The sequence below is a fragment of the Myripristis murdjan genome, chromosome 15, assembly GCF_902150065.1.
Source record: "Myripristis murdjan chromosome 15, fMyrMur1.1, whole genome shotgun sequence".
Taxonomy (NCBI): Eukaryota; Metazoa; Chordata; class Actinopteri; order Holocentriformes; family Holocentridae; genus Myripristis; species Myripristis murdjan.
This window is the reverse complement of record NC_043994.1, coordinates 31,896,124-31,967,941: the sequence shown is the minus strand read 5'-3', so window position 1 is coordinate 31,967,941 and position 71,818 is coordinate 31,896,124. Positions and strand designations below refer to the sequence as shown.

General features: G+C 44.2%; 3 protein-coding genes across 4 annotated transcripts in view; all 3 read left to right on the top strand.

The window, feature by feature from the left end:
- opn4a (opsin 4a (melanopsin)) overlaps window positions 1-6,574 on the top strand; it is a 45,265-nt gene extending 38,691 nt beyond the window's left edge. For both annotated transcript variants that reach the window (XM_030071259.1, XM_030071260.1), the window contains 5 exons: window positions 1-99; window positions 1,277-1,472; window positions 1,818-1,988; window positions 3,911-3,970; window positions 4,360-6,574. The exon at window positions 1-99 is cut by the window's left edge and continues 9 nt beyond it. In XM_030071259.1, the coding sequence (XP_029927119.1) occupies window positions 1-99; window positions 1,277-1,472; window positions 1,818-1,988; window positions 3,911-3,970; window positions 4,360-4,587 (754 nt within the window). In that variant the 3' untranslated portion in view covers window positions 4,588-6,574. The remainder of the gene's footprint in view (window positions 100-1,276; window positions 1,473-1,817; window positions 1,989-3,910; window positions 3,971-4,359) is intronic.
- Window positions 6,575-18,496: 11,922 nt separating this feature from the next.
- Window positions 18,497-59,752, top strand: LOC115373056 (LIM domain-binding protein 3-like). The gene is made up of 8 exons (XM_030071293.1): window positions 18,497-18,729; window positions 38,210-38,361; window positions 42,951-43,026; window positions 48,492-48,514; window positions 52,269-52,469; window positions 55,578-55,738; window positions 56,434-56,470; window positions 59,414-59,752. Exons 1-8 carry the CDS (start codon window positions 18,634-18,636, stop codon window positions 59,514-59,516), a joined length of 849 nt encoding a protein of 282 aa, XP_029927153.1. The 5' UTR covers window positions 18,497-18,633; the 3' UTR covers window positions 59,517-59,752.
- Window positions 59,753-66,319: 6,567 nt separating this feature from the next.
- Window positions 66,320-71,818, top strand: part of LOC115372348 (LIM domain-binding protein 3-like) — a 13,269-nt gene continuing 7,770 nt past the window's right edge. The window contains exons 1-2 of the mRNA XM_030070155.1: window positions 66,320-66,396; window positions 70,409-70,561. Coding sequence (XP_029926015.1) covers window positions 66,320-66,396; window positions 70,409-70,561 — 230 coding nt within the window. The remainder of the gene's footprint in view (window positions 66,397-70,408; window positions 70,562-71,818) is intronic.

The following is a 71,818-nucleotide window of genomic DNA, read 5'->3' as shown; positions in this document are numbered from 1 at the left end:
CATGCTGACACCGTACATGAACTCTGTTCCCGCCGTCATCGCCAAGGCCTCGGCGATACACAACCCCATCATCTACGCCATCACACACCCCAAGTACAGGTAACACACACACCTGCCCGCGACTGGACCAGTAACACACTCCGTAACTGTAGATATAGTTTTATTACAGTCGTTCTGTGTGTGTGTGTGTGTGTGTGTGTTTGCTAATTTTCTTTTTCTTTTTTTTTTTTTTACTAATATTCCAGTACTTATTTCTAATCTCCTAAACTTTCTAACCTAATTTCTTAATAGCCTTTTCCTCCCATGTTTTTCAGAGAAATTAAAGTGAATTCATGACAAAATATTTTGACTCTCATGTAGATTAGCCGGCTCACCTGGACCGCCTGCTCACCTGCTCAACTGAGCCTAGACCAGCGATCGAGTGCGTGAACACTCTGAAACCCCTCAGTCGATTAACACACACACACACACACACACACACACACACACACAGTTACAGGACACCTGAGTCTCATCTCCACAGATAAACAAGCGAGACAGAAGCTCCTTCACCTTAAATCCTCCAGAAAAAAAACATTCAGGAAACCGTCAAGAGGTGGAAACAATTAAAAAAAAAAAAAAAAATGAAAAATGTGGAAAATGTAGAAGTCGTGGTTCCTGAGGTTCCTGGGTGTCAGAGTGTCTCTCAGACCGCCAACACAAATCTGACTTTGGTCAGGTCCAGACTGGAGTCAGACTGATTTTACGAAGCCAAAAACTCTCTAAGGTTCTATGAACGTTCTTGAATGTGTCGACGTTTTTGCCAAAGCAGCTTCTCGCAGGAACTCGCAGCAGCCAGAGGCCGTCTCCACCACGCCGCCGCCCTCAGAGACGCCGCCGTCGGCTCATCAGCCTCGCCTCGTGTTAACAATACACAACAGAAATTAACCTGATCACTTACATAATAATTATAAATATTTTGTCCTGTCATTTAATTAATTTTTTGGCTGATAATCAACTTGTTTTTTTAAATTTTCTGGATTTTTTTTTTTTTTTTTGCTTAGGTTCTTCTTTTTCTTTTTTCTTTTCTTTCTTTTTTTAACTGATGTTCCAGTTTGTTTGTTCTTTTGTTGTTTAGATATCGTGCCAGAAAGAGGAAAATATCAGAAATGATCCCTTACATACAGGATCTTACACACTGTAACATTTTCCAGTGAAACTAAATTACAGGGAAATCAAACTAGTCCTCACTTTATGTCTCTCTCTCCCTCCCTCTCTCTCTCTCTCTCTCTCTCAGGATAGCGTTGGCGAAGTACATCCCGTGCCTCGGCGTGCTGCTGTGCGTTCGTCCTCGTGACCTTCGCTCGGCCAGCAGCAGCTTCGTGTCGACACGGCGCTCCACCGTCACCAGCCAGACCTCCGACATCAGCGGACAGTTCAGGAGGCCGAGCAACGGGAAGTCCCGCCTCTCCTCCGCCTCCGACAGCGAATCGGTGAGAGGGGAGCTCCGAGGGGGGAGGGGCACTTTCCGCGTGATTTGGCGAGGTTTCCAGTCTGCCTCCTTCAGCCCAGCACAGCAGGACGGATGGGAACTCAGTGAATTCAGACTAACATAATCTAAATCACCATTTGCTGCCCTGTTGATTTGTTAAAACAGAGGACAGGGCACTGGGTTCAGAGGTCACGTCACGTTTATGTCTTCAGCACATATAAGAACAACAGGAATGAACCGAAGTTCTACAGAGACCAGAGAGCGTCCCATGTTAGAAAGTCACTTTTAAACAAGAGAGATTCATAGATTTGTGTGTGTGTGTGTGTGTGTGTGTGTGTGTGTGCAGGGCTGGACAGACACCGAGGCCGACCTGTCCAGCATGGGCTCGCGTCCCGCCAGCCGCCAGGTGTCCTGTGACATCAGCAGGGACACGGCCGAGCTGCCCGACTTCAAACCCTCCTCTTCCTCCAGCTTCAAGTCCAAGATGAAGAGCCACGACTCGGGCATCTTCGAGAAGGTAGAGGCTCGTCCTTTCTCACCTGGAAACACACTGTGAGCTGCTCCTCTCCTGTTTGCTGAGTCCCGTCAGGAGACGAATCCTTCATCCCAGAATAAACCCAGAATAAACCCTCTCACAAACATTTAAGCCTTTAAAATGAAAATTGGCAAGTCATTATTACATTATTAAATTACCAGAGAATTACTAGAATAAAAAAATCCCAAATTAGTTAAAAAAAAAGAGCAGAAAATTTGTAATAGCAAAAGTTTAAAAAGATATGAAAACTGTTCATAAATACTCTAAATACATGCTCAAAAAAAAAAAAAAATTACCAGAACATAACAAGAAAACTACCAAAAAATCTAGTCTAAGAGACATCCCAGAATTAGTAAAACAAAAAAAAAAGACCAAAAAAGAAAGCAAGAAAACTATTTAGAATTGCTATAAATACTGACTTTGACATGAAAGTTAGCAAACGGTTAGTGACAAAAAAACTGAAAATTACTAAAAAAAAAAAAAAAAAAAACTAAATAAATAAATCCCTATATTAGTAACAAAAAAAAAAAAAAAAAAAAAAAAAAAGACCAGAAAATTATTAATACAATTTTAAAATTATAAATACATGTTTAAGATTAAATGACTTTGGCATGAAAATTACCAAACAGTGATAAAATTAAAAGAAAATAACCAGAATAACGAGAAAATCTAAAAAAACAACAACAACAACAACAAAAAAAAAAAACAAATAAAACAGAAAACACAGATCACACAGCCCAGGTAATCCACAACCTGGCAGCCGGCAGGACATTTCAGTTTCCAGGCTTTTAGCTGCTACAGAACACCCCCCCCCCCCCCCCCCCCCCCCCCCCCAAAAAAAAAAAAAAAAAACGTCCTGCCCATGTTGAAGAAACGGCTTCTTACATTCAGAGCTGGCAGATTTATGAGCATTAAATCTTTTTCATGCAGCTGCAGTGAGCAGTAAATCTTTCTTTGACTGCAGGTTTTTTATTTTTTCCCTTCGATAAACTGGACATGGCAGGTGAGCCCTCATCACCTGAGCAGCTCACAGAAGGATTGTGGGACGTTTTTGTGGGTTGGTCTCAGGCGAGCGAGCGTGTGCGTCGTTTTGAGTGCGACAACTTCCTGTTTAGTCTCTGGCCAGCATGTTAATCTGCTCCTCTTTGTGTTTTTTGGTTAATCTGGACTGCAGGGAGCGCGAGGCTCTAATCTGCTCAGTTTGCTTTTCAGGTTGGATTAGAAAATCCTCTCTGCCTTTTCGTGTCAGGCTCCACTGAAACCTGTTTTTGTGAGGCTCCGTTAAGCCGGCAGAGCCTTCCTGCCGATAAGTTTGATCACAGACAAATTCATGATTTTTCCAGCTTCTGTTCATCCTGGAAGGTCTGTTGAGCTCTGTGATGTTTTTCAGCTTCACTCCTCACTGCTGGAAGTTTTCAAGCACGCTCTTCCCAGGTGTGCAGCCAGGTGCCCCTGCAGCTCACTGCACATCTCAAACACCAAAATCTAAAAGAACCCACAAATAATAAAAAATGAAAAAAAAAGACCAGAAAATTTGTAAAAAAAAAAAAAAAAAAAAAAAAGAAAAAAAAAAGAAAAAGAAAAAATGATACTTATTCCATTTATTTAAAATTAAATTACAAGAAAATTAACTTTAATTTACCACAAAATTACCCCCCGAAAAATTTGGAAAAAAAGATCAAAATTAAAGGAAACCAAAAAATGAGCTGCCTTGTTTATCCAGGCAGGTGGTGGCTCACTGCTCTCTGACCTCCGTTGCCTCTGTACTTCCCAGTGTATTAAGCAGTACTGCAGTAATGCAGGACACATGTAGTATAAATACATGGAGGAGGGCTGCAGGGACCAGAGCTCTTCCACATCAGGAATCTCTCTCACTCATTTGTTTCTCCTCCTTTTTTCTCCAGACTTCGTTCGACACAGACATCTCCATGGCAGGAGCCAGTGAACGCAGCAGCATCCCCAACGTGAGTATCGTCCGCTTTGCTGGATTTATGTTAGCTCTTTGAATCCTGCGCAAAACAACTGGATTTATTTCAAAAACATGGGCAACTAATGGGCAAGAAATGACCTGGAAATTAGTAAAAAGTTAAAGAAAATTACAATCAAGAATCAGAGAAAAAACATTTCCAGTGACTAAATGATTTTGTTTTGCAGTGAATCATAAATCTAAGAATAAAGTAAAATATATAAAGTTTATAGTAAGTTTATAGTAAATGCAATACCACAGTTGTAAAATAGAAAACGTAAAGTGTAAGATAAATTAATTAACTAGTAAAATCAATGACAGAACCAAGAGCAAAACAAAAGTGAGGCAGTAAAATGAAACTGTGTGAACTGGATTTTATTTTGACAGAGCGGTGATTTTGATGGCCATGTGACGAGAGGCACGATCGGTCGGATCCCGAGCATCGTCATCACCTCGGAGTCCAGTCCCTTCCTCCCCGCCGGCCGAAACGGCTCGCGCTCCGCCCGCCCCCGGCCGGCCAATGGCAGTGCAGGGGCGGGGCCCGTTTCCAGAGAGACGCAGCCGAGCTCCGCCCTCCCACCCGGCGTGAATGGCTCACCGGCTGCAGTGATTTGACGGAAATGAATAGTTCAAAATAAGCTTGCCACGCAAAAACAAAGCCATCTGAAGAAATAACAGTATCTGGTGTTGAGTCTGAGGCGTTTTCACACCTAAACACATCAGAGGAGGTTGTTTTTTGTTTTTTTTTTTAGCAGGTTTACAAACCAAAACCATTCAGTCTCATCTTCACTGTTCACATCGTCTTTTTCTTCAAATAAGGAAAAAAAAAATGTGTCATGTTAACTTCATGACACTGGGTTAGATTCTCCCAACCTGGGACAGAGAATTTTCGGGCAACAAGAATAGATTTGTTGAAGCAAGACAGAATAATGGTGCCTACAGACTGTGAGATTTCAGCAGTTTAATAAGTTTATTCCAAGCCACACTGTGCGACATGGATTTAATTAATTTACATACAGTTGTACAGTAGACCTACATCATGTTTGATGTATGTCGACTGTATGATTATCACACGACTGAATCTTATTGGCCAAGACGCAAATCAATATACAAGACAACATCATCAGCGTATGTGATCACTCTGCACTGCTGTAGTGCTAAACAATGAAGCTCAGCAGGAATAAAGCTTTTAAGTAGTGAATATTAATATTAATGCATGAAATCCAAAGAAGAAGAGGTGGAGGAGAATGTAGACCCGGTCCTTTTCTTCGTTGTTTGAATCCCAACCATTTCGCTTTGCTCATTTTACCTCCATCATTGGGTTTCGTTCCAGTGTGGATCAGGGTTGTCATTTTATGCTGCGTTCCTATTGGTTGGTTAGTAGATGTAGGTCATATCATTGGTCAGATTGTGAGATGATTCTCCTAAATTTCTGACCCCATCAGAACTGCTGTCACAGTCTTGTGACAGCGGCCATCTTTGATCCTCTCTCACAGGGCGACATAGGACAGCCAGGACTAAAGATATGTTTTTTCCAAACTGGTCGTCTTTCATCTGGGACAGCCCAGCATGTACCCAGCTTTAGACAGATCAGCCCACTAAAATCAAGAAAGTAACTCCTGATTGAAGAAGATTTTGGAAACAAGTTGACTGGTGTTGGAAACAAATGGGATTATCTCACCTGGCAGAAGAAGTGAACACTGATGATAAGACTGAATGACTTGGTTGATGTGAAGGTTTCTTGCAGTCTAGGAAAATCCTCTCTAAACTGTTCTAACACCAAACAGCTGCTCGTGATGTGCTTTCCATTCAAGGGTTCATCTTGTTTGGTATGTTTTCCTTGCTCTGGGAAATGTAGGAAATGAGCAGCAGAAGCAGATGCGGCAGGTTAAGGGGAACTGAGTTCATTACAGCAGTAAATCACAAAAACACCTTATCACAAAAAACCCCAGGAATGCACCGAACATCACAGACTGATGTGATATAAGATGGGATAATAATTTCTCAGGGTGTTTTTTTTCCTTAAAGTTTTACAACAAAGAAAGCTCCTTTCCTGCTCCAGATTTATGGCCAATCGAGGAAACAATTGCTCCCATGTGGCTTTTATTAAGAAATTATGGTTTCCTTGAAACTTTGGCCAAAGGTCCAACCTCTGATTAAGACCGATGCAAACAGGTTTTAGGTTTGAAAACGCCTTTCAGACTTGTATTTTGTTCTCTCACCTCACCTCACGGGCAGGGTTGCTGTCCTGCTTCATGATGTAAAAAAAAGATTTTAAAATGTTAATGAGATGAAATTATGTGTTGATGGATGGCATTTTATGCAGCGCATCATGCAATTTTTTTATGAGCCTCGTGGTTTCTCCTTCCCTTTGCTGTGTCTGTGTTGTTTTTGCCGTCTGTTGCCTTTTGGTTTGTTTCTCTGTTTCTCCTCAGCAGGATGTGATGTGCTAACCAGCTGCAGCTGAAGGGTTTCATGGCTCAGGATGAGAAAACCTCACGAGCCTGAGGCCAAAAAAACAAAAACAAAAAACAGCTCAACACACTGGGCGCTTTCAAGGAAAAAAAAAAAAAACAGGTGCTATAAAACAGGTGTTACTTCAGAGGAAAAACATTAGATTTTGTAATTTTTGTTAGTCATCACTGAGGTCGGACCAGGATCAGAAAATAAAGACAAAGTTCTCACTAAAATTACAAATCACATTTTCTCACATAAAATTCTAATGATTTGTTTGGGTAGTTATTTTTTCAGTTTGTTGTTTTATCTTAAATTCAGAGCTGAAAAATTTGCAATTTTCATCCAGTAGCAGCGACTTTGTGTGTGTGTGTGTGTGTGTGTGTGTGTGTGTGTGTGTGTGTGTTTTCCTCTTTTGCGTCCTGGCACCCACACAGTTGTTTTGAGTTATTTTATCAGATCAGGCCTCAGTTCAGTTGATGCTTGGACATGCTAGCGTTGCATCTCAGACAATTCTGAGGTGAGGATTTTCCAACCTCCAGCTGTACAGTTGCTGCCTGTAAACTGTGGAAGCGAATCATCGACCCCCCCACGTGACAAGAGGTGGCGCTCTGACATCGCAACAACATTGAGAGCATTCAGCCATGTTTTGAAAAATGGAAAACAATGAACTATCAATCGTTTTCCCCATTTGATGTTAAAATTAAAATGTTAGATCATTTTGTAAAACCTGTTTCTTTGTGGAAATTCTCATCAAAATGTGTCACCAGTGTCACTTGTTATCCAGTTAAGTTCCACGTCATACACTTGCTACATAAGGATCAAGAGTTTTTCACAGCCTGCTGATTTTGTCTGCAGGGATCTGTGTTCCAGGTTCTAAGTCACTGAGGTCTTTAGTTCCCAGTGTCCTATGTTCCTAGGGTCTTATGTTCCTGGGATTCTAAGTTCCCAGGGTCCAATGTTCCCAAAGACCTAAGTTCACAGGGTCCTATGTTCCTGGGGTCCTAAGTTCCGAGGCACCTAGGTTCCCAGTGTCCTATGTTCTTAGGGTCCTATGTTCCCAGGGCTATATGTTCCCAAAGACCCAAATTCCCCAGGGTCCTAAGTTCTGAGGGACCTAAATTCCCAGTGTCCTATGTTCCTGGGGTCCTAGGTTGCTAGAGACCTGAGTTACCAGGGTCCTATGTTTCCAAAGACCCAAATTCCCAGGACCCTAAGTTCCCAAAGACCTATGTTCCCAGGGTCCTATGTTCCCGGGGTCCTAAGTTCCCAGGGTCCTAATTTGCCAGGGACCTGAGTTACCCAGTTCAGTATTCTTTTAAGACACATTAAACCCGTGTATACAGAGCTGGGGAACATCACTTTCAGGTTCCAGTTATATGCTATATAGAACAGGGAACATAGGACCCTGGGAACAGGACCGCCTCCCTTATTTGCCTGTTTTCATGCCGCTGAGTCAGGTCAGGACACACTAGTTCTGTGCTGGTTGGGTTTTGGAGTACAGCCTGCATCTCCCTCCAGGTTCAGATCAAACACACACGATGATGATGATCATCATCATGATGATCACGATGATCATGATAATGATGATCAAAGTGAAGACAGAAGATTTAAATAGGAGAAACTCTGCATCAGCCTGGTTTCCCTGCACCTCATTTGCTGCAGCGGACCAAACATCACCAGCTACCAGTGAGGTGACAGTCAACTGAAAACACGTGTGTGTGTGTGTGTGTGTGTGTGTGTGTGTGTGTATGTGTGTATGTATGTATGTGAAAGTGAGTGAGTGAGTCCTGACTCTGGTTCCAGGTGGGGTGCGTTCATTTCCTGGTACCCAGTCAGGTGGTGAGATAGCGGCTTGGTGGAGTTTGTGCTCCAGCTCCAACTCACCAAACCAAAACACAAACTGCCATCTGACAGGTGAAACACTCACTGCTCTGATTGGCTGCCAGCACCACAGGCCCCGCCCCATGCCCAGGCTCATCACAGAAAATATGATTAAGTTAAATTAAAATACAAATTATTATCGTCCAAGGTAACAGCCAGGTTTAACTACAGAAACAAAATAAACACTTCTGCTTCAAGTTTTGTGAGAGCATCCTGTGTAAGCATTTTCCCAAAGATATTTTTTAAAATTTGTTTTTATAATATTTTCTGTTGTGTCTGTTTGTGTTTCTGTCCTGTCTTTCCTCCACGTCGCTTCCTGGAACTTGACTGTATATTCAAAATATTTTATTCTGGTAAAGAGCCGTGTTGTGGAGTGAATCTGATGTTGTTGGTGTTTGTACGGAGGCCCAAAAGGGACGTAATTGTTGATTGTAACTCAGCTGTTGATAAGCCAACCTGACCTGTGTATAGATATTTGTACTCTCCACTTTGTCTTTATGAATGTTTCTGTAAAATAACAGAGATTTATCATCATGTGCAGTATGACGACAAACTAATAAATCCATAACTGATGGATTGCCCACAGTTTGAAAACTATTTTCTGCTTGAGTTTGTTGGACAAAATTTAAAACAGTTAAGGTCACTAAAAACACACACTCCAGCTTGTGGGCGATGCAAAGAGGATTAATTGAACTGCAAAAAGAGGACGATTTAAGGCAAAAGCCATTTAGATAAAGTGAACTTTGATTCCTCAGCAGAAACCAGCAAAACCACAGGCAAGAAAAGATGTTTTGTGTAGTCTGGGATCTCTGTTGTCCATCTGAGTCTGAAAATCCTCTTTGACATGAACTCTGGCCGACAGACGGACAGACAGACAGACAACACAGTACCTTTGGAAAACCAAAGAAAGAAAGAAAGAAAAGCAGCAGTCAGCAGATAAGAGGCAAATCCTCCTGCCGTTCAGTTTCTGTCTGATAAAAATCTGCCAGCAGGAGCTCGGCTGCCCAGGAAACTGACCTTTCTCTGCTAATTCTGCAGCAGATGAATGATTTTTTTTTTTTTTTTAAAGTATGTTTATGAGTCTGGTTCCAACCTGGGAGCTCTGGGATTTGAGGGATTTTTTGTTTTATTGATAGAAAGGACAGCAGGTAAATTAATATTTTGGCTCATCAGCAGCAAACAGCAGAGAAAACACTTCAGTTTAATCTGAGCGCAGAGCGAGGGCGACGGCGTGTTCAGATTAAACTCAGCGTGAGGTTTCTCAGAGTGGACTCGCTGGGAATTTTTTCCTCGAATTGAAAAATCTCAGCTCAGGTGATGAATGACGTAAACTGTCATTTGTGTAATATTCTCATAGAGCATGCTGGTGAGTGTGTGAACAGACAGGCCTGCTGCTGTAAGATGCTCTGCACTGGTTGGTCCTGCCTGAGAATACTTGACTGCCATTGGTCCATGACACCTGTGTCACATGACAGTGTTGGCTTTGGATTAACCCAGTAAATATGAGTTACAGCGCATCGTCGTCTGGTTTTCATTAAGTTCATTAAGCAGAGTGGAACGGAGTGAGACAGGAGTTTTCCCAGTTTGCTTTTCCAGAAACAAATCCTAACTAACTTTAGGAATCCTGTCTAATCTCAGGTTTGGAAATCCCAAATACTCAATCCAGCATCACTTATCAGCTCTTATGTCTGTTGCCTAGCAACTAGTGCTATTTTTCTCATCTCATCAAGTTAAATGACTTGAATTTCCTCCCATAGAAACTGAACAGGTAGAACCGGCGCTGGCCTTCAGTTCACGGCAATTCAGAGTATTTCCAGGTGTATTGTTTGAATAACTTTATTGAAACTTCTATCAAAGTGACAAAAGCAGCAGCTGCTGTCGGGTGGATCTCTGTCACATGCAACAACGGAGAAGGAAGTTAAAGTTAACACAGGAAATTGATTAAAATCATTTACTGCTGATAAAGTTATTTAGAAATTATTGCTGATTGACATACCAGGTAAACGTTAATATTAGCTAATTAGCTGTGAGCTTAGTTAATCCTAATTAGCTGTATGACTCGACTCCCAAAACAACAAATGTATATAGATAGATAGATAGATAGAGAGAGAGAGAGAGAGAGAGAGAGAGAGAGAGAGAGAGAGAGAGAGAGAGAGAGATTATTAATTTAAGATTAAATGAAGCAGCATGAAGAGCCTCATTCACAAGACATGGAAGATGAAGAAAAGAAGAAAAAGCTCTGTTGCCTTTGAAAATGAAGAGGTTGTTCTCCCCCTGCTGGTCGGGGTGTGAACTGCAGGCAGCCCACAGCCACTGATCTCAGATCAGCTGTGATGAAGCTTCAGCTGCTTTAATAAATCTACAAGCAGATGCGAGTGCAGGGGTCAGAGGTCAGAGGTCAGAAAATCCTCCACATGAGGAAAGTGGTCCCTCCTCTTCCTCAGCTCTTATCGCCCCTCACGTCGGGCAGCAGGCGTCCTTGCAGCTCTCTCACTGGTCAAACAGCCTGTCAGTCATGAATTTTGGCTGCAACATGCTTTTATTTTTTGCAGCAGCACTTCTTGAAATGTTACCAAATGGATCTACACAACCACACACACACAACCACACACACACACACACACACACACACACACACCTCCACAAGCCGCTGCACATTTACACGTTCTGACAGGCAGGATGCTCTCAGCTGGACGGCAGCACATTTGTTAAAGTGTTGAAATCTGCATGAAAACTTCCAGGCAGCAACTCTCTGGTTCTGCTGGATGATGTGAAAGATTGGATACCACACACACACACACACACACACACACACACACTCACACACACACTCACACTCACTCATACACACACACACACACACACACACTCACTCACACACACACACTCCGCTTCGTCTCCTACAGTGGATTGAGCTTATCTCATCAGCTCAGCTGGCACAGACAGAAAATAGCTTTTTATCTCAGATCAGTCACATATCAGAGGCTGCAGAGCTGACAGACAGCTGCAACACACACACACACACACACACACACACACTCTCTCACACACACACATACACACTCTGCTTCTACGGCACACTGATTATCCTCTTCACCTGGTCTGTGTTCCTGTCTGTCTTGTACATGAACGTGTCGGCTCTTGTTTGATTTCTCATGTTTCTTCACAGATGAATAAAGTCTCACGTCTGCAGCTGCATCTATCTCCCTGTGTGTGTGTGTGTGTGTGTGTGTGTGTGTGTGTGTGTGTGTGTATGTGTGTGTGTGTGTGTGTGTGTGTGTGTGTGTGTGTGTGTGTGTGTGTTAAATCATCTGCTTGTTGAACTCTCATCCTCCTGAAGTGTGTGTGTGTTATTAAGGTTTTATCCTCTTATTTGGCTCGTTCATCATTATTATTATAATAACAATTAAGAAGTTTAATTTTCTTATTGCTTTTGCTTGACAACAGAACAGGTGAGCCCTTCATTGACACTATTATTATTATTATTATTATCATTATTACTGAGTAGTATGGTTCCTTGAGCGGGGTCTGGGGTTCTTCAGAAGGTTCTTGCACAGATTCCAAGCGAAATCAGGAATACATTAATTACTGATTGACTGATTTATTGACTTCTAACTTTTGTTTTGAGAGCTTCTATGGACAATTCACTTCTCCTTTTTCTTCATATTATTATTACTGTTGTTGTTTTTGTTGTTGTTGTTGTTGTTGTGCCAGGTTTCTCCACAGCTCAGTTTGACTATCATGTATTCTAAAGCTTGGATTCTAAAGCATGTCTGTGTGTGTGTGTGTGTGTGTGTGTGTGTGTGTGTGTGTGTGTGTGTGTGAGAGAGTGGAGGTTTGACATGGTAAAGATCACGGTCACTGCGTGTGAGGCCTGCCTCTTTAAATAAAACCCTGCTAATGAAAATCCCCGGTTGACCCCCCCTCTCCCCCCGGCCCGCCTCCCGCTGCTGCCCGGGGACCGGATCCGGCTGCCCGGCGGCGACAGCGACGTTTCCCGGATCTGGGACACCGACAGGAGCGACGGCGGCAGGTATTTATGTTCCCAGCTGTTTCCCCCTCCCCATCCGGCTGGACCCGCCGCCTCACACCGGGCCGCGGCTCTGCGGCTCCGGGATCCCGTCAGGCCTGTGCGCGCAACAAGTGCAGCGCGGCGCGGTGCATGCAGGGAAACGGCCCGCGGCACCTGCAGCGGCCGGCCCGGCCTGTCCTGGCAGAGCATGCCGGGACAGAGCAGGCAGGCTGCCCCGGGACGCAGAGCCGCGGCCCGCGGTGAGATGCGGGTCCGCTCACAGTGCGGCGGTGGGTTTTGGGACCGGAGCGTCCCTGCAGGGCGGAGGTGAGGGGTGGGGGGCAGGTGGGCGGGGTCTGTCTGCTTCAGCTCACCTGTGATAGGTGGAGACAGGAGGCTGTAGAGCCAGGGTGTGTAGATCAGTCTTCATGTTGTGGATGTGTTGTGTTCATGATGAAAGTGTCCAGGTGTCGCACTTCAGCTCACCTGGACACATTTTTCTAAAAGCCATCAGCCACAGAGGGGCTGTTATTTAAAAATATATTATCTAACCCTCTGAACAAACTGTCTTATATTGCTTTAAACACTTACAGTGACCTATGAAGCTGCTTTTTTTTTTTTTTTTTTTATTAGTTGGTTTTTTTTTTCTCTCAGCTGTTTTTCCAAGGTAGGGCTAGGATTTTATATCCCTTTTAAATAATCATATTTTCTTGGACTTTTTCTTAGTTTCATCCTGTCAAAAATATTTTCACTTTTTTTAACCAAGTTAGGGTTAGGATTTTTCTTTCCTTTTTTCTTTTTTCTTTTTTCTTTCTAATTTGATGATAAAACAACCACATTTTTTCTTTGACTTTCTCTTATTTTCATCCTGTATTTTTTTCTCACCTTTTTTCCAATTTAGACTGAGTATTTTTTCCCCTTTCTACTACTTCTTTTTCTGCTTTCATAAAATGAATACATTTTACTTCTTTACTTTTTTCATTTTATTTGTTTTTTCTCTCATTTTTTTCAAGTTTGAAGAGAAGATGAAGAAGAAGAAGAAGAAGGAATTGTTCTTCTTCTTGTTGTTTTTTTTTTACTCATGACTCTGCACTGTCCAACCAAAAATTGATCTTGTAGATTGATGTAGTGATTTTTAAAAATAGTTTAGAAAATAAATGAGGGGAATTTAATTCAGAGGGTTAAATAAAAGTCTGATAAAATCCAGGCCAGCCTCTGGGCTCCTTCAGGTTTCCATTAGTTTGCTCATATTTAGTATTTAGGCTGGCTGCCCTGAAAAGTCCACATGGGAGTTGATGCTAAATGTTTTACAGTCTTTAAGTGACAGTGAAATAATATTTTAACCAGCAGAATAAACACGAGGCATTTGATGGTTAAATAAAAAAATATAAAATGAAATATCAAAATCAGTTGAATCAAAGTGACGATTCTGATGAAGCTCAAACTGAGGGCAGACCTGGAGAGAGGTTAACCAGGGTCAATTAAATCTCCTCTCCTGTAACCATGAAGGCATGAAACCCCAAACACACACACACACACACACACACACACACACACACACACACACACAAGGCACGTCTGTATTATTTACTGGCCTGACCTTTACTTAACAAGGCAGGCGAATTAAGAGGCCTTTTAAAATGACAGACTGTTTGTAATGCCTGGGGGATGCTGTGTGTGTGTGTGTGTGTGTGTGTGTGTGTGTGTGTGTGTGTGTGTGTGTCTTTTGGAGTGTATCTGAGGTCAGTGACATGTTGAGAGTCAGATCCCCTATCACCCCCTGCCCTCTGATCAGATACTCACTCTCTCTCTCTCTCTCTCTCTCTCTCTCTCTCTCTCTCTCTCTCTCTCTCTCTCTCTCTCTCTCTCACACACACACACACACACACACCCTGCTCATGTAGCTGTGAATGGTTTTGCCTTTACTCAGAGGACTCTGCGGAGGAAACGAGAAGCCGCTTAGCGAGCGGAGAAGTTTGTTTTCTTGCCTGATTTGTTTTTAGCCTGGAGACTGGATGGGTTTCCCTGCTGCCCAACACAATCTGAACACACACACACACACACACACACACACACACACACACACGCACACACACACACACACACGCACGCTTCAGCCCAGAGAGAGAGACCTCCAGCTGAGGTCAGAGGGGCATTAGAGGGGAACTGAAACGTCTTGTGTGTTTTACTGAGGCGCTACCTGAGACAGAAACCACCAATCAGAAGAATCCTAAAACCTCCACTGCATCCCCTACCTGGAAATGCAGACATTTGCTTTGATATGCTGTGATGTCAGATGTTCAAACAGGAGAGGAGACAACATCTCCTTTTACAGGCTCACAGAACACCTGATCGGACTGTTATCTCACCTCTGATTGGACGTTATCAGTGGTAGTCCCTCCCACATGTTTGGGTTAGCAGGTCCCTGCTGCACCTTCTGGTGTGTCAGAAGCTGTTAGCGTCTGTTCCTATCATCAACCAATCAGATGGGACCCTGGAGCCAGACATATCATGACGTAGCATAAAGACCAACGAAGAAGACCGTCACAGAAAGAGGTGGTTTGGGGGTCGACTGGGTCAACATGGACCTTCACTGCAGAGACCTGGATCCATCCCTTCTCCTATACCTGATCCTAACCTTACCCATCACAATGAACCCTTTCCCAACCTTAACCATCACAAAGACCCTTTCCTTCTGACCCACTAGAAGATGCAGCAGGGACCTACCAACCCAAACTACAACAACACTAATGGATGTGATCTGACCTCGTGCTGCTCCGGTCTCTGCCCCCTCGACTCTCCTTGAGGCTTTAATTGACACTAAAAATAAAGTGACATTTGTCCCGTGCGGCAGAGTAAACTGGTTAATCAGAACAGAGCTGCAGCACATTAAAGCTGCGCTGGCATTTCGCTTTTATTGGCCGGCCGACGAGGAGTTTAGAGCTTCACAGTGGAAAAGTGTTGCAGCTCACGCTCGGTCTCTGTTCCTGTGGCAGTAAAACAGATGCTGCACCTGGGAAACCTGGGAAACCTGGAAAACCTGGAAAACCTGGAAAGTCAAATGTAGCCCTAACTTCCATCCCAAAAACACCTTTTCACCTTAACTTTGAGTTTCATACAAGCGATCTGCTGTGAACGGGAAGCAGAACTGACTCTGTTTGTTAACAAATGGAGTTTGACACTCGACGCCCTCTAGTGGTCAGAAATGTTTTAGCACAGCTTTAGCGATGAAGCCTGAACCTGCACCAACATCTGCGGCCCTCTTGCACACGTGTGCACCCACGAGGTTCTGGGGCATTTTGGATAAATCAAAATCATTCAAGATAAATCAATTTTTTATATTTAAAGGCCCGTCTCCACTGATTTCATGACTTTAGTTATTTTCAAAATATTTCTTGAAACAGTTTGGGTGCGCTCCATTTGGATGTGCTGCTGTGTGGCTTATTATGTCGCAGCGAGGCCTCTGGAAGTAGCTATTCCTCCCATTTTCACCAGTAAACCAGTGATTTACATGCATGGCCTGTTAGAAGTCACTGGCAGGGGTGTGTTTACACCTGCTGCACAGGTGAGACCCGGGGGTATAATGGCCCCATCACAATGCACGGGTCACTAAAGCAGTAAAGCTGCTGCGGTCCGTCTGCAGACAAAGGCAGGCCGAGTGGGTCAGCTGTCACAGCAGCTGCCGGCCATTCATCTGGATGTGTAATCAGACAGCGCTGGGGACATTACTGTAGATATATTTCAAGATCCAATCTAAAACAGCTGCTCATAAGAAGACCTAAGGATCAAAATCAATCAAAAATTAGTCAATCAACAGAAAAATTATTATAATTTTGATAATTAATGAATGGTTTTAGCCATTTATCCAGAAAAACCCCAACTGACTGTCTGAGTCCAGCTTCACTAAGATCCATAAGAGCTCAGCCTGTCTTCCTTTTCTTCGTTTATATCTTCATCAAATTAATACTATTAATAGTTTTGTTTGGCTGCTGGTCAGACTGAGGAGGACGTATGAAGACATCACTTTAGGTTCTGATCTCTTCCCATCAGACTTTGGCTTTGTTTTTCATAATTTATACACTAAATGATTCATTGCTTTATTAACATTTCTAATATTTATTATTTGGATTAAACTAAAATTAGCAGCAGCAGGTCAGCTCTTGGTAAGCCGTGTCTTAGCTGCTGTGTAACTGGACAGGCGATGCAGGTTCCCGGTCAGAGCGCTCGGTAAAGTGCGTCCTGCTGACAGCTCTGCGCTTTGCCACCTGTTGTTTCAGCACCTGCCCGCTGAAAGACCGGGACCCGACCCACAGCCTGCCTGCTGCCGTCACACGGGCCGCCTCACCTTCACTCCCCCGGCCGAGGTTTCCACACTGAGCCGGGACGCTGAGGAGGCTCTGCGGAGGCTGAAGTGCAGATTCTGGTTAAAAACGGCGTCGGCAGGGAGAAGCAGCCGGTCAGGGAGTTAGACAGGCGACAATTAGACGTGGCAGCTTCCAAACTCACAGTCAGGTTTACACACACAACATTCACACAGGCAAGAAATCAGACCTCTGATTGGTCCATAGTGAGTGAACTTGTTCGTTCCTCCATGATTTTTGACAAACTGCAGGCAAATCAGAATGAGGTGTCAAAGCTGGTGATGCAGCATTCCAACAAGGAAACTTCACATTTCTTTCTTTCCTTTTTTTTTTGGTTTTTTTTTGTTTTTGTTTTTGCAATCCAGACTGGATATAATCTGGATATGCCAAAAATCAGATTTGGGCTGGCCGTGTAAACGAGGCCTGAGATCAGATTTGCCTGCAGTGTGAACATGTGCTCCTGCATCAGATCTGATTCCTGCTGATGTGACTCTGTGTGAACGCTCACATCAGGACTCAGCTTCACATGAGCGTCTTCATTCAGGATCTCCAGCCCCACGCCCACAGTGAGACAGGAGGCTGTGAGCTGACAGACACACAGGAGGATGCTTCACTCCAAGCCTCTTTCTACTGCCAAACCGCTCAAAACACGAGCGCCGCGCCGCCGTTTCCTTCATCGTGACGATGGACTGTGGGGAAAAAGAGGTTTTGAGTTGTTGAGCAGCAGCTTGTTGTTCATGTTAAACACGGATCAACATGAACAGTCGAAGCAAGAGGATCAGATCGGAGAAAAACATCAGACCTGGATCATTTTCAGCCGCGGTTTTTTCCTTTTCTTCGTTCACAGTTTCATAAAATTAACAGTTTGAGGATTTTTTTGGCTGCTGGTCAGACTGAGGAAGACGTCACTTTGGGCTCTGATCACCTCCCGTCAGGCTTTGATGACTTCATTTGTATTTACCACATTTTCCACACTAAAAGATAGATTGATTCTTTAAAAAAAAACAAAAAAAAAAAAACACGATCGATAGATTCATCAAATATAATCATGGCAGCGGAGCGGCGGCAGCCTGGAGCCGTGACCCGCCGCTGACAGCTGACCTTTCCTCTCTCGCCGCCACTTTAACTTTCTGCCCTTTTCCACGTCGGCCTTATCGCCACGGAGATAATGAGACGTTTCCTCACGCCGCCCCTGATTGGGTCCGAGGGAGACCCTGTGTGTAATGTAATGGGGACGACGTGTGTGTGTGTGTGTGTGTGTGTGTGTGTGTGTGTGTGTGTTGGGGGTGTGTGTGTGTGTGTGTGTGTGTGTGTGTGTGTGTGTGTTGGGGGGCAGGGTCTAGAAGAATCTGCTGGGTCTATATTAGCTCGGTGAATCACGGCGAGCCTGGCATACCGGGTGTCCCCTTTCACGCCATATAAGGCCCCCCTCCCCCTCCCCCCCCTCACCCATGCCCCTCACCCCCCACCCACACACCCACACACCCCCCTCCTCCCACCCTCACCCCCCACAATGCCACAGTGCTATCTCTGTGTTCGGAGAAGCCGGCTATTCTTAGGCTGTCACTTCAGCTCCTGCGAGCAGGCGAGTCTCCTCTCCGTCTCCTCTCCCTCATCTTTTTTTTTTTTTTTTTAAGTTTCTCTCTTTTCTCTCTGTCTGTTTTTTCACTCCTTCATTTTTATTCTTTCGTATCTCCGTCTGTAAACACAGGACTTTGCCGTTCATGACACCCACTGTAGGTTTTTTTTTAAGGTGTTTCTTCCTCTCTGACTTCCTCTCTTCTCTTCTTCTTCGTCTTCTTCCAGAGGCTTCTTGGCTCCTGCCCCCCTCGTCCCGAACCCTCCCGCCAACGCCAACGCCAACGCCGCCGGTTTTCTTCTCGCCGTTGCCGCACCGTTTTATCGTGTTTCAGAGGACGTTTTGAGGGTTTTTTTTTTGTCGCTGGAAGAATGAGCACCTACAACGTGTCGCTGGCCGGCCCTGCCCCGTGGGGCTTCAGGCTGCAGGGGGGGAAGGACTTCAACATGCCCCTGACCATCTCCAGGGTAAGACCCCAAACTGCTCCAGCTGCTGTCCTTCACTGTAGCTCAGAAATGTGAGAGTGTGTTTGTTTCTGGGCTGTTTTAGCGGCGCTGAGGCTGCTCTGCCGCTCTCTGTGGTTTTTCTGAGTGTCAGTTATTTTCCGTCCGCGCCGTGTGAAGGCTGTCAGGGCGGGACGCCGCGGCCAAATGCAGAATCAGGGGCCTAAAACTGGAGCCGGTGTTGGTTTCACAGCCTCACTCTGAATAGAAAGCAGGAAATGAAGAGGTGTTAGACTGCAAGGGGAAAAAAAAAAAAAAAGTTCTCGATCTTTTCTTGTCTTTTCTGTCTGTCTGTCTTTTCTGATTTTCTGTCTTTGCGCTCCTGTGCTGTCAGCCTGCCGTGACCTCTGACCCCTGACCTCCTTACTGCTGGTTGCTTGGTGATGTTGCTGATTTGGAAACGTTAGACTTTAATCTAGTGTTGATCTCATTGCAAGCTGCTGTGGGCGGGAGCCTCACCCTCATGCCTGCAGGGAATTTATTCTCTGGTGTTTCATTACGAGCCTGTTACATTTTTTTTGTTTTCACGTTTTGGCTGTTTGGTGGTCAAATTAAAAGTTTCTGCTGCTTCTGGATTTATTGAATAAATCACAGCGTTTTGACCCTGCAAGGGATCTGCATCAAATATCAAAACATAAATCAAAACGTTATGAAGATTTGATTTATTCAGTGGATCTGGCGGTGAGCAGGAACTGATGTGTTTCCATCTGAACGTTTTGTGGCGGGGCGCCGGCTTGGCGGGGCGTCGGGTCTGCAGGGGACGTTTGTGTTTGACAGATCCTCAGAGAGACGGGGCTGAGCAGCTTCCTGAGAGGGATGTTATTTATCCCTTTGAGACTCATTTTATTAATTTATATTTTGAATATTCTGGGGCAGAATTTCTTAATTGTCTTGGATTAAAGATATATTTATAATAATTATCAATAGTTTTCTTTTTGCTAATTTTCCAGTAATATTTTACCAATACACTATGTTAATAATAAGAAATATAATATATATAATATAAATAAATTTACCTGGTAAATTTTCAGGTATTCAGGTTTTTTGCTCATTGGCTCATCTTCTTCTCCTCTTGTCTCTGAGAGAAATCTGGCGACTCTGCTCGGGTTTCAGGGGCTTCGTCTGTATCCTGATGGGGGGCGGGGCCTCTTCAGGATGGCCACGCCCCCCGTCCACAGGGCACACAGGCTACTGAGCGGTTTGATGAGGATGAGGATGAGGATGATGATGCTGTGGCCTTTGCAACCACCTGAACACCTGTGGGAGATTTTGGATTCTCCATCATCATCATCATCATCATCATCATCATCATCATCATCATCAAAACACCAAGTGAGGGAGAATGTGTTGGCAGAGCGAAGCTCCGCCCCTCCAGGAGCGTTCCTGTGAAGCTGTTCAACCCCGGCCTGACCCAGTGCATGCTGGGAGTTTGAGTGTCTGGACTTTATCTCTTTGGGCAGAGTGTGACGGCTGCGCTCAGCGAGTCATGTGACTCAGGTCAAAGGTTAAACTGGTTCGTCTGAGCGCTGCTGGCCAGGTGAGCACAGCTGGTCAGGTGAGCACAGCTGGTCAGGTGAGCACAGGTGAGCACAGCTGGCCAGGTGAGCACAGCTGGCCAGGTGAACACAGGAGAGCACAGCTGGTCAGGTGAGCACAGCTGGCCAGGTGAGCACAGCTGGTCAGGTGAGCACAGCTGGTCAGGTGAGCACAGCTGGCCAGGTGAGCACAGCAGCTGGTCAGGTGAGACAGGAAGCGCCTCAGAGCTCAGGTGCACACGGCTTGGAGAGCGTGTCTGAAGAGCTCTGTTCTTGAGGCTGGACACTGTCGGCTCCGTGTGGATGGAGGGATGAAACGGAGGGAAAAAGGTGTAAAAGAGAAAAAACTGAACTTCCTTCTTCACTTTAAACTGGTTTTACAGTTTCCTGCGACAGAATTTAATGGTAAACGTGGATTTCATCTGCTGTGAAAATGAATTCCTGTTGGCTGAAAGCAGCCGCAGTGCAGTGTGTGTGTGTGTGTGTGTGTGTGTGTGTGTGTGTGTGTGGAGCGCTGCGTCCTTGACTGCACGAGTGAAGATGGAAAAACTCTGAGCGTCTGCGGAGCGTCACGGCGGCGCGGCGAGCGGCGAGAGGACTTCCTGGAAGGAAACCCACTTCTGAGAAGAGACACGCCGCCGAAAAATCAACGGCACACAGTCTGTCGGCTGAAGAGGATATATTAAAGAGGGAGAGGATATATTAGAAAAAAAAAAAAAAAAAAAAAAAAAAAAAGTCATTAAAATCTGTTGGCCAGTCGGTGTGGAGCTGAAAAACTGAATTTTCCCGTGGACAGTGAACGCTGCAGTCAGTCAGCAGAGACGGCTTCCTGTTGCATATTAAGTGAATGGGAATTCAAAGTGTGTGTGAGTGTGTGTGTGTGTGTGCGTGTGTGTGTGTGTGTGTGTTTGTGTGAGTGCGTGTGTGTGAGTGTGTGTGTGTGTGTGTGTAACCCAATACTAAATAAGTTGGCATATTATTTGGTGCTTGTCCACGTGAATCTATGTAACCTGAGATGAATTGTACATGGATCTTTGTGTGTGTGTGTGTGTGTGTGAGTGTGAGTGTGTGAGTGTGAGTGTGTATCAGTGGCAGTTGGCAATGAGATAGAGATGAGACTGTCAGGTCAGCAGCCTCTCAGCAGCTTCGACTGATATTCACATCAGAGGCCGATAACAAAGAAAAACCATTAAATGGGATTATTTTATGATAACTCTGCGTTCAGACGGGACGTCGCCCCCTGCTGGTCACACCTGATTTGTCTTCATGTCGCGTGTCGGAACTGACGACCACGACAGAACAAACAGCTGCTAACCAACCACCTGTAAACCACACACACACACACACACAGCAAACAGGAAATGGTTAGAAAAGGACTCAGACAGCCTCTGTGCTGGCAAGAGGAATTACCAGCGAACCTGAACGCACCTGTTGGCTCCTCCTCCTCTGCTTTTTTCAAACTCAGTCCAGATGGATGTTTGAGATCCATGAGGTCACACGGGGTCACGCCTCAGCTGCAGCTGCTCAGACCCTCAAGAGGAAAATATAGATTCATACACACATCAGCATAAATGACACAGACACAGCCAGCGACGTATTGATCAGCTGTGCAGTCAATATCTGATCAGCTGATCAGCCATGACCTCAGACTGCAGCAGGCCTGATTTCTCCAGGATCGACGTCAGATCATCAGTCAAAGTTTGGGACACACACACACACACACACACACACACACACACACACACACAACAGCAGGCTCAGTCACTCAATAACAGCTGACGAGGAGCTTCCCCTCTGTCCTCTCTCTCTCTCTCTCTCTCTCTCTCTCTCTCTCTCTCTCTCTCTCTCTCTCCCTCTCTCTCTCTCTCTCTCTCTCTCTCCATCTATTCATAGTATTCTGTGACCGACTAATCGCAGCTGTTTATCATTTATATTTTGTCAGTAATCGTCACATATAGAAAGAGGAGAGGAATCTGTTCGCTGTCAGCGAGGCTGATGCTGCAACCGCCGGGAGATTAACACACCGCCGTGCCAGGACACGGACACACACATGAGAAAAGAAAAGAGAAGAAAAGAAAAGAAAAGAAAAGAAAAAAGAAAAGAAGAATCAAAAAAGTTTTAGGTGTGATGATGAAGGATAAAAAGTGATAGGAAGATAGAAGTAACACACAATAATAAAAAGTGCCCAAAACAGTTTTCTAGTTTTTTTTTGTTTTTTTATTGAAGTAGTTATGAAGTAGTTATTGTCAGTTGTTATGAAGTTTCTGCCATTAAATCAGGCTGCTATCGTACACACACACACACACACACACACACACACACACACTGCTCATGTAGTGATAATCTGCAGCGTTAGTCAAACGGTGTTTTCTGCATGGCTCTGACTCTGGGGGTGTCGAGGATCAGGGCGGCGTCGGTAGAGGAGGCAGACGTGACGCGTGGCCGAGTGGCGGCGGGGTGACCGGGTGGCGGCGGGGTGACCGGGTGGCGGCGGGGTGGCCGGGTGGCGGCGGGGTGACCGGGTGGCGGCGGGGTGACCGGGCAGACGGAGCGCCGTGCTGCGTCTCTGCCTCTTTGTTTTGGGAAAATCAGACAGTTCAGTTGTTCGTAAAGTCGCTGTTGGCAGAACAGGCAGCAGAAATGGGACAGAGGCAGTTTTCTGATGATGAACACATTATAGATAGATAGATAGATAGATAGATAGATATACTTTATTGATCCCAACCAGGGAAATTCTGGTGTTCCAGGAGCAACAGTAGAATCATATAATAAAGTTAAATAAAATAGAATAAAAGCTAAATATATACAATAAAGACTATAAAGGCTAAAACTAAAAATGTACAATAAGGGCTAACCTCAGAAAGAGATATGACATGTGAAATATACAGATGGTAATGAATATGAAATATACAGATGGAATTGAATTGTATAGATAAGGAGAGTTAGCATGAAACCCCGAGAACCAAGAACCAAGTGGCAGAACCCGACGCCCGGGACTGGGATTCAGGAACTAACCGACTTGATTCGGCCTCTTAAGGAATCACCACTTCCCCTCCAGTCTGAAAAACAGTGTGAATGTATATCAAACAAATGAATGAATGAAAGTGCACAGCCACAAGGTGGCGTGGCCGCATCGTCACCAACTTGTTGGCAGCTTCACCTCACTTGACCCCCTTTAGAGAAAAAGTGGGCGTGGCCAGTAAGGAAGTGGGCGTGGTCAAATCTATGTGAGACGTTCATGTGTTTTTCCTGAGCCCAGGACAAACCTTGCATCATAATATTGTGGTGTTGCACTGATCCGCTGGGAAGTTGCACCACCTTTTGTGAAAGGCCACGCCCGCTGCCACGCCCCCTTTTGGTCAGGGGGGGTGAAGAGCTTGTTACTTCCTCTTTGGTCCATGACCGACCGTCCCACCAAATGTGATGGAGATCAGAGCATCTCTCTTAACATTTACCAACTGTGGTGATTTTAGTATTTCTGTCCACTACAGGCCACCGTACGCTGACACTGTTGTTGCAGTTCCTCCTGGTGACTGATAGGGGGCGACAAGGGTCATAGATCACTGACTGCACCTTTAAATGAGTGTCATAAATTCCAGTGGGTGGGAAGTTTTTGTCATTCAAACTGGAGCTACAACAGTAATGATCATTTTCATTGATGATTCATCTATAGATTGTTTTCATTTGTTGTTTATTCTTTATTCTTTATTTGGATCTCCATCAGCTTCCAGAGGGCGGTCACTAATCTTCCCCTGGGCTTCATGCAAAAAACAGCCACAATAAAAACAAGCAATAATTAAAATCAAGCCCAGTGTAAAGATCAGTAAATAAAGTAAAATAACTCCACATATGAAACAAAAGTAGTGACCGACAATGAAAAGAAAACTAAATTGTTAGATATGAAATTCATCAGTTTTTGTTTATTAACTTTTTAAAAGAAAAGCAGCTGATGATTTGATGACATAAAGGACACAGAAACTTTCTGTAAACTCATAACTTCTCCTTGGAGATATGAAGTGCATCCGCCTGTATTTCAGACGTCTGATCTCACCTTCTGGGAATCTGCCGCCTCCCGTTCTGCCCGCAGAGGATCAGGTTTAATGACGAGCTTTAATTCAAGCTGGAATAATCCGTTTAGGTTTTCGCCTCGATGGCGCTGGCAGGCGGGACCTCGGCCGGGTGGAGGCCGTCACCGCCGCCACCGCCTCGGGCAGCAGAGGAACAATAAATCTCACGTGTTATATATGTTATATATGTTATATATGAGGCAGCTTGAGTCTGAGGCTGGTCTGCACTCACAGGAGCTGGAATTATTTGTCCAGTTATTGTGATCATTATTTTGGAATATTGTCAATTTATAGTGAATTTGGAAAGTCTTTAAAACCCGGTGGACTGACGTGGAAGGAGTTTGTTCCGGAGCGGATCGTGAGCCGGAGTTTTGAAAGCCAGAATTCTCCACTGTCACTGTTATTCAGTCTTTTCTTTATTATTATTCACTCATTCATGTATTCACATACAGTTAAAAACAGTTTACGTGCAGTTAAAAACCTAAACACACAAGACGTTCGACGCTCCGTGCAGAGACGGAGCTGAACACACGGAGATGGGAGATGATACATGAGGTCACGTATTACCATCTCCAGTTTTCCAGATCAGGATGATGCACTGCTCTGTGACGGGGAGTTTAATTCAAACTTCAGGATTTCTGTTTTCTCAAACCTCCCCAGTGAAGGTCCCACGTCTGAACTGCTCTTGTGATTTGTTGGCTGATATGGATGTACAGTGTACAGGTGTGTGTGTGTGTGTGTGTGTGTGTGTGTGTGTGTGTGTGTAAGAAAGTACAGTGGAAAATGTAAGAAAGTGCGATTCATAGATTAGTTTCTTTCCCAGCCACAAGCCACAAGCGATTTGTAGCTCTTTTCAAGCTTTTTTTCTGTTCCTTTTTTTTTGTTTTGTTTTGTTTTTTTGTTTGTTTTTTAAAGTCGGTAATCGTCCTTTGCCCTCAGCGTGTTTGGTTCTCTCCTCCACAGTTCCCTGTTTGGACTGTTTGTTCTCGCCTCGTCCTTTTAGATTCACATTAAAAAGATGAACCTGAAAAGTTTGTACTGTCCAATCTGTGTTGAAGCTCTTGTTTCCACTTGTCGCAGGAATTTTTCTGGAAAAAGTGAAACTGCAATGGAAAAAAGTTGAATTTCTCATTCCACTGGCACATTTTACACCAGGTTTGAGGAGAAACAAGATTTTAACAGTGAAGATGAGACTGAGGGGTTTGGTTTTTGTTGCTTTTTGTTGCAGTGACTGAAGATCAAATCAAACTAAACATCATTTTGCACTAAATTCACAGCAGCAGGTCCACATCATCAGGACTAAACTCTTCCTTTTTTTCCTGTAATTTTCTAGAGGATTTCCTCAAAGTTTTTTTTACACCTGGAAAATTTTTGTTGTATAATTTTTTCTCTCTTGTGTTTTAATCCTCTCAGCCCCTGACTCCAAGGTGGGCTCATTTACATGTTTTATTTAAAAAGTTGTGAAACCTAAGCATATCACACAAATTCCTTTTTTCTTTTCAAAAATATTTAAAAAGTCACTACTTTGGTCTAAAAACATGCGATAACTCGTTGTAGCCCCATCTAAGAATATATATATATATATATATATATATATATATATATATATATATATATATATATAAAATTAAATAAAATAACTATAACCCTAGCCTTAGGGGAATTATTAAAAAATAAAATAACAGATTTTTATTTATTTATTTATTTATTTATTTATTTATTTATTTATTTATTTTATTTTATTTTATTTTATTTTATTTTTTTACAAAATATTAAATTTTAAAAAATATTTAAAAACTTTATGAGACTGCATGGCAAAAAAAAAAAACAAACAAACAAACAAACAAACAAACAAACACTTATTTATTAGGTTTCAGAGGGTTAGATGTTTCAGTGCAGTGACATCACAGCTGCTGATCCAGCATGTGTGTATGCGTGTGTGTGTGTGTGTGTGTGTGTGTGTGTGACTTCCTGTCTCTCAGTAAGCCGAGCCCTCAGTAACTCAACTCCTCTGTAAGTGGTCAGAGAAGCCCAGCAGCTCGTGTTTCTGCTCCGTCATCGCCTCGCTGTGAACTCTCGGTCCGCGAGGCGAGCGGCTCGTCCTCGCTGTGACCTGAGAGCCCGAGCGCCCAGAGCATCCACACGCGAGCTGCTGAAAACCAGAGAAACGTGTCTAAAATGACGCGCCAGACATGTGGATCTTTTCTCTCTGATGTGATTCTGCAGCCATAAAACAGCAGCGTCTGGGTTTTGAATATTTCCCTCGGCATCACAGTGACGGAGCTTCAGCATGGACGAAACACGACCTGCTGGACGGAAAAAAAAGAGTTTTCTAACTTTGACGCGACTTACAGAGGAATTTCAGGGCAACTCAAAAGAGTTTAGCGGCTGGAGAAGTCATTGTCGTTCATACAGATTTTTTTTTTTTTTCAAATGCAAAGTAATTCATTTTGTGTAATTTATTAATTTTATATTTACTTTCTGTTGTATTTGTGCCTCGTGTTCACAGGACTCTGCATCAGGGTTTCAGGTTAGTTTTGTCACATTAAATCAAACTTTTCTCCAGCTGGAGGTTATGGCAGCCAAAACCACTCATCCATCCATAATCCTTAAATGAGGGAGCCAATGAGAGCCAAGCGCAGCTGTGATGCGTTTCCTGTGTGTGTGTGTGTGTGTGTGTGTGTGTGTGTGTGTGTGTGAAGCTGCCTGCTTTCATTAAATGTAAGAACATTAAATGAAACCACTCAAACCAAATCCAAACTTCATGTCTTCATTAAACATCTTTGGATGTAAACCAAGCAAAATCTAGTTTCCAGTAACACGGCACCTTTAAAGGTCCCAGACTGAACGTTGCTGTTGTTTTTCATAGCAGCTACGCTAAGCTAAGCTAAGATAAGCTAAACTAAACTAAGCTAAGCTAAGCTAAGCTAAGTTTGTCTGGGGAGGGAAGGCGAGCGTGCACGCAGGTTTGTCAGAATTATAAAGGAGGAAAGTTCCCTTCCTGAGCTTTAAGCATCAGCATTGACTAAATTTCATACTAAGTTGTATTTTACCGTTAACAAATAAAAAGTGATAAATGTTTAAAACATGAAGAGCAACGAGCCGGTTTCTCTTTTTATTTCTCTGCTGCAGCAAATTGACTGTAGAGCAGCAGGTAAAGTGCTGTCAGCTCACTCTGATAAACCTCACTAATACAAGCGCTGATTTTACAGTCCGCATTCCAACCCCCACCCCACACACACACACACACACACACACACACACACACACACACACACACACACTCGGGCCTGCAGTGTGAGAGTCAGCGGCCGGCTCTGCTGACAGGCCAGGCTGTTTTTAGCCGGCCACTGAAGGTCAGCACTGCTGGGGCAGATTGTGAGGGCTATAGATACCCCGCCCCCCCCCATGCCCCCTAATGCCCCCATAACCCCCCTCTGTTACACCCCTCCCCCTCCCTAATGACAGCAGTGTGTGCTTTACTGGATTCTTGTTGATAGGCGATAATAATAATAAACATAATGGACTTTATTTGCATAGCGTTGTTTTAAAACAAGGGAGAGTTTATGAAGTCACACAGGAGCAGCACAGTTACAGAATAAAACACAGAAAAAAGGAGAGGAAAAAGACGTCAAATCCTAACTAAAAACTAACCAAATGAATACATAAACAGAAAATTACCAGAAAATTCTCAAAAAAAAAAAAAAAAAAAAAAACACACCAAAATTTTTTTTAATAAAATAAAATAAGAAAAATAAAAAGAAATAAAGTGCATCCTCTTAAGAGGAGGAAACCTTTGAAATCTTTCAAAATAAAAGCTCCTGGGTTTGTTTGCTGGTTTCCTCTCTGACAGCAGAACATCTGAAGCTCTGCAGGGAGAAGCTTCTTCTGCACAGGAACTGCAGCCGACAGGTAAATGTAGAGCAGGAGGAAGTGTGAAGGTAGACAGTCTGACTGTCTGGAGGCGGAGACAGAACGTCAGAACGTCAGAACATCAGAACATCAGAACGTCAGAACGTCAGAACGTCAGAACGTCAGAACATCAGAACATCAGAACATCAGAACATCAGAACGTCAGAACATCAGAACATCAGAACATCAGAACATCAGAACGTCAGAACGTCAGAGTGTCAGCTGGACTTTGGGTTTGGGTCTGCGGGACGGGGCGGGTCACCTGACCACCTGTCAAACTGCAGCAGCTTTAAACTCCACCTGTTGGCTCAGAGCTGCTGCTTCCTGCTCGTCCAGCTGCTCTGTGTGTGTGTGTGTGTGTGTGTGTGTGTGTGTGTGAGTTTTACTGTAGTGTATGGTGTACAAGTGCCGGCTGGCCTCCCCCCTGCAGAGCTCTGAACACACACCAACACACACACACACACACACACACACACACACACACACAGCAGAATGAGTGGTCAGACAGTTTCCAGTCTGCTGTTACTTCCTGCTTTGATCTTTCTGAGTGTCTGTCTGAGCCCGAAGAAGCTCCTCCTCCTCCTCCTCCTCTTCCTCCTCTTCATCTTCACTCAGAGTCTCTGGAGCGTCTCAGTCTGCAGAGAAACAGATCCACATTCCAGATCGGTGCTGCGAGAGCCTCTGTGGCTGCAGGCAGAAAAAAAAAATCATTCAAAGCAGCGCCACCTTGTGGCTGAGTGTCTGCAGCTTCAGCACATTTTCAAATTCAAAATAATCCAAGTTTGAGAGTCAGATCCACTTGTTCTGCAGTCAGATCCCAGCAGAGTGACAGTGATTCTCCTGGAGGAGCAGTTTGTGATTTCTCTTTCCACCGCTGAGTAAATCTGAACAGAAGCAGGAGCAGCAAACTTCCATTATTTCCATTTTTATATTTTCTATAGACTTTGTTCTATTTCCTCCTGTTTGCTAAGTCAGTTTTCTGTAACTTTACTTTGTTTTTATGTTTTATTCTGCTCCTCCTCTGCTTGCACCTTGTTGTGCAGCACTTTGTGACTTTTTGTTTTTTTTTAAATGTTAGATTTGTAATGAGTGAACAGGTATGGCTGTGGGCCTGCGGGCAGGAGTGTGTGTGGAGTGAATGTGGGTCACAGTGAAAGGCTGTGTGTGTGTAACTGGGCCAGGCTGCCGCTCCAACAGGCCTCACATTGTTCACCTCCGCCTGCTGCCGTCCCGCTCGGCTCAGTCCCACAGCGGGAAACCAAAGCGCCCTGACCGCCGCGGCGCTGCACGGCGACAGGATACAGGCAGGAGGAGCAAACAGACGGAGTGAGGATGAAGAGTTTGGATGAGGAAGAATGAAAAATGAGCGATGGGACGATGTGCAAATAAGAGTGAGGAATATGTACATGTGAAATATGACCATGTTACATTACAGTCAGAGCCAATGATGCAATTGGATTGGCTGAGAGGCGTTGTGATAAGTCTGTCTCCCAGTATTGGTGCTCTGACCGCTTCCTGTTTACGTATCCCTCCGCCTTGTTTACCTTCCATAGACCAACAAAGTGGGCGGGGCTTCCAGGGTGCTAATTTTTTGTCAACAGAGAAGATTTCTGATTCCTGTTTTCCACTAATCTGTTACAAGTGTGTTCCTCAGCAATCCCCACCACACACACACACACACACACACACACACACAGTGAGGCTTTCTACATCTCAGAGGGAAATCTTTAAACGTCTTTCTGTGTGTCCTCTGTCCTCGTTCACCCCGACACAGCAGGGCTGCACGGGACCTGCTGTGTTTTGAGGCGCTCAAATCTTCAAAAATGTAAAGGGCAAAAAACAAAAAACTTAGCAGAAGCTCTTTCTCCTTCCTAAGCCAACTTATAAATCTAATCAAAGTTTACTGAAAGGCTTCCAACACCACTTCTGATCATCGTTGCTGCTGTAAACATCCCCGGTCTGTCGTCTCACACTGAGACGTCGTGTCATGACACAGCCCTGACAACACGGAGACAATCACAGTCCTCAAAGAAAAGACAAATGTTTGATCAGGCGCCCATTCTGAGTTATTATTCTGCAAACTAAAAGCCGCCTTTTCCAACTTCATCATCGCCACAGCGTCACTGCTCTGTTCTGTCTGAGTCGGTGAATATGAAGAGATGCAGTTGTTCATAATCACCTTCTTTGTGATCATACAGAATGACTCTCTGAAGATGCTCTGCTCAAGTTGTGCAAATCTCCCAGAATCCACAACTGTGGTGTGAGAGGAACAGCATTATTAGTGTGCCGGTGCTGAGTTTTACCAAACTGAATCAAGAGAGCTCAAACTAAGTTAGAAACGACTCACAGACAAACACGCTCTTTCAGATGCTCTTTAAAATCTGCCGCGCTGAAACAAACCAAACCGCTCCCATCAGCAGAGTCCGAGCTGGGCGCCTTCTTCCTCTTCTTCTTCTTCATTGGTAGTTGGTCTTTAACAGCAGCTGCTCCGTCCTGAGAGACGTGCAGCCGACGTTTGTGTTGCATCGCAAATTTAGGCGGCAGGTTTTTGGTTCACAGAAACACAAAAATACTCCTCGCAGCACCTCCAGCTTTTGGGTCAGTGTGCCTCGACTGTGGAGCAAAGTCTGAAGTCTGCCTGTCTGTCTGTCTGTCTGTCTGTCTGTCTGTCTGTCTGTCTGCCTGTGCAGCATCACTCAGTACGTTTCCATGCACAGCAGTGATCTGTTGTTCGTAATATGGCAATATTCCTAATTTGATACAGATAAACAGCATATTGTTTGGATTTTCCTAATGAGCCCTTTTTCCAAATGAAGCATTTTCCCATTAAGACGAGTGGGATATGCTGATATTCTTCAGGTTTTCTCTGGTCGTCTCAGAGCGTCTCAAACCAGCCAGCCAACACTTTGCAAGGCTGAGGTAGAGATGCATTCACAAAATAAAAGCCCATATTTCGGTGGGAACACACCTACTTTAAAACAAACATTATGACTCAGATATCCACACGTTGTTGGATTTCGCACGGCTGCATGGAAACAGGAAGATAAGTTTTCAGAATAAGAGCAAAAATTGGAATATCTTGTGCATGTAAACGTAGTCGCTGAAACTTCCACCGGTTCATTTTTGATAGCCAGGAAGACTGTGAGTTTTTAAGGAATAAATCAAAGACTCGTCTTTGTATTGATCGGTTGACTCTGATCAGGCTGATCAGGCGGAGCTGCGTTCACCCCCGCTGGCATCATCACACTGAGGGTCTTACTGCTCAGACCTCCCAGAGCTTTAACTGGAAGCTGACCAGTAAACTGAGCGGAGTCCAGGCCGGGCGTCGCCCCCAGCCGTCTGTCAGCAGCGGCCCTAGGGGGCGACGTTTCATTAATACACATTAACCCCCATTAAATGTCAGATGAGTCAGAGCTGGCAGGGAACAGGAACCAACCGGAGCTCAGAGTCAGGGTGATGTTTAACCTTTAACCTTTAGCCCTGTGTGTGTGTGTGTGTGTGTGTGTGTGTGTGTGTGTGTGCCTTCTATAGTATTGTCTCTGCATTGCGGCCCCAGCAGCTATTCTCTCTGTTAATCCTGCAGACTGATGCAGCCGCTCTCGTGTTTCCCTGCAGCTCCGTCTGCTGCAGACAGGGGGCGCTGTGGACAGGCAATAAGGGGCCAGTGCACTAAATCTGACTTTTTTTTTTTTTTTCATGTGAATTCTCAGAGCTCCTGTCCAACTTCACACTCCAACTTTTTCACTCTGCAGCAGATCCTCATCCATCAAATCAGTTTTCAAATCTTGTTTTTCATCTAACAAGGGTTAGAATCTGCCAGTGGGATTAGATAATCCCACCTGTTTCCAACAGTTTCCAAGTATAAATCTGTTGAAACAAGAGAGTCAAGAAAATGACTTAATTCAAGAAAATTCTGGACACAAGTTGATTAGCGTTGGAAACAAGTGGGATTATCCTTTTTTTTTTTTTTTTAACCTTGTTGGAGGAAAACCAAGATTTGTAACCTGAAGATTAGACTGAATGACTTACCTCCATGGAGAATTTCTTCCTCTTTTTTCACATTTTTCACACCTTCATCACTATCCATGCCTAATCTTCAACACATTTTCTCCACAATAAAAGATATTTTTAAACCAGTGTTGCCAAACCTCTCAGCCTCACTCACTCCCATTCGAGAGATTTCTAATTCAGTGATTTTTTATTTATTTATTTATTTATTTATTTATTTATTTATTTATTCTTTTACAGAGAATAGACAGGAAAACCCTCTGTCCTGTCAGAAATGTCTGCTGGATTGACAGTTCATACTGGAGTAGGGCAGGGATCAGTATAACTCAAGCACTGAACAAATATTACTAATATAACTATTACTAAGTTAACTGTACACTCTATAACCCCAACAGACTCTCTTGTTCACTCACTCACACACACACACACACACACACACACATTGTCACTCCCTGTGGATGCAGTCTGTTTATGTTCTTCTCATTTTTATCTTTTATTGTGTGCTTTTGTTCATGGTTATAGCACCGATCCCACACACACACACACACACACACACACACACACACACACACACATACACACACACACACACACACACAATATTGAGTCCTTCAGTCTGCTGGGATGAAGAAAACTCTCTGAGGGACGATGCTATTCATTTCATTCTTTTCATTCGTTTCATTGAGCCGGGCGAGCGAGGGAGGAAGATAAGGGCAAGAGAGAGATGGAGAGAGAATGAGGGGAGAGAGAGATGAAGAGAAGAAGAGAGAGAGCCAGAGTGATTGAATGAGAAGGTGAAGGCGAGGCAGAGAGGAAGGAGAGAAGGATGGGAAGAGGAGGAGGGGGAAGGGGCGGGGCGGGCGAGATAAGAGGACAATAGAGAGAGAGAGAGAGAGAGAGAGAGAGAGAGAGAGAGGAGGTGAGGGAGGCGAAGAGCAGAGATGAGGCAAAATGAGAAGAGAATAAACATCCATGACTCCTCCTCCTCCTCCCTCTCCTCTTCATCCTCCTCCTCCTCCTCCTCCTATTCTTCCTCCTCCTCAGTCTGCACCTCCACCTCCTTCCTCCCCTCCTCTTCCTCCTCCTAAACATCATCATCTTCCTCCTCTACCTGCAGCTCGTCCTCACCACTTTTCTCCTGCCTCTTCCTCTCCTCTGCTTAACCCCTCAAACTCTGATTTTACCTCAAATTTCCTCTTAAGTTTAAGTTACATTTTATTTTATTTTTCTCTCCTCCATGTTGTATCTCTGCCGAAGCTCCATCTCTCTGATACTGAGGGAAACATTCAAAGCCAAGACGTCGCTGTTTTACAGCTGCAGAATCACATCAGATAGAAAAGATCTGCGTGTCTTGTGCTTCATTTTAGACACATTTCCCTGCAGCAGCTCATGTTTGGATCTTTGGAAACCTCCAGATCTCCACTGGAATTAATCCTCTGAAAACTGAACAAATTCACTGAGGGGAAAAAACGCGAGCAGTTTGGCACAAAATTACCAGAACATTTGCAAATCTATTAATAAAAGACATTAACTTAAAATTCAACTAAATTTAATTAAAATAGTAAAACATTTAGACTGGGTTGCACCAACAAGGGATATTTTTTAAACCAGATGAATCAGATGAAATCATGGCTTACTGTTAAATTCTGTGGCTCCAAACTTAAAAATTAATCCTCTTTTCTTGTCAAAACATTCAAGCTTCAATTTAAGGAGGTTTAACTCTTATGATAGCTGCATTTAAAAAAAAAAAAAAATAGATTAAGCAAAATGATCCAGTTTCTCAAAGGGGACTGGGTTCAGTGGGGACTGACCCAATCTAGTTTGGGTTGAAATTAAATGAATGAAATAAAATGAACTGAGACTGGAGTAAGGATTTGAAATGGTTCATCACTTTTCAAAATAAAAGTACAGAAAGACAGACAAAAGACAAAGGGCAGATCAATAAAGCAAAGATGAAGTGAAAGAAACAGTGATAAAATAGAGGTGCTAACACTAATAATAACTGAAATGTGAAATAAATAGATCCATGACAACATCACAGATGGATCAGATGCAGCGCTGATGGGATCTGCTCCCTGATTGGAGGTGGAGGGCAGCGGCTGTGTGTGTCCAGCTGTCTGGGATTAAACACTCAGGCATGAACACTTGTGTCCCGTCATTGTGTCGCAGGCGCCGCCGCTCACAGACTGTCCCGTAACACAAAGGTCACAAGTTCAATCCCTGCAAAGGCCGACGTGTTTCCATCAACAGCCGTGAGTTAGAGCTGGATTACCGAGCTGTGGGTCGTGGGGGGGGGGGGGGGGGTATTTTTACTTTTTTTAATGGTTAATGTTGTCAGGTGGAAAAAATGTTGAGTTTTGTGAGAATGGTTGTTTCATTGTTTTGTTTTGTTTTGTTTTGTTTTGACCTGAAGTTTCACGAGCTCTCCAACCAAATGATATTATCTGACCTTTAGAGCGACAGCGGTTTTAAATTGTTCACATTATAGTGAAGTGACCTGTCTGCAAGAAACATTGGTGCCTCACAAATAAAGATGAAGCTACACAGCCTTTATACAGTATTATATTGCAGCTGTAAACCAAAATCACAAAGTGAATTGTGAAAGTTCACATGGTGGTTTTACGTATTAGTTTCTCAACTAATAACGAGTTGCTAAAAGATAAAAACATCTAAAATTCTGCTGGTTTATTGTTTGGCTCTTCCAAAATAAAATGGTAACTGTGTACGGTGACCAGACATCCCGGTTTCAAGCTGGGAGTCCTGACAAATCTCCCTGTTTTCCACATTACCTACCAAATTGTCCAGGTTTTTCCACTAATCACCCCTGTAATTCAAACCAAACATACAATTATTATATCTCAAAAATGTCCAGTGTTTCCTGCTGAATCTAACATTGCCAGGATCCAAACAGCTGCAGAAACAGCTGTCTGACAAATACCTGGTGTTTTATTTTGAAAGGTATCTGATAATCAATACATATGTTACACCAAAGAAATCCTTGTGTTGTCTGTTTTCTAGAGTTACAACACAATTTTCACATAATTTTTTTCTTGGTGGATTCTGGGAGGCTGATTAGGTCTTGGTGAGCTGAGGCTCTGTCCGTGGTGCTGGAGCCGCTCGGCAGGTGAGCTGAGGCTCTGTCCGTGGTGCTGGAGCCGCCCGGCGGGTGAGCTGAGGCTCTGTCCGTGGTGCCGGAGCCGCTCGGCAGGTGGTCTGAGGCTCTGTCCGTGGTGCTGGAGCCGCTCGGCAGGTGTGCTGAGGCTCTGTCCGTGGTGCTGGAGCCGCTCGGCAGGTGAGCTGAGGCTCTGTCCGTGGTGCTGGAGCCGCTCGGCAGGTGTGCTGAGGCTCTGTCCGTGGTGCTGGAGCTGCTTGGCGGGTGTGCTGAGGCTCTGTCCGTGGTGCTGGAGCCGCTCGGCAGGTGAGCTGAGGCTCTGTCTGTGGTGCTGCGTGCAGAGGCTCATTCGTGTGTGCATGACCATGCAGCACTTGAGGGTTGCGGTTTTTTGGGGTTTGTTGTGCTTTGGCTGCTTGCTGAAACTTGTAAGTGAATGTTAGTAGTTACCACCAACTGGAATACAAACCTTAGCTCATCCTGCTATGTTTTTTAATAGGAAAGTCTGTTCTACTGATGTCCAGTTCTGCGGGTTAGACGCTGACAGCAGTCGTGGGCTTGCGACTGCGTGCTCTGACCAAATGTGAAGTGAGTTTTTCACACGGCAGAATTACATACAAAGACAATGCAAAGTCATGAGTAGATGTGAATTTCATCATCGTCATTCACATATTTGTATGAATTGAAAACGCAAAAGTTCGCCTGGCATTTGGCCTGAATGCACCACAGATCTGGCGCTCAGGGATGAGGACTGTGTGGACTCTATCAGGTTTACTCAGGGAGGCATTTCTATCTTGATATCTTGATATGAACCCTCACCTCACCATAACCCTGAGCTACACACCCGCTGACCAAAGGCCGACGCCCAGGAGAGTCCCGAGCTCAGCTAAGAAAATCCAGGCAGAGGGCGGGGTCTCTGCAGACACACACACACACACACACACACACACACACACACCAACACACACTGCTAGTGGCTCACAGTCATGATGCAGAGGATTAGTTTGTTGGTAATGCAGAGAAAAGGCCCTGCAGTTCACCAGGATGATGTTTTCCTCCTGCCTCACATCGCTGCTGGACCCGTCGGTGTAAAGGTGCCTGGTTTCAAACTTGGAGTCTGAAACATGAGAGTCTTCCAGCTGCTTCTTGTGGCCTCAGGGTTTATTTGTATGCTCTTTCCTTGATTGATGTCTTCCGTTTTCATTTTTGTTTTGCTTTGCTTTTGTAACGCGGCGACGCCGTGATCGAGGTTCCTGCCCTCAGCGCGTTCACCCACATTTAAATAAAAGTTCCTTCTCTTTCAAGACAAGCAGAACAGTCACAGCAGCGTTAGTAAGCACTTTTCCTTTTAAAAAGTTGTTTTTCATCACATCTTCATTTGTCTGGACAGTCACGACTTCAGTCTCTGCAGCAGCTAAACTCTAATTAAATTCAGCAGATCCAGTAAATCAGGCCAGTGGCATTGAAGCGGCTAGACAGCGACACCGAGGAGGATTTAGAGCCGCGGACGCTCTGCTCGTTACCTGCTGATTAAATTCATCTCCATCCACCTGATTACTTCAGGGAAAACATGGAACTTTTGCCGTCCCGCCAAAGGTGATTAAGTGATTGAATAATGTTGATCTGATGGAGGCTGACGTGTGCGCTGACCCGTGTGTGAAGTTTAATTCAGTTTATCCAACAGATTTTACACACTGCAAAAAAACATCTCCATGTTGCCAAGTCATTTAGTCTCATCTTCAGCGCTCAGATTGTGTTTTTCTTCCAACAAGGTCAAAAACCCACCAGTGGGATGAGATAATCCCACTTGTTTCCACAGTTAATCAGCTTGTTTACACAATTTTCTTGAATCAGGAGTCATTTTCGTGATCCTCATGGCTGATACTCGTGTTATGATTTAATGAAGAAGGAAAAGATGAAAAGAAGAGGAAAAGATTGCAGGAAAAGATGAAATTATATGCATTATTCTCTCCAATTTCATTGAGTTAAACTTTTATTGTGCGCGTTATAGCTCGTTTAGTTAGGTTTTTTTTTTTTGTTAGCAAGTGTTAGTTTTTATTTTATTTCACTTAATGAAAATGTCACCAGTCGTTCGAGTTTTCATTTACAGAAATGACACAGCCGGTCTAGACTTCCTCACTAACAGTTTTCAGCTGCTCTTTTTTAATTGCACTGCAAAAAAAATTCATCATTCAGTTTCATCTTTAGGGTTCAAATCTTGTTTGTCTTCAAAGAAGATAAAAAAAAAAATCCACCAGTGGGATGAGATAATCCCACTTGTTTCTGATACAGTTTCACATGTTTCAGGATTTTTCTCTGCAAATGAGAATAAACGTGTTGAAACGAGGCAGAAAGATGCAGATCAGCCACGAAGAGCGAGAAAACGACACTTGAATCAAGAAAATTCTGGAAACAAGTGGGATTATCTCATCCCACTGGCAGATTATTTTTAAAACTGTTTTGGCTTCAGCGGTAGCGTGTTTATTGGACGGCGTTTTGGTTCCTGTTGCTTTCTGTCTCTTCTTCTGTGGTGCTCAGACCAGTTCACAACACATGAAGAAACAGCTGAATCACCTCCTTTTACCCATAATGCCTCGTCTTTTGGATTGTTTCCTGCATTCTCTTGTTAGAGGTGGATGGAGTTTCCAGGTTCAGGTGTGACATTCTCACCTGGACAGACACACTGAGCTGAAGCAGGGAAATAAACCGACCTGAACCTGAGGACAGTGAACACAGCATACAAATGAAACGTAACCTGTGTGTATGTGTGTGTGTGTGTGTGTGTGTGTGTGTGTGTGTGTGTGTGACAGATCACGCCTGGCAGCAAGGCGGCGCAGGGGAACCTGATCCAGGGCGACATCATCGTGGCCATCGACGGCGTCAGCACGGACGGAATGACGCACCTGGAGGCCCAGAACAAGATCAAGATGGCCAACTTCAACCTGGCCCTCACCATGGCCAAGTGAGAGCACACACACACACACACACACATATACACAGACACACACACACGCACACACACACACACACACACACACAAACTCACATTATTGTGAAGCATGTAAATCTTCAACATGACACTGTCGCGTCTAAAATGATATTAGAATTTTTTTTCGACTAATATAAAATAAGTAATAAAATATATAATAAGTAAAGGACATTTTAAAAAACCCACCAAGAATAACTTAGAGGGCTCTCAGACCTTCCTACAATACAACAGTAAAAAAAAAAAAAAAAAGTTAAAGAAAATTAATAAAAAAAATATTTAAAACTATATATAATTTAAAGAAATCTAATTTGTTAAACTTAGACAGACTTACAAAAATACACAGACAGACACACACACACACACATACATATATATGTGTGTGTGTGTGTGTCTGTGTATATATATATATAAGGTACGAGGAGGGGGGAGGAGGAGGAGGAGATGACAAATGGTGATTTCTTTTTTCATTTGTGTCTATCTTCAATCTGACACCTGACCCAGTCATATACAGTATGGACACACACACACACACACACACACACACACACACACACACACACACACACACACTCAGTGGTGTGTTCTGGTCTCTTCATATAGCTCCTGTAGATAAATCAGGACTAAGATATTAAAGCTGCTGTTGAAGCCACAATTCACTCAGTCTCATTACTGAGAATCAGAACAGACAGCATGATCCCCACTCCTCACACACACACACACACACACACACACACACACACACACACACGACACCCCGACACACTCCGACACACACGCATGACACCCCTGGGCCCTCCTTACATATGAACAGGGTTTCATTCACATCAACAGAGCACAGCATTTATCCCCCTGTTGGACCCTGTGTGTGTGTGTGTGTGTGTGTGTGTGTGTGTGTGTGTGTGTGTGTGTGTGTGTGTCTGTATGTGTGTGTGTGTGTGTGTGTGTGTGTGTGTGTGTGTGTGTGTGTGTGTGTGTGTGTGTGTGTGGTTGTGTGTGTGTGATCCATCCTCACAAACAAACACACAGTTTGCATGCACACAGAGGTTCACAAAATTGCATATGAAGTTTCTCCCATGACAAAAAAAAAAAAAAAAAAAAAAAAAAGAGTCAGATGCAACTGAACCTTCATTTAATATGCGCGGCTCTATGAATATGCAAATGATCCTCACATACCTGCTCACCAAACACACACACCTCTGCTTGTTTTCTGCTCCACTGCACAGTGACAAGTGGTAACACAGGGCTCACTCAGCCGTTCATGTTCCAAACAGTGGACCTGTGTTTGTATTTCATGCGTCGCTCTCTACAACGTTAGAATCCTTATTATCTAACGTTAGATAAACTCTGACAGGTTACCTGGCTTCTACAGATGTAAACCCAGAGGCTCCGTCAGGGAGAAACACCTTGAATGTCTCTGGAGAAAGTGGACTTGGTCAGCCACTGTTGGCTACTTTTAGCAAATAATGAAGTTACAGATGCGCAAATAGATTGTGAAATACTGAGGTCTTTTCAAATGTCTCTCTCAGTTTCTAAAGGGCTCATTTGTCATTTTCCCACCCATCCATTATCAGGGCCGGCCCAAGCTTTTTTGGGGTCCTGAGCAGAATTTGATTTGGGGGCCCCACCACCGCCTCAGCACCGCCAACACTATTGACTTTGTCAATACTTGATCATTTGCACAACTACTGTAAATCTATAGATGCATAATGAATTTTATTAGTTACAGCTGAGGTGCTTAGTGTGTCAGTGTGTTTTAGGTGGTTGCTAAGGTGTACTTGATGGTTGTTAGGGTGTTTTAGGTGGTTTCTAAGGTGTGCTTGATGGTTGTTAGGGTGTTTTAGGTGGTTGCTAAGGTGTGCTTGATGGTTGTTAGGGTGTTTTAGTTGGTTGCTAAGGCTGTTAGGGTGTTTTAGTTGGTTGCTAAGGTTTGCTCGATGGTTGTTAGGGTGTTTTAGGTGGTTGCTAAGGTGTACTTGATGGTTGTTAGGGTGTTTTAGGTGGTTGCTAAGGTGTGCTTGATGGTTGTTAGGGTGTTTTAGGTGGTTGATAAGGTGTGCTTGATGGTTGTTAGGGTGTTTTAGTTGGTTGCTAAGGCTGTTAGGGTGTTTTAGTTGGTTGCTAAGGTTTGCTCGATGGTTGTTAGGGTGTTTTAGTTGGTTGCTAAGGTTGTTAGGGTGTTTTAGTTGGTTGCTAAGGTTTGCTCGATGGTTGTTAGGGTGTTTTAGTTGGTTGCTAAGGCTGTTAGGGTGTTTTAGTTGGTTGTTAAGGTTTGCTTGATGGTTGTTAAGGTGTTTTAGTTGGTTGCTAAGGTGTACTAGATGGTTGTTAGGGTGTTTTAGTTGGTTGCTAAGGTGTACTTGATGGTTGTTAGGGTGTTTTAGGTGGTTGCTAAGGCTGTTAGGGTGTTTTAGTTGGTTGCTAAGGTGTACTAGATGGTTGTTAGGGTGTTTTAGGTGGCTGCTGGTGATGTAACAGAGCTGTAAAGTTACATGGTCAGCATCAATCTGGATTTCTGGAAGTGCAAATGGGAATTAGCATTTTGGCCACCATAAAGCACAAAAAACACTCTGTGATAAACAGAGCATATAAAATACATCACTATGGTATTGGATTGAAACTCATCAAAAAAACACAATTTTAAGCAGAGTGGGTCTTTAATAAATATTTGTTTAGTATGTGTATCGCTCTCGATGGCAGCTGGTTCTCACATGTTAACAAACTGTTTTCAACCCGCCGCTGTCAAACTGCCAGCTCGCGCTTTACGGCGAGCTGTCGATACAATCCGTCTTCAGAGCTCAGAGCGCGGCTGGAGAACAAACTCTGATATTTATCCAACACGGTCCAGCCGCCTGCCAGAGACTTTCAAAGCTTTTTTCCCTCCAGGGATTTTCAATAAGACGTCCAGAGATATTGACAAGAGGCAGCAAGTCTCTGCAGCTGGGGAAAGTCTCACATGTATATCACTGCCACTGTGATCTGTGTGTGTATGTGTGTGTGTGTGTGTGTGTCAGAAAGCTGTACGAATTCAGTGTCATGCTGCGTCAAACAGCAGAGAGACAGGCTATGCATTTTCCATCTGTCATCTGCAGTCACATTTTTTCCATCGCCGTGTGTACAGCCAGAAACTGTATGCATGGTGTGAAGTCTGAACGGAGGTGCAAACATTCACACTGCACGTTCTTTTTTTACTTATTAATTCCACCCTCTGTGCAGAAAACAGTGTATGTATATTTTTGTTCACACGCAGCCTTTATGCATCTTGTGTTGCATCTGTCTCAACTAGTATGACGGCGTATTAGGGCCATTGTAGGGAGAAAAAAAAAATACAGAGCTGGGGGGAGGTGATAGAGGGGTAGTAATCAGAGAAAGAACTCACATTTTCTGAGATTAAATTTGGAAATTTACAAGAAAAAAACTTGAAGTGGTAAATTTACAAAGAAAAAAAACAGTGAAAACTGGTTTGTCCTCCTCCTGTGGGATCCAGTCTGAAGGAAATCCTGCTGGTCTGAGTCCAGAACCCCAACCTCCTCCTCAGCATCTGGACTCTGAAGAGACGTTGCTGTGACTTGGGCCGATTCAGAAGAAAACAATCTGCTGATTCTGGGCTCAGATCAGCAGGATCTCCTTGATCCTGAATCCCATGTCAGAGTAGAATCTGCTGAGGGGATCAGCTGCAGGCCTGAGACACGGCCAGCAGCAGCATTTTTATTTATTTATTTTTTTTTAGAAAAGTCTTTACAGTGTTTACTATTTCGACTTATCACGCCTCCAGCTGGCAGGCAGAGGAGGTGCAGGTCTGCCTCACATCTACAGGGGTGTGTGTGCGTGCGTGTGTGTGTGTGTGTGTGTGTGTGTGTGTGATATGTGGTTATTGGTTGGAATATTGGTTGGAGTGCCCTGTGTGTTTTTGTGCCCTCATCTATCATTCTGCACGCAGCTCCAGCTGGTTTGTACCCCTCCTCTGGCAGGCCCGGTTATTTTCAGGGGGGCAGATGTCTCAGAGCTTGAGAAGCAGCGAGATCAAACTTTTTTTTTTTTTTTTTTTCTTAAACTGGAGGCCAGAGGTGACGGTGTGTTTTATATTCAGCCGAGCCGTCAGAGGGGTGACTCTTTGCCCTTGTAGAAGACTGCAGCTGTCTGGGTATTGATTTGAGGAGAGCAGAAGTTTTGTGGCCTAGTTTTCGAGTTTTTTCTCGGCTCTCGCTCTGCACACAGTAAAGAACACGCTGCAGCGAACTCGTGGCTTCGTTTGTTAGTAATAAATAAAACAAAACACCTCAACAGAGCCGTGAGGAGGTGGGGAATACACACATGGAGGCAGGAAAATCCAGGCAGAGGGCAGGGACTCTGCAGACACACACACACACACACACACACACACACACACACACACACACACACACACACTGCTAATGGTTCACAAGTCATGATGGACAGGATTAGTTTTGAGTCTGTATGCTGTTTTTTTGCCTTTAAGGGCAGATGAGACGTTTAAGTGCCACCTCGTACACAAAAGTTTCCTGTCTTCACTGTTTCCCTCTGCCTCTGCTGTTCCCCTGCAGGTCGAAGCGTCCCGTTCCTCTCGGGACGGGACCGCAGAGGATCGACTCTCCCATGCCCATCATCCCGCACCAGCAGGTAAACTGCAGTCACACCTCACCCACAATGCATTTCTGCTGCAGCAAGCTGCTGTATGGCAGTTTAGTTGAATGGGAACCAAACTTATCATCGTTAACGGAAACTAACAAAACAACAAAAACTAGGTGTGAAAAAACCTTTTTGTTAATGAAATAAAAATAAAAGCAAAACCACCAAAAAAAACTAATTAAAAATAAAATCCAATTAAAAACAAAAGGTCAAAACTAAATAAAAACGAATGAAATATGCAGAATAACCTTGATGGGAGCATAATTTTTACGAATCTCACACATTTTAAATGTCAGCAGTAATATTGGACCATAAATATGACTGAGGTCAAACATTTAAAAACAGCAGTTTGACTGCCTGAAGGGTGAACTGTTCCCTCCAGCTATCTCTGCCTCACACACACACACACACACACACACACACACACACACACACACAGCTCCTCCTCTGTGCTCGTTGTTTAATTCCATTTAAATCATGAATCTAAATGCATCCTGACATGTTTGACATTTTTTCAGATCAATGATAGTCCTCTCTCTCTCTCTCTCTCTCTCTCTCTCTGTCTCTCTCTCTCTCTCTCTCTCTGTCTCTCTCTCTGTCTCTCTCTCTCTCTCTCTCTCTCTCTCTGTCTCTCTCTGTCTCTCTCTCTCTCTCTGTCTCTGTCTCTCTCTCTCTGTCTCTCTCTCTCTCTCTCTCTCTCTCTCTCAGCTGCAGATTTATTATTGTTTCATGTTTTCCTGTATTTAGGCTCCTGCTGTTCCCATAAAATGATCCATGTTGTGATTTGCTGCTCAGGGTTTGGATAAAGAGCGACATGCATTGAATTGCAAACTGTGCGCTCTATATAGCTATACCTCGAACTGAGAGAGACAAGCCTTGGTTTCAGGGGGATGATTGTTTTCTTTGAAATGTTGAAGCTCCGTGCAAAGCTGCAGGGTGGGGCCGGGGTTCAGTAATACCCTCCACCCCTCTCTTTGGGACCCTCCACACCTCCCTTGACCCCACTGGAACCTCGTCTTCTGAATTTCACACTATGTGGTGATGTTGTGTTCCAGTCAAACCGACGTGCTGCTGCCCCCTGGTGTCTGCAGGAGGAGTCGCGGCCTCATGACACCATAACACACACACACAGATCCCACAGCGTGTTTGTTGATGTTGATGTGTGAAAATCCAGTTTTGTGCATTTACATGTTTTAACTTCAGGATTTCCAATTCAGGCTGAAAAAAAATCTGGAAGACATTTGGAGCTTAAGAAATCATTTCAAAACCCTTTTGGATAAAAGTGAAAAATGCACAGATGTCGAGCTAAAATGATCAGCGGCTTAGTTTCTGACGAGCTGACATTTGGGACGCGCAGACGGTGTGAGGAGGATCTTAACACTAGAAACTGGTTTGGGGTTAGAGTTACGCTTAGAAATATAGTATTATTTATATTATATATTTATCAACATTTCTGAATTACCAGGTGATAAAAAAATCTTTTGTTAGATATATTCTCCAAATGGATATGGAGGATTCCAGAATAAAAGACTCCAGCAGACGACACATTCCTCTTCAGATGCTCGGTAGCTGATTTATTCATCGTTTATTCGCCTGAAGCTGCAGCCGCCACATCAGACACAAACGGACTCCATGTTGGATCAGCGACACGCGTCTTCATCACGTCTTCATCACAGCGCTGGCGTTCACCCGTCCAGCAGAACGTCGCTGCCTCGCTCCACCGGCTCAGCCGCAGCTCTGACTGATTTCCTGTCATAACTGCTTATTTTGGTCCATCTGAGCTGCCGTAGGCGCCACGTGCTCGCCCTCGCCGCAGCTTCCAGAGCAGCTGAACATTTCAGCCAAATGTTGATTTGGTTTTGAAACAGATAAGAAAATAATGATGGTGTGGAAGACTGAAACACATTTATGTTTATCTGAATAATTAAGATAATTCATAGGAGGTATTAGGTTTATATTTAGAGTGTACTTTCAAATATTTAGATTACTTAAGTCAGTTGATTATGATAGTCTAAAAATAAATCAATAACACTGAAAGTCTGGAAAAGTTATAGAAAAACAAAGATGTGTATTGTTAAAGATGTTGTTTTATGTATTCATACTGAGATACTGACTGATTCTAAAAATATTAAACTGCTTCTGAAAGGCTAAAACCTATTGATTAGATATTGACAGTTTTACCCAACATTCTCCACCACCCACCTCCTCCCCGCCCCGCCCCGCCCCCTCCATCTGAAGGATCAGTTGGTCCAGGTCAATGGCCGCCTGTCGGCCTGCAATGCCTCCTCCCCACCACCGGAGGCAGCGTCGGGCTCGCTGGCGTCCAGCCCGGCCCAGAAGAGGCAGTATAACTCACCCATCGGTTTGTACTCAGAGGAGACTCTGAGGGAGACCGCCCTGCTGCTGACGGGCCGGCCTGCTGGGTACGTACGGGCCGGGCGAGCGGGGCCACCAGCGCCGACGCCAAAACAACGTCCCGTGTCGGCGCCACAAACATCAAAGTGCAGATTTATCTCTCTAAACGTTTCTCTGAGGCAGAAATAATGTCACTGGATGAGGAAAACTTGAGCGGGTCAGGTTTTCTGGACAATGCCACGTTCACGGCTCGTCAGAGTAAAAACCACAAAAACGTTCAGTCACAAACAGTCTGCCTCCTAGTGGTGATTACAAGGAGGACAAGTGAGGTTATCTATGAAATATGGAAGCCCATTTCCACCAATAACAGAAAAAAAAAGAATACAAAAGTCAAAATCATGTCAAATAATCTTAATGAAGTAATGATAATATTGACTTTAAATTCATGAGTAAAAAGTGTTTTGGGTGCTGACGTTCCAACAAACACAACAAGATGTCTGCCTCCTCTTTTGCTTCTTTACACACGACATGACATCATGATGATGATGATGATGATGATGAAGTTATCTTGGTTGGCTAGTTAGCTAACCTCTCCAGTTCATATTAGCCATACTAGCCTAGAGCTAGCAAAGTAGGCTAGTTAGCTAGCCAACTGACATTCCAATATGAATGAATGAAACAAAAATGATCCTGTTTCCATTTACATATTCTTTGGCTCCACCCATTGAAGTTTAACTGCACCAATGAGATTATTTCTGCCTCCTCCAGTCTGCCATCATCTCAGTTTCTTGTTTAACACTCAAAGAAAAAAAATATCTAAATCCCCAGATCTGTGACTAAACTTGGTCGAATCTATCAGTGACCTTTGACCCCAGACAGGAGGAGGGAGGGCCTGTCAGAGCATTCAGTTTGTCCAGCCGGAGGTCAGATGGAGCCGCGGAGTCAGAGGCTCAGAGGCTCTGAGGCTCTGAGGCAGGAAAAACTCTCAGCAATGCACCTTTAAAGCAAATCACCAAAAACAAAATTAGGTTGTTTTCATTGTGAAGATAACTGGAGCGAGGAGGGGATCAGGCGTTTCACAGGGCACACACACATACACACACAACTGTCATTCAAGCATCACACACACACACACACACACTGACATAACCCTACCAAAATACACACCTCTGGTTTCGCAGGCGGCCCAAAGCTCCCGTAACAGTCATAAACTGCAGGCCGCCACATTCGCTCCGAATGTGGCGGCCTGCAGTTTATGACTGTTACCATAACTATTCATAATCATAGCTGTGTGTGCAAGAGAGGCCACACACACACACACACACACACACACACACACACACACACACCGCACGGCTCAGTGGTGTTTCCCTCAGTCAGGGTTCATAGTGTGATTCGGTTACTGTGTCACTGTAGAGCCCCAACACCTGTTCACTCTGGCTGCTTTAAAAGGCCAGGGAACCTTCTGGACACACACACACACATGCACATATGCATGCACACACACACACACACACACACACACACACACACAGACCTCATCTCTTTGCCTGGCTGACCTCGTCTTACCTCTAACACCGTAATACTGTTACTGTTTTTGCGCAAAATCAAATTAAACAGAAATCTGAAGTGAAATTTATTTCACACACAGCAGCTTCACAGCCCACGTTACCATGGCAACATGACGTTCACCTGAAAAATATTCTTTACCACAGGAGAGAATCTTTGTTCTGCTCTCAGTTGTAAACACTTTCCCTGCCTTCCAATACCCATACTACCATACTATTTAGTATGCAACAAAAAAAGATTTAGTATGTCCCAATACATAGTGTGTCAGATGCAGTATGCCAAGAGTACCAGGATGTTCTACTACATCTGGTCAGATTTCGCAGTCTGCATGTCAGCATGCTGCTCTGGCCATTCTGACCCACAATCCTTTGTGCAGCGGATGTTACGTCACACTGACTGAGCTGCGTGTACAAGCCACGCCCACATACAGACGACAACAAAACACACACACACGGCCCTCACCTGGCTCAGGTACAGCAGCAGCAACAGGAAGACAGAAGATCAGAAATCAGACAGAGGACAGCGCAGTATGAAACAGCACCGCCATTTTGACAACAACATTCAAATGTGGCGCTACGGACGGCGGCGGAAGTGAGCGAGAGGGGCGGAGCTCAGGGAGGACGGATGTACTGTGTCCCAATAGTATGCATACTGCATACTACACTGCATACTTTGTAAGGGCAGCTGCAGTACATACTAAGAGTAAAAAGTAGAAGTATGCGATTTGGAGCGCAGCCTTGGTGTCTGGTAGCTCCTTCCTGCTGCACAGGAAGTGATGCACTTTGGAATAAACAGAAGAAGAAACAACGAGACCCGGTACCCATTTTTGTTCATGTAATTATCTGAAGAAACTATCAGGTCGTTTCTTCCTGGTGCAAGGTTACACTGTGGAAGCTTCCTGCAGACGCTACCTGCCGGATCTACTTTCCGGTGCAAAATAACAAGAAATGAGACATTTAATTTCCTCAAAAAATGGGAACCGGAACTTACTGTTGTTTATATTGTCATAATCTTCTTTGTTGGTGTTGGTTTATGAGCTGAAGGAGTTATTTTGGGAGCTGTTTTGCTGTGGAAGTGAATGGAGAGATCCAAATCTGCTAATCCAGGGTTGTGGATTAGCAGCCCAGAGGAGCACGAAGCAGCTAGTGGACTCATACCAACACATACACACACACACACACACACACACACACAGATAACACAACACTACACCACAGGACGGGTCTGCTGTAAAGCCTTTATCTGCTAAATGCAATGGAAATAATTTTTCTCAATATTAATAATTTTATAAATAATTTTTCAATAATTTTCGTCTGGTTTTGGTGTCATCTTCCTTTAATCAGGTGGTAACCATTTGTTTCTGCAGACAGATCTGACACAGGTGGAGTTTCGTCTGGTTTCTCCTCCCTGATGTCGCTCTGTGTGATGGTTAATGTTTTTTTTTCTTCTCTGTTCTCTCTCTCTGTCTGTGTCTTCTCTCTTCTCTCCCACGCCTCCCCTCCTTCCCCCTCCTCCGGCCTCGGTGGACGCAGGTTATTACCAACATGGCTGCCAAGTTAGTATCCCGCCCGGCTGAGCGCGCTTCTTTAGTCGTGTGTTTGTCCTGTAGTTCAGTCTTTTGGCTGCATGAGTCGATGTGGAGGGAGCTTGGTGGCGGCGTGTGTGTGCTGGTGTTTCCTGTCCGGGATGATTCCTGTCCAAACGCCTTTTCTCAAACCTGCTACGTGTCGCATTTCAACCACCACTTTATTACACACAACAACACACACACAGCAACAGAGAGCTGCAAACTCCACCTGTGCAGCTGTTTGATCTGTCGCCACGACAGCAGCACACAAAACCAAAATGGAAAAAGTGAACGGTAAAAACCATTAGGAGGGACGCCTGATGTGCAAAACCTTCATATTGCAGCTCTGTGTGTGTTTGTTTGTGCAAGCCCATGAATGCTGTGAAAGGTGTGTATTATAGAGCTGTGATAAAAACACTTTTTGTACGTCACGGTGGCTTTCCTCCCGAACATTTTTAAAAAAAAATAGTTTTCATGTTTAATACGACTAAATTTGTCCTCTTTGCACAAGCAGCCAACAAGTGACCGGAAGCAGCAAATGAGACAAAACTCGCGTCTTTTAGCCGTCAAAGTTCTACTTCTTATCAATTATACTGGTGCCTTTAGCGTTTGTTTTACCCTACAGGGAGCACCAGATGGGTGGAGTTAAGGGAGTGTGTAGCCAGCATCTGGCAGGTTGGTTTTCTCAGACAGAAATGCAGAATTCACTCTCAAACGCCCTTCTGTGATCGTCTAACCTTTCCGCTGCTCTTTGTGTGCTCTTATGCGTAAAACCCCACCCATCTGGCACTCCAAGCAGGCTAAAACAAACACTAGTGATTATCTGTAAATGCCAGGTCTGGTGACAAGCTGTCGCCCGAGTTTGTTTGGTTGTGTTTTTGCGTAGCTGCACTAAACTCCACACACACGCCGACTCCTCAGGGAGCGGATTATCGTTCCTCCTCCTCTGGTGTGTCTTTGCCGGGGAGCGAGTGTACATCGTTCTGGTTCGCCGTGTGTGTGTGTGTGTGTGTGTGTGTGTGTGTGTGTGTGTTTCCGACTGGAAAGCTGCGTCGCTGCTAATCGCCCTGAGCCGAGGCTGACTGCCTCCTCTCTCAGCCAAAGAGAAAAGTGGGTTTTCCAGCTAATTAAGTAGCTGAGAGCTAATTAGCTGTCAAAATCCTCTCAGGAATTTTGTGATTTCTCTGTCCTTTGTTCTTTGTTATGTGTCATTTAGCCCCCGCATGCCTTCTCAGACAGGAACTCACTTCTCATTAAAAAAAAAAAAAAAAAAAACTTAATCCATAATGCCTTACACACTTTCATTAGCTCATACATTGAATCCATTAAGCTGCATTAGGAACGAAGCCTGGCACTCGGTAAACACAAAGGCAAAGTAAGCGCCGTGCCCACTGAGGAACACAGTGAGATACAATCATCCGCCTCTCTTGGCATTTTCTGTTTTCCAACGTAAATGTCACCGTTTGACACATTTCCCAAATCTGCCCGTGGAGTCGAGCTGCGGTGACATTTGTTGGACGTCGGAGGCGGCGGGCCTGACGGAGACAGATACCATCAGCCTGTTCAGGTCGCACCGCGCTGTGCAGCCGCTGCTCGGTGTCAAGATAATGAAGATAAAATAACATGAAGATAAAAAGTGACAAACATGTGAGGAGACTCGGAGACACTGAGATGGACTTAATTAGTGACGAGCTGCAGGACAGACAAACTTTGGCCGAGACCTTTCATGGTTTTGGTTCCATCGTCTCGGCTGCAGATGAGTTTTATTCACCATCAGACGACTTAGTGCCAGGAAGTTTAACCCTTTAAATCCCAGGGCCCCGTGGCTTTTATTTAGAAAAGTTTGGTTTCAACTTAATTTAATTTGTTTTATTTTATTTTATTTTTTTTTTTTTTTGGATAATTTTCTGGTCATTTTCTGGCTTTGTAGCTTTTTTTTTTTTTTTTTTTTTTTTCTTAAGACCAATTTCTCAAAAATTTCCCGGTCACGTAAAAAGAAGTGACTTTGCATAAGGGTACTCTTTTTTTCAATTTTTTTTTTTCAAATTTTTTGTATTTTTTGTATTTTTTTAATTTTTTAAATTTTTTTTTTCTACTTTTAATTAATATTCCAGGTTTTTTTTGCTGGTTTGCTAATCCCCATTTTCTCCTGTTTTTGTAATAAGTCAGAAGAATTTGCTCAGATTTCAAAGGGTTAAACAATCGCGGTGAAGTCTGTGAAAGTGAGCTGAGCTGCGACATGCAGGACAAAACAAACTCAAAGAGAGAAATGCCTCCTAATTTGCCACAAATAGCCGACACTGATTCGCTGTAACGAAGCTCAGATTAGCGGTTCTGCGTCCTGACCCATCGGAGAACGTGAAACGAGGCTCTGAGCATCTGGGGGCTTAATTTGGAAGTGAGTTACATAACCTGTTTTTAGCCCGGCACGTCTGCCGCGTAAATCTGCAGAAACCTGAGTCCTGTGCGGATACGTGAGCCCCAGGGTGACAGCAGCAGGCTCCAGGATGTGGGGGCCCACAGGGGGTCCCACCTCCAGACATGTTTGTAAGATTATTTTGGGGGCATTTCAGCTTTATTAGATGGTCACAGTGCAGAGAGACAGGACAGACAGGACAGAGAGACAGGTCGACGTGCAGCAAAGTGTCCGGATTGAAAACCAGGCCTCTGTGGCTCAGGTGGCATTAAGTGAGTTAGTGAGCGACTGCGGCGACACCTCGAGAAAAAAAAGGTTTCATTTAATCCCAGGCTACATGCAGAGACTGATATTGTTGAAAATTCAACCTTCTGTCCACATGAAAACAGCCTGCTCAGTGAAAAGGAAGCAGTCTGATAAATGTCATGTTGTTCTGCAGTTATTTTCAACAACTAGTGCTCATTTGAGCCTTTTAGGAGTATAAACCACTCAGCCGCGTTTTGATCAGTCCACTTCCTTTTCCCCCTCAGTTTTGGACGTTGTTAAGATGCTTTGGATTGGATTGGCTCTTGCATTTGTAGCAACCAAAATGAAAATATTTTTCCATGCGGACGTGGCCTCAGTATTGTTTCATGTACGAGAGTGTAAAGGCATGGCTGTTTGTTTTTAAAAGGTTCTGATCTCCTCGTTGACAGAACAGACGGGTGAGCGACATCTAAATTAAATCAGTTAACATCAGAAATCCTCTAAGGTGCTGATTCCTGGGATAAAATCTAATGAAAGGGATATTTTTAGCCCAAAGCCTATCTGATCCAGGGTCTTAGCAGTGGGGTCACAGTGATTATATCAGCTGACATTATTAAAAATCTCAGATATCGTCTAGTCGGTGTTGTGTAGCACCAACAGAGCTGATGAACATGTCGTCACCGCTCATCTCACTGTCACTGGAAGACAGGAGGTTAACGGATACACTTATATAAACAGTCAACACTGAGTGCAGTACAGTTGCTCAGCCATCGGGGGCAGCGCGGAGCACTTGCTAAACAGCTAGATGAGATATTTGTGGCTTCAGCACAAACATGAGCATCGATATCGGCCTGATGTGAAAAGCTCACGTTGGTCTGGCTTTTCTTTGAGGTGAAAAAGTTTGAGAAGCATGACCGCCTTTTCTTTACTAACACAAACCTTCACGTCACGGCGCCGCCACCTCACACTGTCACTGTCTCCGCCCCCTCCCCCTCGTGTCACGTCCCTCCCTTCCACGCTCCTCCTCGTCCTCTCTCCCTCCCTTCACGTTTGCACATCCCGCCTTCACGCCACCAGCAGCACCGAGTACATCCCCACCTTCAACCCCGGCGTGCTGAAGGACTCCGCCCTCTCTACCCATAAGCCCATCGAGGTGAAGGGCCCCGGGGGCAAGGCCACAATCATCCACGCCCAGTACAACACGCCCATTAGCATGTATTCCCAGGACGCCATCATGGACGCCATCGCAGGACAGGCACAGGCCAAGGGGCATGACGCCGGGTAAGAGCACCGCCACTCCTCCCCTCCTCTTCCTCCTCCTTTCCTTTACTCACTCGCTTCCTCTTCCTTGTCTTTAGAGGACCATACCAGTGATGCTGCATGTTTTTAGTGTAATATTTACAAAATGAATATGTTTTGATGACTTTTTGAAACTGTGGGCAGAGTGAAAAAACGCTCCCTCCTCCTCCTCCGCCAGGGAAAATAGTCCCCAGGGAAACATTTTGCTTTCCACAGCCAATTATCAGCTGTGTGGTTTCTGAATCTTGAGGCCTTTGTTTGCCGCAGAAGCAGAACATTATAAGGCGGCTGGTTCAACCACAAACTCAGTTTTTGACTTTGTGTTGTTAAATCTTTCGTTCCCTGCAGGTTTTGATAAATGGTTTGTTGAGTTGTAGTAACATTCAAAATCACTGGGATGGTCCTTTACCTCCTCCCCTCTTCTTCTTCCTCTTTGATTTTCTCAGTCCCTGTCCATTTATTGCTCTACACCCTACACTTACCTCCTCCTCTTCCTCCTCCTCTTCCTCCTCCATACTTTCAATGCCCATTTCCTGTAAGCGCAGCCTGCATGGTATTAGTTTCCAGCTGAGCTCTGCCCTGCTGTAGGCTCTACTGTAGATTTGGCTCTGCTGTGATAACACAGCTAGCTCTGCACTGGAGAGATTGACCAACTCCTCTGAATATTAAGGCCGACACAGATCTGATATCATACTGTTATGTTACACTGTACATACCCCTATGTTTCAAATGTGCCTTTCCCCATGTCGAGTCGGGGCTTGGTGGATATTGTAGTGGGTTTGATGGCACAGTAAGAAGCTAAGAGGAAACCTGTGATTTAATCTGGGTAGAGGAGTGGAGCAGCGCTGCAGGCTGGGCTCACTCCCGACTCGTCAGATCCAGCCTCTTGGGCAGGAGTAGAGTCACACTTTGTGCACATTCTCACTCCCAGGTCAGTAAATACCGCAGCTCGGTCACGCCTCTTTCATGTCTGATATCGGCGCAAAAAAGCAGCCTTCATCGCCAGGATGAGAAGCATTGGGCCTTCTCGTTTTTGTCGCATGCCAGTGTCGTGTTGTACGGTTTAGGCAACAAAATCATTTGGAAAAGTCTCACTGGAATCAAAGTCCTATTGCTTACACGCCCACCATCCACCCTGACCACCACCCTTTGTGGACTTTCTCGCTCTTTATACCACGTCAACATCCCTCTTGTCTCATACTGACACTAAAGAGCACCTTTGGTTTCTAATGGGCGCCTTTTGCCGTCGGTATCAGTTGCCGACTGCCGTGGCCAAGCTGTGGTATGTGACGCCCCCGGAGTGAGAATGGCTGCCCCCTTCCATCACGTAAAAACATAGCATGGGAATTTCAAAACATACTATTACAATAGATTAAATTAAATGCGGCTAACATGAGGTATAATTTGTGAGGAGGCAGAGGACACCCCTGCCTCCCCTCACAAAAAAAAAACAAGATACCTTTTAATGGCCCAACAGAAATTCAACTCATACAAAATAGAACACAGGAATAAAAAAACAGCGAACACACAAAGGGCAGCATATAACTAATTTTTTGTCTCACTTCTTGTGCGAACAATGAATCCCCTCATTGTACCCCCTGTTTGCCCTGCCCCCTCGTTTTGTCAATTCCAATGTCCGAATTTCCAAACAGAGATGAGGCACCCGCCGGCGACTCCCCCCTTGCGTAAGTACCTTCACAACGACCTTTAACCTTTAACCACCAGCAAGGCATCGAGCCTTAGCGCTGCCGTCGTTTCTTGGTTGTTTCCTCACACGTCCTCCTCTACTTTCACTGTAAATGGAGACTCTGGGTTTTGCGTTCCTGTCTTTTGTCCTTTCCAAAACCAAGATTGGTTGGTCTCTTTGGGTTGCCAGATATTCCCAGTAACCCTGTACGCAGTGATGGTGTTGATCTTTTGAGGCAAACCTGCTTGTGTTGGATTCTGTTGTGTTATGGGAATCATGTAACAAAAACTGTGTTCCTTTTTTTTTTCCATCCCTCCCCGGTGGCAGCCTGTACTAACAATCAATTTTTCATCCTGATGGAAAATTGCGTTGCAAGATGCATTGTACTGTATGCATGAGAAACTCTTGTTCTCCTCCGTGTGAGGAAAAATGATATTGCTCCACACATCCACACACTCATTCATCATGTCAGCTATGCGTGAGTCCCCTGTGTACTCCATGATGAAACCCTGTTCAAGTTTAAAACGTAGGCTTGTGCAGAAATCACCCAGCCGTGCTGAGGATGAGCTTCGCTAAAAGACCAATTACACGTTTCCCTTGGTGTTTGCAGTCGGTCATCTTCACACCTCTCACATTCCCACCTGCCATCTTCTGATTCACTGACCTCAGAACAGCATCAGATACTGAATATGAGACAGAGGAGCCTGGATGTTTTCCTCTGTGGTTTTATCTTGCATCTGGAGCGTAAACAAATTTTCTGGTGTGATGGACAGCTGAATGTTCTGAGCCCTCTCCTCCTCCTGTTAGAGATGCATCCGTTCAATTGGTACCAAACAACAATCTGATGAATTCTTACACCTAAAATGTTGTACTTGTCAAGTCACAAATATGGGCACACATGCTGAAGGTGGGTGTAGTTCATTTGTATTAAAATTCTAATCTAGCTGGCAGGTCATTTGTATTAGTATTGTAGATTGTAGTGGCTTGTAAGCTTTGTAGTGTTTTATTGTGCAAGTTTCTGTTCACATGTAGGATTTGAAGGTTTGCAGCCTCTCCAAGTTCACTATTTTCTTTCACCTTATGCAAGATCAAATACCAGTTCAGTATGATGTGTTCTCACCTCTTGCATGATCTCATCTAATGTTTGGTCTTAGAAAACCTTTTCCTCAATATCAGAGGGTCATTTCTCAAAGTAAATGAGGCTGGCAGGCTAAAGCTTGACAGCCCAACAGCAAGGCCTCCAAAGCATTAAAGTCTCATCCAAAAAGTCACCACATTAGAGCCACAACAGTCCATTCAGCCCCACATTTTCAGTCCCCGGCGCTGACTCAGGCTCTGGCTCCTGTGTCTTGGTGCTGACTTGGGTTTGGGGGGGATTGGTCGTCCTCTCTCTGTGGTTGCAGTACTCTCCCCGTTAAAGATCGTCTTGTAGACAGTGCCTCCCCAGTCTATCAGGCCGTCGTGTTGCAGAAGGACTTGGTTCAGTCCGACTGGGCACACCGGGGAACCAGCATGCAGTCCAGGTCCTTCCGGGCCCTGGCCCACATCACTGGAACCGAGTTCTGTAAGTTTCCTGTCCTGCTGCACTTGTTTCATGATGAATTTGCCATCGCTCAACTGCTTCTAAACTAGGTGTTGATTAAACAGGCCCAGCGAGACCACTGAATTGTTATTGTTTCTTAATAAATGTCATGCAACGTCACACCCCATACACCAGCAGTCAGGGACACACATGCAGAAACAAAATATTAATTTGGACCTGCAGAAAGCCTCAGCTTCCCAGAGGATGCATTTGTTTTTTTTTGTTTTTTGGCTCAGTTCAGTGATTGAATACCAGGTTTTACAGCATTGTTGCTCACAGATCACAGTGTTTTCAGACCAGACCGGGGCCAAATCATACCTGCAAAAATCTTTAATATCACATGCCAGTTAAAACATGCCAGCACATTTAATAGATTGATAGATTTAATAGATTGATTTTATTCAATTATTAATTGATATTACTTGTCCCATGTATACCTGGGACCCTTGTTTCTTGTGTTTTTCTCGACCGCAAAAAAGAAATGCTCAGCTGCCTCTTAAACATTTCACAAGTCTAAAAACATTTACACTTTACCTTTACACATTCCCGTGCCTTGATTGGTAAATCTCACCCATTTGGATGCTAAACATTTTTCTGTAAGTGTTATTTGCCTTGAATATACGTGGGACCTTCACTAACATGTCCTCCGCTGTGTGTTTCTTGTGTCTCTGCTACAGTACAAGACCCAGACGAGGAGGCGCTGATGAGGTCCAGGTAGGCAGCTAGCAGCAGCGGTCAGCTAGCCAACCGGTGGCCCCCAGCAAACTGTCTGACCCTGAGCTAAACCTGTGAGCTAAACCTGTGACCAGAGCAGACCCGCCCACGCCCAAAGCATCCTAACACTCAGATCATCTTTGTGGCTCATGGCAGAACATCTGGCACACGGTGGAGGGTTTTATCCAGAGTGTCTTGGGTGGTGATCACCTGATGCTGCTTTGAGCCCACCTGCACCTGTTGGTTTCAGGTAGTTTCAGTGGTTTGGTCACGTTAAAGGAAGAATGAGCAGGATTTTCCTAAAATAAACAAACAAACGTATATTCTCATACAAAATTAATCCTCTCCATCAAGACTTGTGAGCCACTAGCAGTCTGTGTGTGTGTGTGTGTGTGTGTGTGTGTGTGTGTGTCCTGAGAGGAACGGGATGCTTTGACCTGCAGGGGAACAACGGAGGCAGAGGTGAAGACAGGACACTTTTGTGTACGAGGTGGCATTTAAACGTCTCGTCTGTCCTTAAAAGCAGAAAAAACGGCCCTCTGCCTGGATTTTCTCGTTTTGCTGACCTCGGGACCCTTCTGGGCGTCGGCCTTTGGGCGGCGGATGTGTAGTTCCCGGCCAATCACAGTGCAGCACGGCACCAGATCGAAAGCACATTATCCAATAAGAAGCTACGACAATCACAGACACAGGAAAAAAGGAAATCTAGTGAGGCAAGACGTCAGGCAGGCAAAGCTCGTTCCAAAATGAGAGTGAAGCTTTCACCTGCTGACACTGAGGGAGAGGAGGAGGACGAAGAGCGACGCCATGCTGGCCTGGGTTCTATTGGACAGGGAGGGGCAAACAGGCTAATTTTTTCCCAGGATGGTGACAGAATGTTTTACATTTTGGGTGGTCATTTCATTCCACAGCCATCCTAGGACACAAGAACTAGCTGCCGGTGATTAGCTTAGCCAGCTTTGAATGTTGTGTTTACAAACCACAACAACAGATCCTGCTCACTCTGCCTTTAATAGTGTTTTTCCGCTATAGTGCCGTGCCGCGCCGTGCCGTGAAATTCATGGTTCCACATTCATTCCCTCTCCAGCAGCCCGCTTGGTTCAGGAACCAACCGTGAAAGATTTGAGCCCGGTTTGACATCTGGTGCTGGCCCGGTTAGAACGGGGCTGCGGAGGCGGGCCTAAATATGATCTCCTTCGTGATTGGTCCGTTAGAATGTCAGTTAACCAGCTGCTACAAACTGACAAGTGACAAGTGTCAACCATTAAACATTCAGCCAGTCGGCTGTTATTTACAAACGTTAGTTTCTGGAGAGATTATGGAAGAAACTGATTTGCTTGCTGAGTTTTTTGTTGGGTTTTTCTGTTGTGTAGTTTACATTTTTCTTACAAATGGAAATGGAAATGTGACCACTAAGCGCAGATAGCAGAGCATCTGTGAAGATGATGATGATGGCATCAAGCGGGCCGGCTGCAGCACCGGTCAGCGTCAGGCGGGCCGACCGGTGCCGTGGCCGGCCTGCTTGACGTCGACCGGTGGCTTTTTTATTCAAACAAGATTTTGTCCATTAAAAAAAAGTAGTAAAAAGCTAATGTAGGCTAACAACTGACAGCTCCTCTTGTTACTATAACAACTCCATGGCAACGAGCGCGCCTCTCTAATTCTTTGACGCCGACCCGCTGGTACCATAAGCAATGGAAACACTCCAAGGCTTCACGGCACTGCTCTTTATAGTGGAAATGAGCTTTAAGTTCCTTAAAATGATGAACCTGGTACAAGCCAATCAAAATGCTCCACCATCATGTACGACCAGCCGTCAGATGCCATGTACAACATCATGTAGCGTGCAGCGGGTGCACCAACTCTTGGCATTGGCAGCTCTGGTGGAAATTGAGCCAAAGACCCTCACAGTGTTTGTTCTGTCCAATGAGAACAAAGATGATCTTAACGGTGGCAGAGCGTTCACACCGCCAGCGACCCCACGCCGCTCTGCCGTCCGATGGCCGACTCGTACCTGCAGCACCAAAGGTGGTGTAGTGTTAAGAACTGGCTGCTGGTGGGTGTTGTTACCACAGATACAGCCGGAATTTCCATGGCAACAAAAAAGGGAACAAGGTGACGATGATGAAAAAATTCCTTGGACACAGAAACTGATTGGACGATGGCAGCTGGGCGCTCGTGGTGTGAACGCACAGGAAGATGTCTTTGGGTCACCAGGCCTAGTTCACCGCTAGAGCCCGGTGGGGGTTAGGGGTCAAAAGGTCACACAGGAAACTCCCAGCAGCCCCCCCGGCACTCAGCTATGCAGACCCATCAGCCCCCTCCTGTCCAGTCCCTTATAACCTCCTGCCGTTAGCTCAGCACTTTCATCAAACCCACTAACTGTACCACAGGTGTGTACGTTTTTTGGCACGGGTGACCCCAGTGGGAATCAAACCCCCAACCCTGGTCTTAGTGCCTTGGTCTACCTATCAGTCACATTCCCCTAGCAGCTATTTTGGAGAGTCAGGGTGGGAATCCAGCTGGAGGAACGAGTCCAGCAGCTCTTTAGTGTCGTTCCTCCAACATGAATCATAAACTTTCATAAATTCATCCTTATAACTGATGTGATTTTTACATTAATTCCTTGTTTTCTAGACATGATTATTATTCCTTCTTGTAGATAATATTGATAATGACTCTCTAATTGCAAACATATTGCAACCCTCAGCTCTGAGTGCTGAACACGTTAACACACACAGAGCTCCTCCTCACTAGAGAATGATGAATGAAGCCGGCGCTGTGAGGAGTTTGTGCCGAACACGAGGCTGTCGGCAGGGGAGCGGAGGCCCCGTCCCTAACCCATAATCCCTCTCCTGTTTGTCTGTTTGTCCCTTCATCCCTCCATCCCTCCCTCTCTTTCTCTCTCTCTCCTCTCTCTCTCTCTCTCTCTTCACGCCACAGGGAAAGGTTTGAGTCTGAAGCCAAAGGCCCTCGTTTTGCCAAATTGAAAAACTGGCACAACGGCTTGTCCGCACAAATCCTTAACGTCACGGCTAGCTGTTAGACAGACAGACAGACTGTCAGACAGACAGGTGGTGTCAGCCCGAGAGGTGAAAGGTCAAGCGGGGGTGTGTTTGTGTGTGTGTGATGGAGGTGAACAGGCTAAAGAGAAGATACTGGAAAGTGGATTTGTTAGAAATAAGAGGACGTTGATGCTGTAGAGTGTGTATCATCATGTACAAGCCTGATATCCCTGCAGCTAGCACAGAGGACCTGCCCAGCAAGCATCTGACAGCCTGTGTGGCAGCATGGCACACGAAAAAAAAAAAAAAAAAGAAAAAACAGCTTCAGATACTTGTTTTGAACTGAAATCAGGATCATAGCAGAGATAAATTAGAGTTTAGTTCAGTACGCAGTTGTGCGCTCAGTTTGTTATTAGCACAGTATTTTCAGCAAAATCTGAATGAAGATAATTAAGGCTTGAGAAACTGCTTTTCATTTCTAAGGGGAAACAAAACAAAAGTGCAAACCAGAGAAATGGGGTGATTACACAAAAAAATTTCGCCCTTTCCCCCTAAATAAGCCTGAAAGCAAAGCAAAGAACTAGTTACAGCGAGTAGATTCAAACTCAGCATTTAACTGGACTTTTTCACCGAGATGCTCACCAAGCTAAACTGCACTTCAGTTTCAGTTTAATTCACAAATCAGTTAAAATACAAGGACAATCATATGAGACATAATGGAGATACGAGAAGCAGGACGTCCTGATAAGACATCTGAGGCCTGAGAACAGGCAGCAATTAAAATAGATGCTCAAAAAAGTTAAAAAGTGCATGTATTAAATAGTAAGATTCATAACCAATAAAACACCTAAGACTAACCCTAGAATGTAAAAAATACTACAGACATTTATTCCATCAGTGTAAACACTGATTGAATAGGTAAGACATAATAAATACAGACACATGGCATGTCAAAAGAACATTCAAATGGATTTCATAGTAAATAGTTTAGAAACTCATTTCTTAACCTGCAGTTGAAATCAAGAACATTTTCTCAACTTCACGATGCGCTTCATCAAATTTGTGTCGCTCTCGTTCCGCGGCTGATATTTTGGGCCGATGCCGCAGGCCGTCGCAGTCGCCTCATCTGTCATCTTAATGCTTCTTTTATGAGTTTTCAGCTTCAGCAGCATAATGGACTGTCTAAATGTTTGCTGGGAGGTTTTCTAACAACATAGGAAGCTAACGCGCTGTAACGTCACAGACTGCCGCAGACTGAGTTTGACTTTGTGATCAGAGCAAAAATAAAATGAACACCACTTGGAAGAGAATAAACCAGACAAAAAGATTCATGCTGTTTCTTGTAATTGTTTTTATTTGGAGTGTAATAATGCTGCCACTGAAGAAAAACTCTCATTTCTTAGTGGGTGCAGAGGATAGAATCTGTTTCACTGCCAGGCTTTTTCATTTTCAAGGAGAAAAAACAAAATGACGTCAGGCTTCACAAAAAACACAGACACAGGCATCAAATACTGCACACACATACATATATAGATATAGATATACAGGGGCGCCGCCACGGATTTTGGGTCCCATGAAAAGAAATCTTATTGGGCCCTTGTATAGCCGACCAATAGGCCGGTGAAAATTTTTGATGCTGTTTTATATAAAACTATGCATTTTAATGATATTTTTTGACTATCATTCCCATATTTGTGAAAAGAACAACATGACAGTTACTTGGTTACTGCTCACTGTCTCCCTTGTAGTCCCACATGCAGGTCTAATTTATCTCCAAAACTGTAAACTCACAGGTGGTGGCACTGGATTTGGGGGGAAAAAATACATATATGAGGCTATATGGTCGTTGCAATTTAATCTTCTGATTTCCAGAAAATATAAACATTTCTTTGATTGTATTGAGAACAGTCACTCAGTCTGCATGCACCAGAAATTTTCTCCTCTGTTCCTACTGCAAAGCAGGGGGGTGAGAGTCCCAAACTACTGAACAAACACTTTATTTCAGTGATAGCTGAATTTGAACTACATTATATATACAAATACATATACATATGTATACAAAGTATACCACACAAGTCCTTGTTTAAATCTGAATCGATTGGTGTATATCTATATATCTATATCTATATCTATATCTATATATCTATATCTATATCTATATCTATATCTATATCTATATATATATATATAGATATAGATATATAGATATATAGATATAGATATAGATATATAGATATATATATACACACACACACATATATATATATATAGATATAGATATAGATAGATAGATATCTATATATATAGATATAGATATATAGATATATAAACAAAAAAAAACAAGGCATAAAAACAACAATAATAATAATAATAATAATAATAATAATTTAGCACCTGGGTTACAATACAAATTCACAAAGAGTACAGAAATGAAAATTACAGAAACCCTAAATGCCACTGTGTGTGTCATTTAGCCAATGACAGGCAGAATGATAAGAATCACTTCACTGTCATAGTTAACAACATGCCCTCTTGTCCGGGAGGGGAATTGAACCCCCAGTCTCTTGCATGGCAGGCGGAAACACTATCCGCTCTGCCACTGGGGCTTGTGTCCTTCAGCTGTAGTTGGGCGGATACTCCATTTATGTTTGTAACTTGGGGGGGTTACTTTGTGGTCAATGGGGAGTTTTAACTTTTATTGCCAAAAACAAGTAAAAACAAAGAGATCATAATGGTAGTATTATTTTTTAAATATATATATATTTACTCGATGATGGTTTAATAATTTTATATTAGTTTTTACCTATTTTTTGGGGTCCCTGTCAGTCAAGGGCCCTTGGAATTGTCCTAACTTTTCCCCCATATAAGGCGCCCCTGTAGATACACACACACACACACACACACACACACACAGATGCACACATGTAGGCAGGTACACCAATGTACACGCATACACACACAATGTTATGCACACACAGTTTGTACAAACACAGACACACACATTCATTTTGTCATGTATTTTCATGTATTATATATTTATTTACTTATTTCTTAGGGCTATTTGTATTTTCTTTTAAATATTCTTTTTACTGGAAGCTCTGCTCTTTCCAACAAAAAAAAGGCATTTCCATAGGTCAAAGTAGCAATTTTTTTAAGAAATAAAGGGAAATTTGTGCAGTGCTAACAGCATTAAATCAAACACATCTGTTTCTGAAAGAGTTACAAATATATATATACCGATATGAAATACAATGAAAAACAAAGAAAACATTGTAGCAAATTTTGACAATAAAAACTGTAATCACATATAAAACACCGTCACGTTCCAACACACACACACACACACACACACACACACATCAAGTCTCGGCAAAGTTTCTGCAGTTTGAGGCAGCACAGAGTCAGAGCCACAGGGGAGCTGTGTGTGTGTGTGTGTGTGTGTGTGTGTGTGTGTGTGTGTGAGTGTGTGTGTGTGTGTGTGTGTGTGTGTGTGTGTGTGAGTGTGTGTGTGTGTGTGTGTGTAGGCAGGCAGGGTGAAGGGGTTCAGTCGGGTGCAGATTGTGGGTACCGTCCCGAGAAAAGCCGATCAGACGTCAGTGTGTGACGCCTCGCTCGCCTCCTGCCTGCGGGACGAGGGACTGGGAGGGGCGGAGCAGGAAGTTGAATCTGTGAGTAGAAGCTGTAAGAATGGCAGAACGCTGGGAAAACCAGCGCGGGGCGATCAGCTGACACAGCCTGGCCTCGGGGCGTGGCACAGGTGGTGACAGGTTGGGCGTGGCCTCGGCGAGGTGACGAGCAGCTGGGACAGAGGCAGCGCTGGAGCCGTGTTCACCTCTCTCTGTGTCTCTCTGTGGTTTCTGAGTCGAGCGCCTCGGCCTCTGTTGGGTTCTGTGAGTAGGAATAAAGCGTGTGTGGAGCAGGAGCGAGGTGTGAGCGCCCCCTGGTGGACAGGTAACTCTGCTCGTGCAGCGGTGCGTGCTGGCCGGCCTTGTCTTGGCTCAGGCTGTTTCCTGCTGGTTCATAGAGGAAGACTCACCTGCTACCTGCCGCCTCCTCACCCCCGCCGCCCCATCCTGTCTGCACGCAATGCATGCTGGGCCGAGAGTGCGTTTGCAACTGGGAGAGCCTGTGCCTCCGGGTAGCTGACCCCTCCTCGCCCTTCATCACTCGTCCTCTTCCCACATCCTCCTCATCTTTCTCTTCCTCCTCCTTCATCACTTCCAGTCTCTACACATTCACTCATTAACCATCCTCACGTTCTCTCCTCAAGCTCCCATTTCACACCATTTCACTTCCTGTCTCTTTTACTCTGTTTTCTTTCCCATTGTTTCTCATGTTGAATGACAGATATTAAACGAATACTTCAACATTTTGGGCGAAATCCCCCTTTTCCAGCTTCCCCAGATTGAGACCAGATGTTTATTGACACATATTTTGAATCCACATGATCCTCTCAGAGCTGCTGTAAGGTTTACTTTTCCACTTTGACAGAGCCAGGCTAACGACTCCCATAGACTTTAAGTCTTTATGCTAAGCTAACAGGAAATGCTACCCATACGAACAGAACCACTGGATGTACAGAGGAGAAAATGGTGTCCAACATCTGGTCTCAGTCTGGGGAGGTAAGGAAAAGGGGATTTCGCCCCAAACGTTTGGGTGTTCCTTTAAAACATCAGGTCAGGCTGCAGTCTGGGTTCATCATCACCTCCTGGTGTTGTTGTGGTGCAGGCTGGTTGGTATCTGGTGCTCAGTGTGTTGTAGGTGTTGATGTGAGTGTAGGAGTTTCCCTCCGGCCGTCTGTGTTGTATCTCAGTGTATTACAGCTTATTTGCTTTAAAGAGAACTAAAGTGATTAATTACATGATTAGTGTGATTGCTTTGAGCATTTTCCAAAGTCATTTTATTTTAGCCATGTATGTTTTGACTAAAGCAATGTTCCTCATGGAAACCACACAGATCTCACATGTGAAAATTAACATGATCATATCTAATCACATGTTCCTGCGGTCAGGGCCTCACATGTGGTCACAAAAGCCTCAGAGGTGATAGTGTGTGTTCATTTATCACATGAAGCACAGGAATGTTATGTCATTTTTCCACAGGGGACACTTCTTTACATGTCAAATCAGATCAGTTATAGAGTTCAGGTTTGTCCTGTCATCTTTGCATTAGAAACTGGTGGCAGATTGTGGCAGCGTTTTGCAGCGAGCGGTTCGTCTGCAGAGGAGGAGAGGGAGCTAGAGCTGCTGTGTTGACGAGGTTACAGTTTGTCAGTGTTTTAGCCTCACCAGGTGAAGTTCATGTTGTGACTTATGAGTTAATTGAAGAGCGTACGGTTGAATGAGATGAAGGTGTCGAGGTGAGGTGTGGCTGTGTCGGTGGAAGTGTCATCATGTGGCGTTTATGCTGCCCTGACAGTCGGCATTCTGCTGCTAATCTCATCCTTAACCTGCCATCTTCCCTCCTTCAGTTCTGCACATTTTCCCCTCTGACAGACTTAAAGGACCGTACCAGTGATTTTAAATATTTTGCCTGCTTACTAATTGCCCCTCATTTTACATGTCAACAACCCATTTAGCAAATCATGCAGGAGAGCTTAAGACTTCACAACATATAATCAAAATGAGTTCCGCTGATGGAAAACTGGAGTGAAAAAAGTGTGAAGGCTCTGAAAGTTCATTTTCATATCGTAGTGGAATGAATGGAAACCAGCAGCTGGAGAAAAGTGAGGAGAAGTGATCTGGCAGCTCTAAAATCAGATCAGCAGGAACATTTTGTTGATATTACATGCAGAGTCACTGGTATGATCCTTTAAACAGCCCTGGGCATAAATCAAATGCCAGGAGCAACTTAACTCAAACCTCTCAAACACAGAACTCCCTCCCTGCTCACACAGCATGCCATTTCCCTGGATTTCTTTGCAGTTTTGTCTCAGTTCTCCTATAAACCATATCTGGTGTCATCATGGAGGTCCAGTGGAGAATCATCTGTGCGCAAATAACGTTTGGTAATATGTGTAGCCTAATAAGCAGGCTAGAAAAAGAGAAATACCTGAAAGAAAGTTTGTATCAGAGTCCTCTGAAAGGGATCGATAGCACACAGAGGTGGGTCTGATGAAGGCTGTAGATCAAAGATAGCAAACTTCAGAACAAGCAACATGCTATGCAGGTTTCATGTAGAGTGTGACCTGTAGAGTCTTTACCTAACCCTGGGAGCATAGGACCCCAGGAACTTAGGACTTTGGGAACATAAGGTCCTGGGAACATAGGACCTTGGGAACATAGGACTTTGGGAACATAGGACCCTGAGAACCTAGGACTTTGGGAACATAGGAACCTGGGAACTTAGGACTTTGGGAACATAGGACCCTGTGACCTGAGAAACCTGGGAATATAGGACCCTGGGAACATAGGAACCTGGGAACATAGGAACCTGGGAACTTAGGACTTTGGGAACATAGGACCCTGTGACCTGAGAAACCTGGGAATATATGACCCTGAAAACCTAGGACTTTGGGAACTTAGGACCCTGGGAACATAGGACTTTGGGAACATAGAAACCTGGGAACTTAGGACTTTGGGAACTTAGGACTTTGGGAACATAGGACCCTGTGACCTGAGAAACCTGGGAATATAGGACCCTGGGAACATAGGACTTTGGGAACTTAGGACCCTGGGAACATAGGGCTGTAGGAACACACCTTTAATATGTTATCTGGTGTCCTACTCAGATGTGATGACAGGACAGTGATGGTTACCTGAGCAGGTCAGCTAGCTAACAAGCTGACAGTCTCTAAACATAAAATCAGTCAGACAAATCAGTGATGAAAATGATCAGTTCAGAAATGAACCGGGTCTGTTCACTGAAATACAAGCAGCTGCTCGGAGAGCTGAGGACCTCCAACATGGCCACCAGAGGATGGTTAGCCCACCTGACCCCTCTTTGTGTTCTCTGCTGGTGCTTTGCTTCTGTTGTTGTCAGTTCTCAGCCACTCTGTCTGTGTTCTTCTGTTCCTCACTCAGTTTCTCTGTCAGATCAGCGGTTCTCAAACTTTTTGGCTTGGGTTGCTTGAAAATGAAGTGACCTCTGTGTTACGGGAAGAATTGCAAACAGTTGAACCAAAGAATAATTTCCTTTTTCAGGTTGTTTTGTTGGATTGATTATCACAGGAGATTTATATAAAAACTCCCGAAAAAATAGACTTGATAGTAAATTTGAGCAGGGGAAATGGATTTTTTCCCATCCCGGTCCACAGGTTGAGAACCACTGTGTTAGATGACCTGTCTGCTTGCTCTCCTGTCACCAAGCCACTGCTTACAGTTTCCCCTTTCCTAACCTCTGCTGCTTCACTAAGCCCAGCTGCAGGTCTCCACTTCCCCACGCCGACAGCCGTGCAGAGCAGAGTTAACCACAGGGGGGCGCTGTGGGTTTGTAGTTCAGCTCTCCAGAGGGTTCTCAGGTCCTCCTGTAATGTGCTGAGTGTCTGTTTGAGTCTGGGATAGAGGAAGTGAGAGAGAGATTCAGGTACTGGTGCCTCCTGTTTTATTTCAGCCTGGTTTCCTTTTATTATATATTAGAATTATTGTTTTCTCCCCCTGCTCCTTAAATTCATCAGATCTTATTAGAGATTGATCATAGGCTCCTGATTGAGTCTTAAGCACATTGTGTTGCAGTGTTTTGGTACTTAATGTGTGTGTGTGTGTGTGTGTGTTGCTTTTGAATATGGGAAGACTTGCCTCTCTGGTGCAGAAAAAAGCAAAAGCAAATCTCTTGTAACAAATGTAAGCAGTTCAGTTTTAGTTTAAAATTCAAATTCGAACCAATAACTATAATTGTCATGTATATCTATATTCATCTCTAAGGGGAAATTAGATGAATGTGAGTTTGTTACTTTAATATATTTCAATTTACATCAGCTTCAATACAAATGCCAACAATGAGGCAATAACTGATTGGCATTATCCACTAATAATTAATAATAAATAAACTACATGAACTACATCAGTCATTTTGTGAATGAAAAAAAAAATTGCCCCAGCAGAACACAATGTTATAAAGTTCTGACATTTTTGACACAAATGAATTATATGTGTGAAGTTTACCCAAAATTTAATATCTGCTTAGACCTTTTTCCACTTGATGGTTCTGTCTGCAGTTCATCTGTGCTAAATAAATAAATAAATAAACAAATAAAAAAATACCCCTATTTTTAAATTTGATAGGGTTTTGACAGAGCAGAGAGCTTTTAGGGGTCATTTTGATGTAGGAAAAAAAACTTCCCTAGGTGTGTTTTTGCTAATCCCACGGTCATTAGTCCCCTGAATGCAGCGTCACTGCCAGTGGCTTTTCTCTGTCTTCCTCTTCCCCCTCCTCCTCTTCCCCCTCCTCCTCCTCTTCCTCCTCCTCCTCTTCGCCCCCCCCTTATTCCCCTCCCACATCACACAACAGGGATCGGTTCACTTCCTGTCAGAGTCCAATAGCCTTTTTAAGACACAAAGTGAGGACTGAGATCTTTCCTCATATATCATCACAAACTCCATTAGAGTTAGTGTGTGTGTGTGTGTGTGTGTGTGTGTGTGTGTGTGTGAGTTCAGACAGGAGAGACAGTAAACTGAGCTGGGGTCAGCCCTCGGTCCACCGCTGCTGTAGGCCTGATGCTGCTAGATGCCTGCCTGCCACCCCCCACCCCTCCAACACCCATCCACCCCCACACCCACCACCGCTTCCCATCATGCACCCTGTCTGCTCCCTACATCCAAATACCTACGAGGAGTCTGCAGGTTGCCACTCACACCAAACGCCACACACACAGCTGATTTCACGCCCCACGCCCCTAATTTGCATAAAGTAGCCTAGACCTCAACTTTATGCAAATGAGGAGACGCCAAGGTGACGCCCCGTCTCACGAAATGCAACACGACCAGAATGCATCACACAGCTCTTACATAAACGATGAATGGGAAACGTGGAAATGACAGATGCCGTGGAAACGCAGCATCAGTGAAACCAGCTGATGTTGTTGTTGATTGGTTGGAATGAAAACCTGCAGACTCCAAACTCAATATGGCAGACTGATCAACAGGAAGACGCCCCACCCCCCCCACCCCTCAGCTAACCCCCTCAACTGAGTCTAACGATGTGTTTCAGGCACGTCACAAAGTCAGAAATTACAAAATTAGGAATAAAATATAATGGAAGCGGAACCTGTGACTGGGGAGGCTTCACTGTTTTTATTTTTATTTTATTATAAGGTATTAATCACAAAGGGTTTTCCCAGTGTGCTTTCATTCACTTCTTGTTTTTATTTTTGCTGTTGCTGTATTATGTTGATCTGTTTCCCCAGCAGCTCGTCTCAAATCGCATCACGCCCTCCCTCGGCGGTAAAACACCCCTCTAGCTTCAGCTTTAGCCGGAGCGCTACACGCCACGCTAACTGAGTAAAAGACGCTGTATATCAAAGAGCTGAGGTCTGCTTGGTCTCTGAGAGGCAGAATAAACCTTTTAACTGACCCCCCACCCCCACTCATGCACACACACACACACACACACACACACACACATCCATACAGGGCTGTCTGGACAGTGATGGATGGAGCTTTCTCGTCTCCACGCACTTATTTAATCATCCCTCCATTATGCACAATCGATGTTGCTGCAGCCCCTCGCCTGTTTAGCCTGAAATACAACCAGATAGCCCACCCACACACACACACACACACACACACACCACCCTCTCCGTCAGTCTGTATATGTCGTCCAGTGACTCAAGCTGAATCAATAGGAGCAGAGGTCAAGCTTTTACCCGCCAATGAAGACGCTGCGTTTTCCCCTCGCAGTCGTGGTGCAGCAGCAGGCCGAGCACTTCGCTGTAAATCTGCCTGCAGATTAAAAAAAAAAAAACACCAAACAGGGAGCAGAGACAGGCAGGCTTCTGCTCCCTGTGACTCTGCTTCAGTGTACAATTCATTAAATACATGTAGAGCTGTGGTTCTCAAAGTTTTTCCAAGAGTTTAAAATATTTTTTCACCCCGTGACCAGTGCAAAAAACAAAAAAATATTGGTAGAAAAAAAATCAAAATAAACCACAAACACACACATCTGACACCTTCAGGAAACTCAGAGGGAAAACTGAAGATAAAATGTGATTCATCAAACTGACTTTTACATTTTTATTGAACTTGTTATGAACATAGGCTAATTATCCATGCTTGCTAATTTTTAGATTAAGGTTTTTTAAAAAATCTCATGTACCCCCTGCAGTACTCCAACGTACCCCCAGGGTGTTGCATACTGTTATTTGAGAACCACTGCTCTACAGTATAATCCCAAAACACTGCACGAAACATTTTTGCTGCAACATACTGTGTATCAGAACCTAAGAAAAAATATTTTGGTACCTGAAATTCATCTGTTATGTCTTGATTTTGTCCTGAAAAACAAAAGTCCTGGGCTGACTGATAAGTAGTTACTGCATTCATGCCGGCGATCAATTTTTCCCAGATGGTGAGGGTATGTTTTTGGACTGAAGCTCCCCATGTGTCTATTTTGAACATTAATCATTACTGAAATGAATGACTGACTACTCATAATCATCTTAAAGCTCCTGTGATGGCCAGGAATTTTGGTAAATTCATCTTTCCAATAATAAGCTGCACTGCCAATAATCATTTTATGCAGATGATGATGCGCTATTTTCAAATCAAATAAAGCAAATCAGTGACATCCTCACACATCAGCAATATCAAGAGTTCTGCATGAGAGTGACAACAATAACTCACTTGACCATCTTTCTTTCAGGACCTAACCTATTCTCTGTGTGTGTGTGTAGATATATGCGTACATATATTCATATAAATACACACAGAGTCCTGAAAGAAGTGACTCGGGCCCCTCAGCGCTCCATCTCTCTGACTGCTAACTTCCTGTGCTTTAGCTCTACTGAGCATGCTCCAGTCTCTCCTGACTCCCTGCCTGCCGCTCTGCCTGCTCGCTCGCCCAATGAGCTCGCCTCTGCGCCTCAGGGCCTAGCCAATCAGTGTCCTGTCCAGTCTCCAGAGCCCGCCCTGGTAGCCCCCGCCTCCCAGAGGTAATCGATGAGCTGTGGGCAAACCTGGGCAGACGATCACATTGTTAATAGGCTTTTTTTTTAATTTTTTTTTTTTATTGAAAATCAAGTATCAACCAGTCATTATTATTATTATTATTATTATTAAGGTAGACATTTTCACTGAAAACATCCCTGATCCCAAGAAATCAGGTCGGCTGAGTAAGCGATTTCTTTTGAGTCCCTTCTCAAAACAAACTTTTACTGGAGAGCTTCTCCTCAGTTTACTTGAGTTTTAATTTTCTTTTAACTGTTTTTTTTTTTAATGTCTTTTATTGGTTTTTATACTCCAAATTGTTTTTTTTTTAAACCTGATAAAAGTATGACTATTTTATCCAACCTTTATGAGGAACAGTTTGGAGATGAAACGTTGACTTCTTCAGCATCTTCCTGGAAACTTGATTTTTGAGAGTCCAAACTTTAACGGCTGCTCTGCCCAGGTTTGCTTTTTGGAGTGATTTGTTCTGATTTGACCGTTTTCTCTTGCTTGGTGTTCATCTGCCCTCTGAGTTTGTACTTTGAGGCAGGTGGCTTCATTAGGCAGATACGCACGTGTGTGTGTGTGTGTGTGTGTGTTTGCCATAGGATGCAGGTGTATATTGTCGAATATCCGTCTGCCTGGTTTGATGGTGTTGGTCCTTGCTGTTGCCTTGGAATTCTTTTTTCATGTATTTTGATGATGTCAGTTGTGTTTCACTGTAAAAAAAAAAAAAAAAAAACAGAGGGTAAAGTAAAGTAAAGAGTAAAGTTTTTTAGGAGGACGTGTCATTTTCAACACATTTGCTTGTCTAGTTTGGGACATCCTATCAATATTATTAATACATGTTGTTTTTAATATATTAATACAGAATATGTAAATGTGTTGAAAATGACATGTTGGGTTTAAGAGTGCAGAGTGGTTGTATTTCTTTAGTGAGGACATTCACAGGTGGCTCTCTCCCTTCAGCCGTGTTGAAGGTAAGTGTTGCAGACAGGTGGTGAGTCCAGGAGACTTTCCCCTCCGCTCGCTGCCGTCTGGTGGAAACCACAGGGCAGGTTGGAGGTTCAGGTCTACAAACATTTCCCAGAGGCAGAGCCGCTCTGCAGGCAGAAACAAGCTCACTGGTTGGGTTAAATATAAATGGGCAGAAATGAAACACCACTAAAACATGTCTTTTTCTTTTTCTGTAGTACATCACAAATCCAACAGCCAATCAGCCGTCAAATGACAGGGCGGTGCTTTGCATATCATTAGCAGCA

What these genes read in the sequence shown, in the direction of transcription:
- LOC115373056 (XM_030071293.1), top strand. Translation starts at nt 18,634, where the DNA reads ATGAGCACCTACAACGTGTCGCTGGCCGGCCCTGCCCCGTGGGGCTTC. An exon ending in CTGGCCCTCACCATGGCCAA is followed by an intron (nt 38,362 to 42,950) that starts GTGAGAGCACAC and finishes GTTCCCCTGCAG; the next exon opens with GTCGAAGCGTCCCGTTCCTC. An exon ending in GAGGCGCTGATGAGGTCCAG is followed by an intron (nt 56,471 to 59,413) that starts GTAGGCAGCTAG and finishes TTCACGCCACAG; the next exon opens with GGAAAGGTTTGAGTCTGAAG.